We start from the raw sequence: 72,089 nt of genomic DNA, 5'->3' as shown, positions 1-72,089 counted from the left end.
CATCTGAAAAAGAGATCTGAGCATGCAATTTACACAATGTGTCTCTGCCCAAGAGGTTAACAAAGCTAGCAAAAAGGCATGGGAAACGGAGACACCAGAAATTTCCACAGTAGCCTCCTGCAACACAGAACAGTCAAATTGCTTTCCTTAGAGGGTGTCCGCTGAGACCCACCCATCCCCTTTTCTGGCACTGAAATAGAGAATTAAACAGAAAGAAGGAGGGAATAATGGTCTAATCCAAAAACGCCAAGCCAGCAATCTCTGCTTACACTGACTGCTACAGGGGATGGAACAGAAGGATCTTAATATGACCTCAGGGCTTCCTTGCACGCTATGGCTTCCACCCTGAGGAATTACGAACAAGAAGCTAAGTTCCGCCCACACACCTAACACCCAAAGATATAAGACAGAAATACAGTAACCAGGTAACCAGAATATAACCAGAACCCAGGAAGTGTTTTGTTATCCTATTAGGGCTCAACTTATCGGAGCACGAACCCCAGGGGCCGTGGTGAAGTGAGGAAGAGGGGCTAAGCACCCCGGTGGCACCGCTCTTAGTTCACCGCAGTCATCCAGAGTCTGATGTCCGAGCTAGGAGGGTCCCCTCTGGGGTCGCCAGAAACTGTTACCGAAATGTCAGGTCCGCCTAGCTGAGAGCCAATGACAGCCAGACAGGGATAAGGAAAGATTGCTTTATTCTGCAGAAGAAAGGAGAGTACTGTACCTTGGTACAAAAAAACTCTACTCCATACAAAAACCAAGAATCTTTTATATACACTCACACACAGGCTTCGGTCATGTTAGCATTTGATTGGTGGTTAGCAAACCCTGCACTTCTGCAATCTGCTCAGCAAAAACCGGCTTAGGACCAGCTTCAACTGCCTCAAGACTGATAAGGGAAGACAGTTCAAAAGTTCAGGCTACTGTGTCCGTGAGATGTCCAATTTCCCCTAATGGTTGCCAGCTATTATAAAACTACTAGCTGTTAGGGGGTCGCTGCTGACTGTTACACCTTCAATGGTATTACTCACATAATTAAATAGCTTGCTGAATCCAGACCTAATTAAAAAGACAAGATTCAACAAGTGAGTTGTAATAAGAGGGAAGGGAGGAAGTTACTATCATGCAGTGACATGGACTACTAAAGAGCACAAAGTGATGGTTTCAAATCAAGAATTCCCCATCAAACCATGACCTGGCAGTCCATTAATACTTCCTTTCTTTATGTGCCAAATAAGCAGGGCAATGGGCTTCATTGTTTTCATATGAATTTATAGCTCATCTCTCATCCCTCAGCCTCCATACAGGCAATACCCAGTTGCTCCTCTACCTAGCATGATTAGGTCTTCCCCCCCTCTTTAAATATAAATGGTCTCCATCATTCTCCTTACTCTTCTCTCGCAAGGGAAAGAACCCATGTAGGGTAAGGAGGCCACTACATCCCTGAGATTTTTCACTACTCTGCTGTTGCCTGGAGAGCAGGGGCAGGTGCAAGAGGGAAGAAAGTCCACTGACCAATTATAAGGAGTACAATCTGATGGCACTGCAGTCAGTGGCTGTGAACATGCTGCTGGCACTAGACCATTACCTAGCCCCCTACACACTTATCCCCTTTTTCTCTTACAGGGACACTCCCATGGAGAAATTTTGTGGATGGCACCAGCCAACATGGGGCTCCTCAAATGGGTGGGGAATGGAAAGAGGGATGGCTACTGCACCCATGAACCTATGACGGTCTAGCCCGCTCTCCCAGCCCTCTGGAGCGGCTGTGTCTCTTCTTTCTGGAGAATACTGGGAATCTAATGTGGCTTTTTTCTGTTAATCTTGCATTCCAACATCATGTAAGCGTGTGTCTGGCAGCACAGTGATTTTATCTCAAGCAGTTATTGCTTAGGGTTGGTTTTATATTAGCTACAGCTATTCAGTAAAATAGGTGACTAAACTGTATGTCTGATTTTAGTGGATGTGCACTTAACTGTTGGCAAATACAGTATAATGTCTGTATATAATGCAGGAGTATATATATATCAGGCACAGAAATAAATGGAACCTGTCCTTTACCCTCTACAATGGTTTCCCTTGGACTACTGAATAAAGTTTAAGGTTTTGGTCCTTACCTTCAGAAGTGTTCAATGATTTAAGGCCTGCACATTTGGAAGATCCCCCACAACTTTGGGATAAGCAGTGGCAGATTAGCCACTAGGCCAATAGGGCCCAGGGCCAGGGGCCCCGGCCAACTGGGAGGCCCTGCACCCCAACCCACTCTACCCACCCAGCATTCCTGCCAAGGAACAGGGGAAGCCGCCCACACCTTGACCCCTGTTCCATGGCAGGAGCACCAGGCAGGCAGAGCGAGGAAAGCCCTTGCATCCCAGCCCAACTCCTTGGCAGGTGCACTGGAGAGGAGGGGGCAGGGGAGACAGAGGGGACTGCAGGCAGAACAGGTGGGGAGGGGGCACCACTTGCTCTGGCACAGGGCACCACAAACCCCTAATCTGCTGCTGGGGATAAGGACCGTGGTGAACAACTACACAGGCACAATGGAACTTCCTACCACAAGACTAAAGCTTGTCTGTGAGAGAGACAAAGCTTTCTCAGGGCTGCTCCAAGACTGTGGAATAAAGTCCCCCAGGAACTGCAGACCACCCCCAAATCCATCACCTGCTCCAAAAGCAAGGCACACTTCATCCTGCCTTCTCCAACACAGAGCAGCATGTACATTAAAAGCAAAAAACTCCACAGCTCACACAGTTCTCCTCATGGAGCAAAGATGAGAGAGAATGAACCACACATGATAGATGTTAGTTACTTCACTTGATATACTACTGCAAGGTACTCAAACGTGATGCTGATGAGGGCAATATACAAGTTTATGTTTGTGGAATAGAATGAGACAAAGTAAGAGTTTTCTCTTTCTCAGAAACCGGAGATCTTATCAGATACTTTCCAGGGCGTATTAAGAAATATTTAATATACTACAACTTTGATTGCTGCTTTTAGCACCGAGCGTGTGAATGGCCTCTTTTATATTCAGTTTTTCATTTGCCTGCAGCCACAGGCATGTTGATACAACACAATAAAGGAGAAAAAAAATCATATCTTATTTAATCCACATGGTTATTGCACAGATTTTCACACCTGAACTTCTCATCCTCTGGGCAGATTTAACCTAAGTAACGTGTACTGTATCAGTGCTGTTTCTAGGGGCGGCTCTAGGCACCAGCAAAACAAGCAGGTGCTTGGGGTGGCAAATGACCAGGGGTGGCATAATGCTGGGGTCCCAGCTCTGACCTGAGGCAGTGTCCTGGGCTGGGCTGGATCCTGACCGCCCTGTTGCTCTCTGACCAGGTGCTGCCGGGGCTGTGCAGTGGGGTAGGGGGAGCCGGCTCAGTGGGGAGGTGTGGGCAGTGGACAGCCCCCTTCAGACAGGAGCCAGTAGCGTGGCCCGACCCTGGTTGCGGAGCGCAGGGGGTGGCAGCGGAACATGGCGGCCATGTGAGCCACTCCTCTAGCACTGGCTGCGGGCTCCTCCTTGGCTTGTCCCCACCTCTGCCTCCTCCTTCCCCCATGCCACCTCCTGCCTGGGGAGGGGAGCGGCAGCTCGGGCTGAGACGAACTTGTGCCACTGTGCAGGCCGAGCCAGCGGGGGTCCTGGGGAGTGGGAGGACCGGGCATGCTACCCTGAGATCACCAGCTGCCAGCTGCTCTGCCCTGGGCCCCAGCAGCCAAACCTCGCAGCCGCCCCAGCTCGCTCCATGTGAGTGCTACATCTGGGACTCTGGGGTGTTGCTGAGGTTGCCCCAAGCCAGGCTCCCCAGGGTCCGCTGCCCCTCCAGCCCCAGGGGCCCTAGGCCAGTGTAGGAGCCAGGCCGCAGCCCTGCTCTCAGAGCCTCCTCCCTTCCCTGCACTGCATAGCAAGACATGGGACTGTGGGCAGGACTGCTACAACCATTTCAGACTGGGATTGGCACCTGGGAAGTGGAGGTTATTCTGCCCTGGCTGAAGGGAGGAGGCAGCCCACTCCCTCCCACACTCTCTGCTTGCTCCTGCTGGCATGGGGCTGCGATGCCCAGCTCCAGAGGGCAGCGCCAAGCCCTCTGGGCGTGCTCGCAGGGAAGGAGAGACAGGAGGCAGAGTTGTTCGGTGACTCCCATGCTGCTCCAGGACCCTCTGGCTACTCAGCAGCAACAGCCAGGCTGAGTAGCCCACCAGCAGCATGACTTGGTCCGACCCACATGGACCACATGAGCCCTGGGGTTGGCGCTGACGTCCTGCCTATGCCAAGGCCTCTGATGCAGGGGACCCCTAGCTCTGCCCAGGCAGACACAGCCCAGTTCACTCCTTGGCCAGCCCAGTGAGTAAATGAGCACACGAGTAGGAAATTGTTTTATTTCACTAACTACAAATTCTTTATTTTCATTTTTTTTATTTTAAACAGTCAAAAACAACAAAAAAAATATTGCACAGTGCAAATGTGTAAAAGCCAAAAAAATAAAAAATGGGAAGTGGGGGGGCAGCCAAATTTTTTTTTGCTTGGGGTGGCAAAAAACCTAGAGCCGGCTCTGGCTGTTTCACAGACTAAGTGCTCTCAGATACACTGTATCCACTGCTTTTTAAATGCATGTCTGGTCAGCTGAGGATCATCCAAACACAAGTATTTTTCTATACTAACAGTTTTCTAATTGGTCATCCTACAACAGCTTCAGTAGATTTTACTATAAGTGACAAAACTCTTTTTTTTTTTTTTTTTAAATTTCCCACTTGGGGGTCAAACTCTGTCCTCAAATACGTTAGTGCAGCTACTCTTCACTTAAGATAGCGTTCTATGCATTCGGTGAGTGTAAAATTTGTTCCAAGTTATGTAATACATTTTTATCAGGAGACGCCAACAAAACCATTGTAGGAAAATACTAATAAAAATAAAGTGCTTGGATGAGTCAAGCTCATTAAGCTTTGGTGTTTTTTTTAGTCTGCATCTATTATCAAGGCAGATCTATGGTACTATCTCCCATGCCATCTGATTCAATCATTTCCAACCCAGCTCCTGCTCCTCCCAACTCTCTTGCTCAGAGTAGGGTGTAGCCCCAACCTACCTGCTACTCTGACACCTTCCACTCTGGGGTAGCTCCTGGCTTTTCACCCCGCCTGACTGCCAGTGCCTGCTCATAAGGGTTTGGATACTGGTGGTTTCTTTGAGCACCTGGCCCTGATCTGGGAACTGATCCAAGCCATGCAAATCTAAGGCACCTGCCTCAAATCCCCTTACCTCCCTCGACATGGAGTAAAGACCAACCCCACTTGAACCCACTCCTGCAAACTAGCCCCTCCAGTCCTCATAGCACCCACATGGCTTTCTTCCCCCTCGTGCAAGCTCTGTGACAGAGAGAGAGAGAAGCCTGTGCTTATGCTCTTATGGTAGTGCCACACTGCAGCTGAGGGAGCTGCTAACACTCAGCTACTAGACACCTCAAATTTTGTTATTTAAATACTGAATTTCAGAGTATTTAGTGGGATACTTTCATTTTACATTAAAAATGGCCACACTGCTCCTTCTGCATCGTATAAAGAATGTACATTTCCAAGGTCAAGCTCTACTTTGTAAACTGGAACATGGCTATTTTGGATGGATTCAGATTTGCACCCAGGTCTAACCCATAATATATTCATCAAAAACAGCACATCAAAGAAACCAAAGACTTCTTAGTTCGTTCAGCCCATTCCCCTGCTGTATAAGAACCTAAGGAGTGTTCTGTCACACTCCTTCAAACTTGCCTTCCCCAAGAACACACAGAAAATTTATTTGAAACAAATATCAAACACTTGCAATACATGCAGTTTTCCTGTGAGGAAAGGGGAAGACTAGAGGGGAACCACATTGTAAAGGGGACTTTCACTTCCTTAGTCCCACCTTGCAGTTGAGTGTGGTCCTCCCATACTTTTTCCACTCTTGGCACCCTGGTAGATTGTTAACCTCACTTGGTGGGCCTCAGTGGCTCACCCCTCCAGCCAGATCACTCTGTCAGAGAGAACCCCTTCCAGGGTAGCAAAGAATCCAGCCAACAGTCTATCTACCCTCACCAATATCTTCAGCCCTGGCTCTGCCTCTTTAAATCCTGCTTGTAGTGGAGTGGTCACCCGCTTCTGCCTTAAAAGGCTTAAAACAGCACAGGGAGAGGGCTGTGGCAGGGAGGAAAACTGGAGCTGATTGGGGAAATCAGTCTCAGATGGAGGCCACACCCCAATCAGGGCTTAATGAGGGCCCAGATGGCCCTTATAAGAGGGCTAGGGCCGGAAGTTAGAGACTCTTCCTCTAGCTGAGGAGGGAGATGGACCAAACTGCCTCAGTGCTAAAGGGTACTGGAGTGAAGCAGGGCTGAGGAAAGGCTAGATGAGCTGGGGTGCTCTGGGCCAGCAACTCTCCAGACTGCGAGGCCTTCTACAAGGCCTCTGGATGTACTAAGTTGCAGGGAAAGGCAGCAGGTCCCAATCTCTCTAACCTATGATGACTGGCTTATACAGACTGCAGCTGGCCCTAATGAAAAGGGGCTAGATGGTGACTGCCAGTAGCCCATAGGCTGAGGCAAGGTGGGGCTAGAGAGTTTGGGGTTCCCTGGGTGGGGAGACCTAGACTGCAGGGGTATTGCCAGTGGCCAGCACCCCAAAGACAAGGGGCACCTGGGTCCTAGGAGGGACACAGGGGGCCAACAGCAGTGGGACGCTGACCTGCAGAGGGTGCTCCAGAGGCTGGAAATGCTAAATCCCTGAGATGACCAGCAGGAGGCACCGCAGGGATGAGCCCCACACCGTCACACTGCTCTTTGCTCTGCATTCCAGAACAGCCCTTCTCAGGGCTTGGCTTAGGTTTGTCCCCCATTCTCAGGGTTCATGCCAGTGTTGGTGGGGCAACCTGGGTACACCCATTACTCTGGGTTTCAATGCAGGGATGCTAGCCAGCAGCCATAGACTGCTCAATTTAATTTATTGCTACTTCCCTGACCCCTTTATCTTCATCTTTAGCTCAGGGCTAAAGTTCTCAGGTCTGTCTCCCTGGAAACCCAGCTATGCAAGAGCAGCCAGATATAGACCCTAGCTAGTTGTCAGGCTCCTTTAGCCAGAGAGGAGCAACCTTTCCTGCTCCTCTGGTCCCTGTCAAACACTGCCCCCACAGTTCTTTTTATTGGAGTGTGCTGGGCTCCAACTGGCTGTTGCTAACTCTTCTAGCTCTTGGAGGATAAGGTCTCTGTAGTTTCCAAAATGGCTGCTTCAGACAGGCCTCTAGTCAAGCCTGGATCATGAGGAAAACCCTTTGCTGCTCTTTTCCTCCCACATGATTGCTTTTTGGGGTGGGATATAGGAAGACCACGGGGGCTCCTGTAGGGTGCAACAAAGATCAGGTACACTCTGTCACTCACACACAAGACATTAGCCCTTTGTCTGACTTCCTAATTCTGGAAGGCTCTCAGACACCATACTGATGGGCATTGAATGAGTACCTGAATAGACTACTATGAGTATAGCGATTTGTTCAGTGTACTTTTAGAATACCCAAGTGAGGGGGTTGCCCACCACTTTCTGGAAAGCTATTTCGACAGCTGACTACATCTCAATATCAGGGAAACTTTTCCTGATATTTAGCTTAATTTTTCTCTCAGTGTTGTTTCTTTATATTAAGTTATACCCCTTGGTAGCACTCTAAACAATTCTTCCCCCTCCTCTTCCTCATTTGTCCTTAAAACAGCATGCTTATCCTTGATGTTGGAAAACATTATGCAATACTACTGCCCAGAACTTTTTTCACACAACGCATAATTATAAATAAGGTGTCATAAACAGATGGTTAAGGGTTAATGTCTCTTTTACCTGTAAAGGGTTAAGAAGCTCAGTGAACCTGGCTGACACGTGACCAGAGGACCAATGGGGGGACAAGATACTTTCAAATCTTGGTGGAGGGAAGTCTTTGCTTGTGCTGTTTGTTTTGTTCGTTGTTCGCTCTTGGGGCTAAGAGAGACCAGAGGTGCAACCAGAGGTGTAGCGAGTGCCCTCCGTACCCTCCGACCGGAGGGGGCCCCGCAAGGAAGGGGGCCCCTAAAAGTGGCAAAAAAAATGTAAGGTATAACTAGGTAAGTGACATTTATTGACGCTATTGCACAATCCATGTCGGTTTTACTGACAAAACCGTGAAGTCATTAGGATACATCATAATGCTATTGGCTACATCAGTTGTCTGTCGGTCAGTTTCAAATTTTAGTTGGAGCCATTCAAAGAATGTGTATTTGCATTCATAATGGCGGTCGACGGATAAATATTATTAATTTAGTTGATTAGTTTTTTATCATTTCCAACGCAGAAGCATGCTTTGTGATGTCTAAGAGAATGTATAAGAGCGGAGCTAGTAAACGAAAGGCAGCAAAAGATGCCGAGAAGGAACTTGAGAAAATTCCAAAGTTGTCAACGTATTTTGTGCTGCAATCCAACGTACAGGTATAGGCACATGAAACGGACAGCGCTAGCAGCGACGAATCGTATCCAGAAGTATCCAGAAGTGCTTCAAGTGAGGTCGAAGGTGAAGCCAGTTGTTCTACCAAACAAACTGTGACAGATATTCCAGCTGCTGCTGGGAAAGAGGTATCTGAATCTGAACCACTGACTGATGATCCAGGAGATTGGCCATCTATAATATCGGACAGGCAAGTGTGTGACATTGTCGCACGTGGCCCACCGCAGCAGAATGAAAGTTACGATTTCCATTTAATGAGGAAAGACGGAGGTTCACAAGTACTCATTTCTATCGAACCAAGGCAAATGGCGAGAAAATAAGACGTTCATGGTTAATGTACTCAGTTCAGAAAGATGCCATTTTTTGTTGTAAATTATTTGGCACTGGTGACATACCGCAACGTCATGGAACATCTGCTTGGAAAGCACTGTCAAAAAGACTTCAGCAGCATGAAAGAGGCAAAGGTAGATCATCAAGACTGTATGGCGAAATGGTTTGACCTTCGGTCAGGCATAGTAAACTGTACATCTATTGACCAACTCGAATTGCAGGCTTTTCTGAAAGAAAGAGATTTCTGGAGAAATGTTGTCAAACGCATGGTTGATGTCGTTATTTTCTTGTCCGAAAGAAACTTGGCATTTCGAGGAAGTAACGAAAAGCTCGGCAATCCTTCGTATGGCAACTTTTTGGGACTGTTTGAATTGCTTGCAAAGTATGATACTGTCCTCAGCGAACTTTTACAGAGGATTAAGAAGGCAGAGACACATGTTCAGTACCTCAGTCCACAGATCCAAAACGAGCTGATTCAACTTGTTGCCAGTAACATTCAAGAGGCCAACATAGCACAGCTTAAAAAAGTAAAATATTATTCAGTTATTTTGGACTGTACTCCCGACATGTCACATGAAGAACAGATGTCTGTGGTGTTACGCTTTGTTGAATGCAACGGTGAAGATGGTGTCAATATTCGTGAAGTGTTTGTTGGTTTTCTTAATGTTCATGATACAACTGGCGAGGGCTTATTGGAAGCGTTTCTTGAAAAGGCAAACAACTTAGGAATAGACATTGCTGACATGAGAGGCCAAGCTTATGATAACGGCGCAAATATGAGAAGAAAGAATAAAGGAGTTCAAGCCCGCATGCTAGAAATAAATGACCGTGCCTTGTATGTACCATGTGGAGCTCACACTTGGAATCTTGTGATCTCAGTCGCGGCAAAATCATCGAAATATGCCGTTGACTTTTTCAGTCTGATTAACAGAATATACGTTATCTTTTCTTCTTCACCTTCACGTTGGGATATACTTCAAGAACATATGCTAATATCTGTTAAAGGGTCATCGGACACTCGTTGGGAGTCGAGAATTGATGCTGTGAAGCCATTGCGTTATCACCTTGAAGAATTGTCCAATGCTTTGTCATCTTTGCGAGAATATGCGCTCAAAAAGAAAGATGGCAATACAGCAACAGAAGCCGGTGCGCTTTTAGACCATGTTACTACGTGGCCTTTTGTTCTGACTGTGTACATATGGTACGATATACTATTTCATGTCAATAAAACCAGCAAATTAATTCAGTCACCAGATGTGTCAATTGACGTACTGCAGGCAGAAGTCGGTGCTACAATGAAGTTTTTGGAAGACTATCGAAATACAGGATATAACTCTGTGGTCACAAATGCACGTGAAATAGCAGAGCCTATGGGTATTGAGCAGGTGTTTCCAGAAACTAGGGTGCGACATAAGAAGAGAATGTTTGATTATGAATGTGCTGATGATTCGAGTCGTCTTTCTGCCGAAGAAAAATTCAAATCGCAGTTCTTTCTTGTTCTCACTGATCAGGCCATATCTTCTGTTTCGCCGCGATTTGACCAACTCGTGGAGTGGTATAAATTGTTTGGATTTCTGTACAACGCTAACAGCCTGAAGCAGTGTCATAGAGAAAATGAACTGGAGAATCACAGCAAAAATTCTGAAAGAAAAATGGGAGACATTGATGTCAACGAACTCATAATGGAATTGAATCGTTTTATTTATGTCATCGAGAAAGAGAGAGGACTTGTCACGGCAAACAATTTTTTAACGTACATATACAAGAACAGCCTTCAGGAGATATATCCGAATCTTTGCATTTGCATCAGAATTCTTCTGACCACACCAGTTACTGTTGCTGGTGCTGAAAGGAGCTTCAGCAGAATGAAACTGATCAAGAATATCCTGCGCTCAACCATGACAGATGACAGGCTTTCTGCGCTTGCAGTTATCTCAATCGAAAACAAGATTGCCAGATCTCTGGACTATGATGCATTGATTAACCAATTTGCGGAGAACAAGGCTCAAAAGAAGCACTTTGCATAAATACGGAATACATATACACTGTAGGCCTATGTATACATAATATGAATCCTGTATATTGTATAAAATAAATACCGCATTCCAGTTTCTGCATTGTAAGGGGCCCCGGACATATGTTCGGAGGGAGCCACATTCTTTGTTGCTACGGCCCTGCGTGCAACCAGGTCTTTCTCCAATCTTTCTGAAACAGTCTCTCATGTTCAAAATAGTAAGTACTAGCTAGAAAAGGCGGATTAGTCTTATGTTTGTTTTCTTAACTTGTGAATGTGTATTTTGCTGGAAGGATTTTTACCTCTGTTTGCTGTAACTTTGAATCTCAGGCTAGGGGGGAGGGAGTCCCTCTACGCTATATGAATCTGAATACGCTGTAAACATTTTCCATCCTAATTTTACAGAGATAATTTTTACTTTTTCTTTCTTAAATTAAAAGCTTTCTTTTTAAGAACCTGATTGAATTTTTTCCTTGTTTAAGACCCAAGGGGATTGGATCTGAACTCACCAGGGATTGGCGGGGGAAAGAAAGAGAGGAGAGGTTAATTCCTCTCTGTTTTAAGATCCAAGGAGTTTGGATCAGTGTAGCCTCTCAGGGTAACTCAGGGAAGGGAAAGTCTGGGAGGGGAAAAGGAGGGGGGATGGTTTATTTCTCCTTGTTTTAAGACCCATGGGGTTTGGGTCTTGGGTTCCCCAGGGAAGGTTTTGGGGGAACAGAAAGTGTGCCAAACGCTATATTTTGGCTGGTGGCAGCGCTATCAGATCTAAACTAGGAATTAAGCTTAGAAGGGTCCATGCAGGTCCCCACTTTTGGACGCTAAAGTTCAAACTGGGGGAAAAATACCTTGACATAAGGTTAAGATTTTTGTCACGAATATTTTTAGTAAAAATCACGGACAAGTCACAGGCAATAATGAAAATTCACGGAAGTCCTGACCTGTCCTTGACTTTTACTAAAAATGTCCATGATAAAATGAGAAGCCTGGGCAGCTGTGGGTGGGCTGGGAGCTCCAGGGTCCCCCTCCACTGGGGGCTTCAAACTCTGGAGGTTCCTCTGCCTCCATGGAGGCCAGAAGCTCTGGGGTCCCTCCTGCTAGAGAGCTGCAAGGGTCCCTCTTGCCACCCAGAGGCTGAGAGCTACAGGTGTTCCCATATCACCTGGGGTGGTGAGGAACTCCAGGGGTCCCTCCTGCTGCCTGTGACAGCGGGGAGCTACAGGAGTCCCTCCTTCCACCTGCTGTGGCAGGAGCTGCAGGGATCCCTCTGGTCCCCCCTGCCACCTGTGACAGCTGGAGCTATGGGAAGGGATCCTGCAGTTCCCAGGTAGGGCTGGCTGAAGTCATGGAGGTCTTTGGAAGTCACAGAATCCATGACCTCTATGACTAAATCACAGCCTTAATTATAAAGCTTCCTGCTTCAGGATCTAAAGTGGGATTAGGATGATACCTTTAAAGGGGGCCTTTATGCACCTCCCTCTGAAGCATCCGGTGCTGCCTACTGTGAGAGAGAGACTAGATAGACAGGTCGGAGCCAGTGTGACAATTGCTAGGATACAATTTTCCCTGACTGGCATATTGGGGACATTGTGTTGGTTGTCCTTGCACGTCTCCTGCCATCTAAGTAAACCAGCTGTGGAAACATTTCTTGGCCGATTCCTTAATGAAAACTAAATACTACTGTATAAATTTGATGTGAAATCCTCACAAAAAGGCAAGAGAGTCTAGAGGCCTGGAAGCCATAAGATGCAGAATTTTAACTCTGTTTCTTGCCAACGGTTCCCTGCATAGCCTTAGTCAAATCACTTAATCTCTCTGGGCTAAATTCATGTTGGCATCATGGCTTAAGGGTGCTACATCCACTCATGCCAGCAGTGACTTTGGTCTTCTGTATATTGGTCTTGCTTTATAAAATGGGGATGATACCTAGCTCTTCTTCAGGGTTACTTAGCATTTAGTGCTTCATAAATGCTAACTATCAGTGAAAGCTTTGGCAATGCCAGTGGTTTCTTTACATCATTGTTTTATTTGCAGCTACACATCTGTGTTCTCATGTTTCCTCTTCCTTTTCCTAACACATCACTGTAAATCACCTGCTTGAAGGGAACAGAATCCTCAGATTCAGAGCAAGCCACATTACAATAATAGTTCAGAGTTTCTTTTATTAATTTATTTTTCTTGATCTTTATGGTTGTCTGTGTCCAAAATGCATTGATACATTCTCTCCACCTGTATCTGCTATCCGAGTGTATTAATGTGTAAATGAAAAGCACATTAGAAGCCTTTTTAGAATTAGAAGATTTATTAAAAGGGGACTAAGAAATCCTACTTAAATGGAACAATTACAGGAAGTTGACACAGCCATTATGATATTTAGAAGAATGAATACAGATGAAAGTGGTTTTGGGATGGTGCCATGTCACATAAGGAAAAGGCTTGTGAGTGGCGATGGATTTAAAAAAAATAAACACAAAGCAAAACAGCAAAAATGGAAACGATTTAACTGAAAGCAGCCTTGCATGATTAAAAATTACCAAGTTTGTGCCCTGTTCTGTGACCCACTCTGGTGCAGCACTGGAAATAGAAAATGGCCACATCTTTCCAAATAGAGATTCCCTCAGAACTGTGAAGTCCCCAGCAGTCACAGAGCTGGCATAATCTACACCAAGCCTCTGCCTTCAATTCCCAGATTAAGGCATGTTTTAGGCTGGTGAGAGGGTGTGGCCAGGATAGCACCCTGGTTCTCCCCAGATGGGATACACACAGCTGGAATTCAGAGCCTTTACCATCTGGCATATTTTAGAGCAGCTCTGCCCTGGCATGAAAAAGAATCAAGGAAGTACAAATGTTTTCATGCCCCTTTCCTCTCACCCTTGCTGCCATTTCTGCTGCACCCTGCAGAGAATATGGACCTTTCTTTCTATTTGGAGAAGGACAATGAAGTAGCCAGTTCTTTGGATTCTTGTGCATGACCCAAAACCAATAAATTCTCACTCCAGCTTGGGTTCATTGAATCATGCAGTTAAATGAAAGCAATTTGTATTCCCCTCCCTCCCCCACATACAGAGAAAAATTGAGGAGGAATACAATAGCAACATGGTAAATATTTGTGGGTAAACCATTCCAGTTATATAGGATAACTGAAGTTTATTAATGAGGGAGACTAAAGAAGGCAAATAAATCATACACTTATCAGCCTTAAATGACTTTGGTCCTGGGTATCACACTTTGCGCCTCTTTCCCCATGTGTTCACATACAGTGGAGATGGTCCAAGGCACTCAAGATTCATTCTTGACAGCCTGCAGTCAGTGTCTTGTCAATGAGTGGCCCTCCCATATGGAATTCACTTCCTGTTTCACCTTGTTCTAGCATGAACATGCTGTCATGGCAAGGCATTATTGTTCTCCAAGACTCTTCCTGATAAAAAGGTTACGCTATTGAGTAAGAATAATAAGAGAGCTGATGGGATTTTTGAGAGTAATAGGAAAGGTATTCATTACCCTTGTGATTCTCTTTGAATTGGCGTTTAATAACACATTGTACCTTAAGTATGTGTGGCTTATAGTCCTGTAATTGATTTCAAATTATATAATTTTCAGATGCTTTATTAAGGATCTGACGGTGGTTAAATTTGCAAGTGATACAAAATCATGTACGTTACTCAGGTTAGAGAAACCTGTTGGAGTTTCAGAGGGACCTAACAAAGAATAGATAGAAAGAGAGTATAAAAAATTCAGTGTTGACAAATGCGGCGTAATGCACAGTGGAGGGAATAATATGAATTAGTGATATACACTGATGGATTCTAAATTAACTGTAATCACTCAGGAATACAACCAAGGTGTTACTTCAGACCAATTAATTAAACCTCTGCTCAATGTGTAGTAGTAAATAAAATGTTAGATTATATAAAGAAAGGAGCAGACAACACTGACAAATATTATATTTGCATTATATAGATCAATGGGATGCCCTCAACTGGATGACTGTGTTGTGTTCTAGTCACCCCACCTCAAAACATATTTAGTAGAAATAGAACAGGTTCAGAGATATGTGGTGAAAATTATTACAGGCATAGAAAAACTTGTGTGAAGCAAGATGGAAAAGTTTGTGTCTTTATTTTAGAGAGGAGATGCATAAGAGGGGGCCATGATAGATGGATAAAAAATAGTGACTGATATGGAGAAAGTAAACTAGGTGTTCCTATTTACCCCTTTCATAGCACAAGAATAAGAGGACAGTCAATATAGTTTTTTATACAACACATCATTAACCTGTGGAACTCATTGCTTCAAGAGAACACTGAAGTCAATTGCTTAGTAGAATTCAAAAAGGCTTAGACAATAATATGGATAACAAGAACAGTCACTTATATAGATGCGCATGTGTACATATGTGCAGCTGCATGATGCTACAGCCTGTAATTATACGATCATATATGATTTTTCTGCAGGATTCCTGCCTCATTTAGCTATAGTACGCTTTCCTGAGTACAGATATTTCTTTACTCTCCTAAGGACAGATTTTTATTTTATTTAATTTTTTAAATAATGTTAAGGGATTGTTATCTCTTGAGACTGATAAACTTGGCAGTGTTCTTTTAAAAATAAATATTCTTATAACCACTGTGACAGACCCAGACCAGTGGGGTACAGGAGTCTGGTAGAGAGCAAATATAATGGTCCTATTGATATCCACTTCTAAAGGACCTCCCCCCAGCCGAAGGGGAGGATCCTCTAGTCTGTGACATCAAATGATTCCATAGGACAACTAATGAAAAAACAGGATCGGGAGTGAGGTCATAGGGCTAAACGAAGGGAACCTACTGGGGACACCGAGCAGAGAACCCCAGACAACGCCCACTACTCCTCGAAGGCGTCAAGGGAGCCAGTGGACGCCGCCCAGAGGAACTCTGCCCGGATGCGTGAACAGACGGAGAAGCAGAAATAGGCCCCACAGTCGCAGGAAATCCCGTCGGCCAACTTCCTCTCCCTGGTTTTGTAGATGGCCAGTTTGGCTAGGGCCAAGAGGAGGTCGATAAGGAGATCCCACGACTTTGTGGGGCCATGGATGGGGAGTGCATAGATAAAAAGGTGAGGGGAAAAATGCAACCAAAAAACACAATAAGATATTCAAGAGGAGCCAGAACAGGGGCTGCAATCTGGTGCACTCCAAACAAATGTGCACCACGGTCTCTTTCATGCCACAAAAAAGGGCAGGTGTTGGGGACACGGGTAAACCGCGCCAAGTACACGCCCGTGCTCACGGCCCCGTGAAGGAGCCACCAACTGACATCCCCGACAGGCCTCGGGACCAGGGCAGAGTATAAGCTGGCCCACGGGGGCTTCTCACCCTCGAGAGGTGGCAGGTTCCGCCATTTGGTATCGGAGCAGGACGCGAGGGTGAGGTAGTGAAGAGTGTGGAGCACAAGCATATACAGATGTTTCCTCGGCGCAGTCTGGAACAGAACCGGCTGCAGACTGTGCAGCCGGCTCGCAGTAAAAGGGCTGGGGGGCCAATCGGGTCCACAGGACAGGGGCCTGATAAAAACGTCCACGGGGTGAGGGGTGGAGGGTGGGCAGGGCTTGCCCTCTCGCAGGACCAGGTTGAGGTAGGCCCGAGCAGCGAGCTGTAAAGCGGCCTTCACCTCCTAAAGTACATGCCGGGGAGTACGAGGGCTGGAGAGCCCCATGTGCTGAGCAAGCATCAGAGGATCCAGCCAGACCCCCTTGTCGTAGTAAAGGAGGTCTCTGACCCTGGTGATTTCCACCAAGACCAGCCTCAGGCACACCGCGGGGGACTCCGCCACCTGCACACGAAGCTGGGGATCAGTCCAGGGGGAGGTAGAGTGCCCACAGGCACTTGTGCAAAAGTCAATGCTAGGTTGCTACTTCTGCAGGCCCAAACGATGGAAGCGGGCATGGTGAGCTAGGCGAGCAGCTCAGTCCCAGAGGCAGGAGTCCAAAGCAGAAGGAAAACAGCCAGCGGGGGTGGTGGAGCTGGCAACAATGGTGGTGGGGGCAAAAGGGAATACGGATGGACGGGGGCAGGCTCCACGCCACACCCCAGTGTCCCAACAGACACAGTCCAAACTCCCACCACAAGAGCACAGTTAGAAAAAGACACAATCCAGGAATGCCCCCTCCACAGTGGTCTTCATGCGGTCTCCAGCAGCAGGTGGTCCTCTTCTCCTTCTTCTCCTCCTCCGGGCACCAACAGCTCCCCAGCAACAGCCACAGTAGTTCCAGCAGCTTCAGGGGGTGGTGGTCTGGTGTCCAGGCAGGAGGGACCCCGCTCAGATGGCGTCCTCAGCAACAAGAGTCGGGGTTCCTCACTCCTCTCCGGGGAGCAGGCCAGCACCCCCCCCCCCCCGAGGGCTGTAGGTGGAGTAACAGCAGCATCCGAGGGAGGGGAATCTACTAGCCAACTAGTAAGCAGAGAGCAGAGAGAGGGGTGGCTGATGGTGTCTTGCCCAGCCAGGGGAGCAGCAGGAGCAGGAACAGCAGCAGCAGCAGCAAGGGCCCAGTGCCCAGCAGGAACAGGAACAGCAGCCCTCTCCCTCCTTCCTCTATAGCAGAGCGGTCCTATTGGTATCCAGAGGGGTGGGCGGGCGAAGCCTGCCCACTTCTAAAGGACCTCCCCCCAGCCTAAGGGGAGGACCCACAGGTCTGGGACACCAAGTAATTACGGGGGGCAACTAATGAAAAAACAGGATCTGGAGTGAGGTCATAGGTCTAAATGAAGGCAACCTGATGGGGACACCGAGCAGAGAACCCCGGACAACGCCCACTGCTTCTTGAAGGCGTCAAGGGAGCCAGTGGACGCCACCCAGAGGAACTCTGCCTGGATGCGTGAACAGACAGAGGAACGGAAATAGGCTCTACAGTCGCAGGAAATCCCTTGGGCCAACCTCTCCCTGGTGTTGTAGATGGCCAGTTTGGCCAGGGCCAAGAGGTGGTTGAGAAGCAGATCCTGCGACTTTGTGGGGCCATGGATGGGGAGCGTGTAGATAAAAAGGTGAGGGGAAAAGTGCAACCAAAAACGCAAGAAAATATTTAAGAGGAGCCAGAACAGGGGCTGCAACCTGGCGCACTCCAAATAAATGTGCGCCAAGGTCTCCTTCTCGCCACAGAAAGGGCAGGTGCTAGGGACAGAGGTGAACCGCGCCAAAGTACACGCCCGTGCTCACGGCCCCGTGAAGGAGCCACCAACTAATATCCCCGGCGGCCCTCGGGACAAGGACAGAGTACAAGCTGGCCCACCGGGGCTGCTCACTTTCGAGAGGTGGCAGGAGGTCCCGCCATTTGGTATCAGGGTGGGACGCGAGGGTGAGGTAGTGAAGGGTGTGGAGCACGAGCGTGTACAGATGTTTCCGTGGAGCGGTCTGGAACAGAACCGGCTGCAGATCATGCAGCCGGCTGGCAGTGAAAGGGTGAGGGGGCCGATTGGGTCCATGGGGCAGGGGCCCGATAAAAATGTCCGCGGGGCCTGGGGTGGAGGGCGGGCGGGGCGTGGCCTCTCGCAGGACCCGGTTGAGGTAAGCCTGAGCAGCAGGCAGTAAAGCGGCCTTCACCTCCTGAAGTATGCGCTGGGGAGTACGAGGTCTGGAGAGCCCCATGCGCTGAGCGAGCGTCAAGGGATCCAGCCAGTCTCCCCGGTCATAGTCCAGGAGGTCTCCGACTCTGGTGACTCCCGCCGAGACCAGCCTCTGGCACACCGTGGGGGACTCCGCCACCTGCACACGAAGCTGGGGATTGTGTAGCAGGGGCTCCGCGAGGAGGTCAACCCCCACGGTGGCTGCCACGGACCTGGTCGTTGAAAAGAGCTTCCAGGTCCGGAGGAGGTCTTGGTAGAAGACCGGCAGCCCGGAGAGGTCTCGCGGAAGACCTCTCGGATGGAGGTAAAAGAGCTGCCGGTCGTATCGGAGCCCTCGGAAGCGGCGGAGGAAGGCGTGCGCCAATACACTCCACGCCGGACTGCCCGCACCAAACAGGAGCCTCTGCAGGGCTTGGAGGCGGAACACATGGACCTGAGTGCGCAAGCACTTCAGGCCCTGCCCCCCCTCCTCCAGGGTCAGGTAGAGGACCCCTGCAGAGACCCAGTGCCTCCCTGGCCAAAAGAACTCCAGAATCGCCGTCCGGAGGTTGGCCAGGAAAAACGGGGCCGGGACCAGGGTGTTGAGCCTGTACCAGAGCATGGACAGGACCAGTTGATTAAGCACCAGTGCCCTCCCCCGAAGGGAGAGGCACTAGAGTAGCCCTGTCCATTTCTGGAGCCGCTCCGTCACCCTGCCCTGCAAATCTTGCCAGTTCTCCGGCAGAAACGGATGCGTGGCAGAAAGGTAAACGCCGAGATAGAGCAGTGGACCCGCGCTCCACCGGATGGCCTGAAGCGTGGGTGGGAGGGAGCTCGCCTGCCACCCGTCCCCGACCACCAGGCCAGAGCTCTTGACCCAGTTGACCCGGGTGGAGGAGGCGCCTGTACACCAGTACACAGCCTGGCAAGCCTCCAACCGCGCCAAGTCTCCCGGGTCCTGGACCACAAGGAGCACATCGTCAGCGTACGCCGACAGGACCAGCCGCAGCCCCAACTCCCGAAGCACCAACCCCGTCAACCTCTTGCGGAGGAGACAGAGGAAGGGCTCGATCGCCAGAGCGTACAGCTGGCCCGAGAGGGGGCACCCCTGCCGCACTCCCCGCCCGAAGCTGACCGGCTCCGTCAGAGTCTAGTTGAGCCTGACCAGACACTCCGCAGAAGCGTACAGCACCTGGAGAAAACCCACAGAGGTCCGAAGCCGAATGCTCGCAGAGTGCCCAGGAGATACCCGTGATCCATCCTGTCGAACATCTTCTCCTGATCCAGGGACAAGAGGGCGAACGACAGACCATCCCTACACCCGAATTCCAGAAGGTCCTGGACCAGATACAAGTTATCAAAGATGGTGCGGCCCGGGACGGTGTAGGTCTGGTCTGGATGGACCACGTCCGCCAGCACAGACCCTAGCCACATCGAGATGGCCTTCGCAACAATTTTGTAGTCCGTGCTGAGGAGCGAGACGGGACGCCAATTCCGTAAGTCGCGGAGGTCACCCCTCTTCGGCAATAAGGCCAGCATGGCTCGCCTGCACGAGAGAGGGAGGACCCCGCTCTGCAAAGACTCGGCCCAGACGGTGACCAGGTCTGGGCTGAGGACAACCCAGAACACGCGGTAGAACTCCACGGTCAGCCCGTCCAAGCCCGGAGATTTATTGGTGGGCATGCGACGGAGGGCTTCCGAGAACTCGGCCAGAGTGAGAGGCAGCTCTAGCCGGTCCCGGTCACTCATGCTGACCATCGGGAGCCCGTCCCAGAGCACTCTGGGAGCGTGAGGATCGGTCAGATCCGGGGAGAAAAGAGTGGCGTAGAAGGCCCTGGCCCTCTCGCACATCTCCGCCGGATCCGTGAGGGGGGTGCCGTCCTCCGCCAGGAGGCAGGTGACGTGCTTCTTGGCCCCCCTCCTTTTCTCCAGGGCGTAGAAGAAGCGGGAGCCGCGATCCATCTCCCGAAGTAGGTGGATGCGGGATCGAACAAAAGTACCCCGGGCCCGATGGTCTTCGAGGGCCTGGAGCTCCTCCCGCTTCTCCCGGCACGCTCCGCAGAGGGATGGATCCTCGGGGCTGGCAGCCAGACGCCTCTCCAGCTCCAAGACCTCCCGCTCCAACTGCCCTATCGCCGCATCCCTCCGTCGGCTGGCGCCCCGAGTGTAGTCACGGCAGAAGAGCCGGGCGCGCACCTTCTCCAGATCCCACCACCGCTGCACCGAGGAAAAGGCAAGCCTCTGCCCTCACCAGGCCAGCCAAAACTCCCGGAAGGACGCCACAAAGCCCGCATCCTCCAGCAAACTATTATTAAAGTGCCAATAGGCCGGCCCCGGCCTCTCCGCGCAGAGAGAGGCCGTTACGGTGGCAAGGTGGTGATCTGAAAAGGGGGCCAGCCGAACACTGGAGGAGCGGGCCCGTGAAAGGTGGAAACGTGACAGGTAAATACGGTCCAGCCGGGAGTGGCACGACCGATGGGCCTCCACCCAGACGAAGGTGAACGTCGAGACGTCGTCCGGGTGGTGGTCGCGCCAGACGTCCACCAGGGAGTGGCGTTCGACGATCTCCCGGAGGACGTCCGCGGCGGCCGGGCACTGCTCGGTCCCCGAGCGGTCCCGTTTCTCGAGGGTGGTGTTAAAATCCCCTCCCAGGACCAAGCACTCACGAGGATCCAGGGAGCCGAGGAAGGCGGACGCCTGCTGATAAAAACGTAGCCTCTCCGGGCCCGATGTCGGGGCGTAAATGTTGATGAAATTAACCACAAGCCCCTCCATGCAGACCCGGAGGTGCAGCAGGCGACTCGGCACAGCCTCAGCGACCCCCAGCACCTCGAGACGTAGGTCGGGGGAGAACAGGGTCGCCACTCCAGCCGCACAGACCGAGAAATGGCTAAAGTAGGCCCCGTCCCCCCACTCCAGCTGCCAGCTAGCTTCAGCGGCCGGATCCGTATGGGTCTCCTGCAGGAAAACCACAGTGTACCCCCCCTCCCGGAGGAAGGAGAGCACCTGGCTCCTGCGGAGACCCATCCTACAGCCCCGGGTGTTTAAGGTGGCAAGGACGATCGGCACCATGAGGAGGGCTGGGGTGGATCCTCGCCGGCAGACACGCCCACGGCCTCCGGCAGGCCGCGCAGCAATCTGTGACCAACCCCGAAGGTGAGAGTCACGGAAGACACGGACCCGCCGGTAGGCTGCGGCGGCCTGCTTCCCGGTCCTCTTACCCTCCCCCATGAGGGCCCTCGTGGCCCGGAGGACCTGATGGAAATCCCCCCACCGCTGGAGCGCAAGATGGACTGTGTTCCGGGAGCCATGGACGTCCTCGAGGAACTCCCGCAGCTCCTCCCTCAGCGCATGGGGGGTTGGGGTCACTGATCGATGACCGGCCCCCAGTGGGGCCCCCGTCATGGCCCCGTGGCCCACCGAGGCGGGTAGGCAGGGGGCAGACCCCCAACGTGGCAGCAGATGGGCCGACGCCACATGACCCGCCCCGCTCCCAGATTCAAGAAGGGGCAGTGGAAAGAGAACAGCAGCCCCGGGGGGTCGGGACAGGAAAGAACTAGTGAACCCGCTCCCAGGGAGGTATTCCCAGGGGCGGCACTGGCATCACAGGAGGTGGGGGGGACAAGGACAGAACCAACGTTAGTGCGGCGGGGATCAGGGAGAGAATCCGGGAAGGAGGTAGAGGCAGGATCCGGAGCCTCCATAGTTGAGACGCCGGAAGCTGGTTCCTCCTGGCCAGGCTCAAGGATCTGGGAAGTGGGCAGGGGACCCCTAACAATGCCGGGCTCAGCCACTGTGGCACGTGCGGCAGCCTCGGCATCCAGAGAGAGATGGTGGTCAATGGGGTCCCCACTGAGGAAGGAGGGCGGGTCCTCCACACTCAAGAGGGACACCCCCTGGAAGCGGGTCTCGGCAGCGGGGCACTGGCCGTCGCCCCAAGGGGCTCGGCGGCCGTCAACAGAGTGCCACCCGCAGCCAGGTCGATAGAAGATTCCAGGGGACCCTCAGAGGTGGGAACAGAAACAGCGGGTAGTGGAAGGGAACCCAGGGACAGGGGGAATGTAGTGAGGTCGCCCAGATCGAGGCCCGCCGGCAGAGGGTCGTCCTCTCCCTGCGTGACCGGGGTCAAACCCAGGGCCTCGATCTACGCGTAGATGGGAGGGAGATCACCGTCCACCACCCTAGGGCCCTCCCCGCCAGCACCCGAGGCGATACCCACCGCAGCGCTTGCAGAGGCGTCAAGTGGGAAGGGGGTGAGAGAGACTCCCTTGGGGGCTCCCACGGGAAGGGACCCCAGAGGAGGGGCGGTGTCACCTTCCGGTGCTGCCACGGCATCCCCAACCAGCACCACAAACTGGGAGTCATCAGGGGACAAGGCGGAAGACTCGACATCGGCGCCCCCCTTCCTGCTCTTCCGGGGGGCCTCCGAATCCGAAGGACGTAAGGAAACTCGAGCCTTCCGCTTGCCCCGCTTCCCCTGCAGTAAGGACCAGCCCTCCATGGCATCATCTGGGGGCTGGCTAACAGGGATTGGCTCGGTGGGCAAGGGCAATGGCTCAGGGACTCGAGGAGGCAGTGGTGGGACAGCAGAAACCAGGGAGGATTGCCCCTGGGACGAGCCCTCTCCCACGTCCGGCGGTAACCCCGCCACACCCTCCTCCACAGAGGTGGATCGAGAAGGAGGAGGAGGGGCAGCTTCTGGTGCTGGGCAGCCAGGGGTACCGGCGATGACAGGGCCGGCGCCTTGCCGGGGCTTGGGGGTCCCAGACGCTCCTCCATGCTGGGCCAAGGGACAGTCCCTCCGGACGTGCCCCATCGCTCGGCAGAGGTAGCACCGGGCCTCCCCCGTTGAGTAATGCACCCGGTAGTGGGCTCCCTGGTAAGGGACCAGAAAGGACCCCTCGAGCGCCTCTCCGCCACACGACGCCGGCGGCAGTTGAAGCTGCACTTGCTGGCGGAACGAGAGAAAATGACGGAGGGCGGAGTCCTTGTAGCCCAAGGGGAGAGAGCTGATGACGGAGATGGGGCGTCCCCAGGCAGAAAGGGCGGGCAGCAGGGCGGCATTGGGCAGGAAGGGAGGGACGGAGGTCAAGATTAAGCGGACCCCCAGGTCTTCCAACGGCTCCAGGGGGACGAACATGCCCCCCACCGCCAGGCCTGTCTCTACCGCTTCCTGGGCGGCGGCCTCCGATGCCAGGAAGAAGACCACCTTCCCGTACATTTTGGAGGCTGCCACGATGGCCGTGGGCCCCACCACCCTCGCCAACGCCCGCACATAGGTCTCCACATGGGGCGAGGCGGGCACCAGGAGGCAACGGACGCCGTGCTTCCTGGTCAAAGTGGGAAAGGGGCCCCAGCCGCTGTAGATATTGGCGGAAGCGGTGGTCAGAGGAGCAACGGCAGGCAGGGGAGCCGCCGCCACCTGGGCGTACGCCCTGGGGGTCGGGGGAGGGACACCTGCAGAGCAGGTGGAGGGAATAGCGGGGAGGGATGCCGCAGCCAGCAGCGGGGCCTGGCCTTTCTAGCGGGGCTCTTACCCTTCTTCCCACCCCGACCCTTCCCACCGGCTGGGGGGGCTCCCCCCAAATCAGAAGGGGCGAGAGACGTGGCAGCAACGGAGGTCTCCCCAGTACTCGCCACCGCCGGTGCCCCAGCAGGGGCGGTGGTAGATGGATCAGTAGCGGCGGTCGAGGTAGAGGCTTGGGCAGTGGACAGGGGGGCAGGTGGAGGAGGGGCAGTGGGAGCATCGCGAGGGGTCTCCCCCGCCACGTCCCCCGCCATAACGAGAGCGGGGAGGGGGACAAACAGCGAGGGGAGGGGAAGAAGAGGAGGCGGCCACCCCCCCCCCCGCTAGGCTGCAGGCAGGGGAGGAGGGCGCCAGAAGGGGAAGGCTAAAGGGGCGTAGGGAGCAACCAAGGACCTAAGGGTGAGATTGTTTCAGGGCACCAACGCAGAGGGGGGTTCCGGCTCCTCCAGTTGCAATAGGGGATCAGGGGGGACAACAGCAGAGGGGGGAGTGCAGTGAACAAGGGGAAACCAAATGGGGAAGGGCACAAGCGCCTGGGAGGGGGCGTGGGCGCATGAGGGGAGGGGCCAATAAGGGCTGGGGGAGCACAGGGTAGAGGGGGGGAAGGGCGAGCTGGGAATGCGGTAGAGGGACCACAGGGACAGCTGCAGGGCTGGGGCAGGACTTATCAGGGCCACAGAGGGAAATGTGTGGGATGGACAAATGTGGCAAAGGGGAGAGGGTCAACTCAGGGGCTGGGGGGGGTGTGCGCTCACAGGTACTTGTGCCAAAAAGTCTGTGGTTGGCTGCTGCTGCTGCAGGCCCAAATGATGGAAGTGAGCGTGGTGAGCCAGGCAAGCAGCTCAGTCCCAGAGGCAGGAGTCCGAAGCAGAAGGAAAACAGCCAGCGGGGGTGGTGGAGGGGGCAACAATGGTGGTGGGGATGAAAGGGGACACGGATGGACAGGGGGCAGGCTCCACGCCACACCCCCGGCGCCCCAGCAGACACAGTCCAAACCCCCACCACAAGAGCACAGTTCAAAAAAGATTCAGTCCAGAAAAGCCCCCTCCACAGTGGTCTTCACAGTCTCCAGCAGCAGGCGGTCCTCTTCTCCTTCCTCTCCTCCTCCGGGCACCAACAGCTCCCCAGCAACAGCCACAGAAGCCCCAGCAGCTCCAGGTGGTGGTGGTCTGCTGTCCAGGCAGGAGGGACCCCGCTCAGAGGTTGGTATCCTCAGCAACAAGAGCTGGGGTCCCTCACTCCTCTCCTCTCTGGGAAGCAGGTCAGCAGCCCCCCCCCCCAAGGGGCAGTAGGTGGAGTAACAACAGTAACAGAGGGGGGAGTGGAATCTACTAGCCAGCCAGCAAACAAACAGCAGAGAGACGGGTGGGTGGTGGTGTCTAGCCCAGCCAGGGGAGCAGCAGGAGCAGGAACAGCAGCAGCGAGGGCCCAGTGCCCAGCAGGAACAGCAGCAGCAGCAGCCGCCGCCGCCGCCGCCGCCCTCTCCCTCCTTCCTCTACAGCAGAGCGGTCAAAGGGATATCAGCTACTAGCCCCAGGAGAAGCAGGCTTCTGCTCCCTGAGGGACCAGAGCAGGGGCTGCACTAGAGTAATCAGGAACTTGCTAGAACCAATTAAGACAGGCAGGATAATTAAGACACCTGGAGCCAATTAAACTGCTAGAATCAATTAGGACAGGCTAGCTAATCAGGGCACCTGTGTTTAAAAAGGACTTCACTTCAGTTTGTGGCATGCATGCGAGGAGCTGGGAGCAAGGGGTATGAGGAGTGCAAGCATTATCAGACACCAGGAGAAAGGTCCTGTGGTGAGGATAAAGAAGGTGTTAGGAGGAGGCCATGGGGAAGTAGATCATGAAGTTGTAGCTGTTGCACAGCTGTACCAAGAGGTACTATAGACAGCTGTAGTCCACAGGGCCCTAGGCTGGAACCCAGAGTAGATGGCGGGCTCGGGTTCCCCCCTAATCTCCCAACTCCTGATCAGACACAGGAGGAATTGACCTGGACTGTGGCTTCTACCAGTGGGGAAAATCGCTGGGCTATTTCCCGACCCACATGGTGAATCTGTGAAGTGAGCAAATCTGCCAATAAGCACAGGACCCACCAAGGTAGAGGAGGAACTTTGTCCTACCACTTTATATGCTCTTACTAGATTCAGGGCCAAACTGTGCTTTCGGTAACAAGTAAATCCAGGGTAGATATTGACAGTATTGTATATCCAATACAGCATTTGGCCCTTTGATTTATGTATCTTTGATTACACTTTTGAATTGTTTATTATGTTTTTAAATCTGTTGCCATGGCAATGATATTTGGACACCCACAACTTCTTAAATAGCTGTTGATAGCACAAGGAGGCCAGTGAGATCACATGAGACAGCATGGAATGATACAACATAAGAAAATGCTTCCCCTAGCTGCCTTTTTTTCCCCTCATGTTTTTCTCCAGAAGCCATTTGGATGAGAGGTCGCATTCAGGGTGTGGTTCCAGAATTGTAAAATATCTGGCCAGCCACAGAATGTGAGTGCCTCTATGTTCTGCAATACAGCCTTGTAAGTGACTGTACTCACCACCATAGCACTCCCTGGCAACAAAGTATGGCATTAGATGGGCCTTTGTCTTCAGCCTCCTTGTGGCCCAAATCTTTAGCCCTGTGATGGCTTGGTTTGGCAACATCTGTGGCTTGGCCCTCCAGCCAAGTCACCTATTTCCGGTTCTATTCCCTTCTGGGGTAACAAAAGTCTGACTAAACTCCCAACAAGAGATCCTTTCACCCCTTCCAGGCCACTCCTTAACCCATATTCTGGGCTCAGTCCTTAGCCTCACCCTGGGATGAACAGTCCTTGTGTTCAGCCTCTAACATTCCTTTCTGGGACCTTGTATTAAGCAGGTAGGTCTGCTCCTTTAGATGGGCTGCTGCTTTTGTGGGGGGACTCCCTGTCTCCAACTGCCCTGTGCTGTTTCCCAGTATCCTGTTAATATAGCCTCTCCTCTGGTTCTCAAGCCTCACAGACTTCTCCCTAGGTCCTCCCAGCATCTTGCTCACCCTGGAATGCCAAGATACAGGACGGTCTCACTGGACCTTGCCCCATTCCAGGACCCATTGCAGAAACGAACGCCATCCCTAAAGCCCTCTTCAATCTTCCTTCACCAGATCCTTCTCAGAGAGAGGCACTGCCCCACCTCCTTTCTCCTGGGTCATCTACTATTAAAGGACTTCTCTCCCTCTCTATGTAGTCCTCCTTGACACATCTGGGATCACTAATTGCAACTGAGTCCAGATCAGGATCAGCTGGGAGTTAACTACTAGGTTAGTCTAATTCTTCTTAAAGGCGTAGCCAGTCTGTGACAAGTCTACAAGGAAAACAGCACTTCCCCCTCTCCATTCCCCCTGAAATGGTTCATCTAACTCTAATCCTTTTGTTGCTTCACTGGAGAATACCTTTAACAGGCCTTCTCTAAATAAAAAGAAATATTTATTGTGGTCTTCTCCCTTTCACAACTTGTCTTGAGTGCTAAAATGCCTTGACAGGTCAAAAATTGCTAAGAACACTGAATGGAAATTAAAGAGAGGATATTAATTAATGTTCCTGAACTAAAATATCAGCTGCTCTTTGTTTTTAATAAAAATTGCAATTTCTCTCTTCTGTTACATGTTCTTTCCAGATCAGGCACCTGACTCCAAATTACCATTGGCCTTGCTATGACTACATGTAGAAAAAGCCTGAAATATTTCAAAGGTATTCCATTTTATTTTTAACGCTTTCTGAAGCACATCCAAATTATCTATGCCACAAACGAGATTCTCAATGCCTCCCATTTCAGGGTCAAGAAAGTTGGCTTGTGTCATAAACAGATAGCTAAGGGTTAATGTCTCTTTCACCTGAAGCACCTGACCAGAGGACCAATCAGAAAACCGGATTTTTTCAACTTTGGGTGGAGGGAATTTTGTGTCTGAGGTCTTTGTCTTTTGTTTTCTGGCTGCCTGCTTTCTCTGAGCTTTGGAGAAGTAGTTCTACTTTCTAGTCTTCTGTTTCTAAGTGTAAGGACAAAGAGATCAGATAGTAAGTTATATGGTTTCTTTTCTTTGGTATTTGCATGAATATAAGTGCTGGAGTGCTTTGATTTGTATTCTTTTGGAATAAGGCTGTTTATTCAATATTCTTTTAAGCAATTGACCCTGTGTTGTATCATCTATACAGAGAGAACATTTGTACTTATTTTTCTTTCTTTTTATATAAAGCTTTCTTTTAAGACCTGTTGGAGTTTTTCTTTACTTCAGGGAAATTGAGTCTGTACTCACCAGGGAATTGGTGGGAGGAAGGAATCGGGGAGATCTGTGTGTTGGATTGCTAGCCTGATGTTGCATTCCCTCTGGGGGAATAGGAAAGTACTTTTTGTTTCCAGGATTGGGAACAGAGAGGGAGATTCACTCTGTTTGGATTCACAGAGCTGGTGTCTGTGTATCTCTCCAGGAGCACCTGGAGGGGGGAAGGGAAAAAGGATTATTTCCCTTTGTTGTGAGACTCAAGGGATTTGGGTCTTGGGGTCCCCAGGGAAGGTTTTTCAGAGGGACCAGAGTGCCCCAAAACACTCTAATTTTTTGGGTGGTGGCAGCAGGTACCTGGTCCAAGCTGGTAACTAAGCTTGGAGGTTTTCATGCTAACCCCCATATTTTGGACGCTAAGGTCCAAATCTGGGACTAAGGTTATTACATGGTGTGCAGCTGGTGGGACTAGAATCCAGAAGCCAGTAGGAATATTATATTTTTCTTTTCTCTGCTAAGGGCTTTTTAGCAGAGAGAAGCAGTTGGTTTTAAAAGGGAACCAGAGAGAATTTTTTTTTCTGCTCTCTCTGGCAGTTTGTGGCTTGCATGTTAAGGGTCTTTTGTCATGCAATAGCCCTCCCATTAGGAGGCAAGTACCGGCACTTATATGCATGCAAATAAAGTGGTTTTTCTGGTTTCCCTTCATTGAACATTAGCTAGAGAGAGAAAGGGAAAAAAGCACTGTTGCTAGGCAGACTTCAGGAGGCAACAGAGAACCTGCAGTTCAGAAGATAAACACCGGAGGGCACCCCAACACAAGAAAACAGGAACCATGACTTCTAAGGCAAAAATTGACGCCGAAAAACAAATCAAAGAAGCTGAACACAGGCGACAGATGGAGATGAAAGAAAGAGAAGAACAGATCAAAGAGGCAGCCTACCAAAGAGAACAGGCAGCCAAAGAGGCAGCCAAAGAGGCAGCACACAAAAGAAAACTAGAAGAAGAAGAGGTGGCCTACCGAAGGAAACAAGCAGAAGATGAGTTGGCCCACAGAAGGAAGCAAGAAGAAGAGGAGGCGGCCCACCGCCGAGACATGGAAAAACACCAAAAAGAAATGGAAAAACAACAAAAAGAGAATGAAGAGAAGGAAAAACAGAGAAAACATGAACTGGAGATGGCAAAAGCTGGGCTGCCTGTGCCAGCCAACCCTAACAACCCGGCGCCAAATATTGCTCCACAGCACAGGAAATTTCCCACCTACAAGGCAGGTGATGACACCAAGGCCTTCTTGGAAAACTTTGAAAGAGCCTGTCTTGGGTACAGCATCCCCGAAGACCAGTACATGGTAGAATTGAGGTCACAGCTCAGTGGACCTTTAGCAGAGGTGGCAGCTGAAATGCCTAAGCACCAAATGAATGACTATAAACTTTTTCTAACCAAGGCCAGATACAGGATGGGGATAACCCCAGATCATGCCCGTCGGCGCTTCAGAACCCAAAAGTGGAAACCAGAGGTGTCATTTCCCAAACACGCCTACTACATTGCAAAAAACTATGAGGCCTGGCTAACAGGAAACAACATTCAAACCTTGGAAGAACTGAACCTCCTCATACAAATGGAGCAGTTCTTGGATGGTGTTCCTGAAGACATCACGCGGTACATACAAGATGGAAACCCCAAGAATATCGCTGAGGCGGGGGAGATTGGAGCCAAATGGATGGAACTGGCAGAAAGCAAGAAAGCTACTGTCAAGGGGAACGATTACCCCAGGGGGCACACAGACCATAAACCCTACAACCGAGGACAGCCAAAGACCCCACATACCACCCAAGTAAAGCCACAGATACCCTACCCTTCAACCTCACCAGTCTCCAGTAACTCACCTCGGCCCAGTGACCCATCAGATGGAAGATGCTTTAAGTGTAATGAACTGGGACATATCAAGGCCAAGTGTCCCAAGAACACCATGCGAGTGCAATTCATTACACCACCATCACACCAAAGATCCCCAGGCCCGGATGCCTCTCAAATACCCTTGGAGCGAAGGGAAAATTTGAGAGTGGGCGGAAAGAAGGTTACTGCGTGGAGAAACACGGGGGCACAAGTGTCAGCTATCCACCAATCCTTCGTTGACCCCAAATTCATCAACCCAAAGGCCAAAGTTACAATTTACCCCTTCATGTCACAAGCTGTAGACTTGCCTACAGCTCAACTGCCTGTCCAGTACAAAGGCTGGTCAGGAATGTGGACTTTTGCAGTCTATGACAATTATCCTATCCCCATGCTACTGGGGGAAGACTTGGCCAACCAGGTGAGGCGGGCCAAGAGAGTGGGAATGGTTACACGTAGCCAAACCAGGCAAGCTTCCAGACCCATTCCTGTTCCTGAGCCGTCCACAGAGGCCCCGTCTGTGTTACCAAAGACCCAGACAGAGGTAGTGGACCCGGATTCCATGCCTACCACTGAAACAGCCACAGCATCTCCAGTCCCAGGCCCGGAACTGGAACAGCAACCAGCACCAGCAAGTGCAACTACATCTTCAAACTCAACGCCAGAGGGCGCCAGCGAGCCAAAACTGGCAGAAGCAACAGACAGCCATACCCAAAAGGCTCAGCCAGAGCCTGAAATACCCTCAGGTGCACCAGCGGAGAGCGGTTCACCAGCAACGGAAACAACCCCATCACCTACATCGCTTCCAGAGGGACCAAGCCCAAGTCCACAGTCTGAGGAAGAACTGGTGACCCCAGACTCAAGGGAACAGTTCCAAACTGAGCAGGAAGCAGATGACAGCCTTCAGAAAGCTTGGGCGGCGGCACGGAGCACCTCACCGCCTCTCAGCTCTTCTAATCGATCCCAGTTTGTTATAGACCAAGGACTTTTATACAAGGAAATTCTTTCTGGTGGACACCGGGAAGAATGGCAGCCGCAAAAACAGTTGGTGGTTCCAACTAAGTACCGGGGGAAGCTCTTAAGCTTAGCCCATGATCATCCCAGTGGCCATGCTGGGGTGAACAGAACCAAGGACCGGTTGGGGAAGTCCTTCCACTGGGAGGGGATGGGCAAGGACGTTGCCAAGTATGTCCGGTCTTGTGAGGTATGCCAAAGAGTGGGTAAGCCTCAAGACCAGGTCAAGGCCCCTCTCCAGCCACTCCCCATAATTGAGGTCCCATTTCAGCGAGTAGCTGTGGATATTCTGGGCCCTTTCCCAAAAAAGACGCCCAGAGGAAAGCAGTACGTACTGACTTTAGTGGACTTTGCTACCCGATGGCCAGAAGCAGTCGCTCTAGGCAACACCAGGGCTAACACTGTGTGCCTGGCCCTAACAGACATCTTTGCCAGAGTAGGTTGGCCCTCTGACATCCTTACAGATTCAGGGTCTAATTTCCTGGCAGGGACCATGGAAAAACTGTGGGAAACTCATGGGGTGAATCACTTGGTTGCCACCCCGTACCACCATCAAACCAATGGCCTGGTGGAAAGGTTCAATGGAACTTTGGGGGCCATGATACGAAAATTCATCAACGAATTCTCCAATAATTGGGACCTAGTGTTGCAGCAGTTGCTGTTTGCCTACAGGGCTGTACCACATCCCAGTTTAGGGTTTTCACCATTTAAACTTGTGTATGGTCACGAGGTTAAGGGGCCATTACAGTTGGTGAAGCAGCAATGGGAGGGGTTTACGCCTTCTCCAGGAACTAACATTCTGGACTTTGTAAGCAACCTACAAAGCACCCTCCGACACTCTTTAGCCCTTGCTAAAGAGAACCTAAAGGATGCTCAAGAAGAGCAAAAGGCCTGGTATGACAGACATGCCAGAGATCGGTCCTTCAAGGTAGGAGACCAGGTTATGGTCTTGAAGGCGCAACAGGCCCATAAGATGGAAGCATCATGGGAAGGGCCATTCACGGTCCAAGAGCGCCTGGGAGCTGTAAACTACCTCATAGCATTTCCCAATTCCTCACTAAAGCCTAAAGTGTACCATGTTAATTCTCTCAAGCCTTTCTATTCCAGAGATTTACAGGTTTGTCAGTTTACAGTCCAGGGAGATGATGCTGAGTGGCCTGACGGTGTCTACTATGACGGGAAAAAAGACGGTGGCGTGGAAGAGGTGAACCTCTCAACCACCCTGGAACGTCTGCAGCGGCAACAAATCAAGGAGCTGTGCACTAGCTTCGCCCCATTGTTCTCAGCCACCCCAGGACGGACTGAACGGGCATACCACTCCATTAATACAGGTAATGCTCACCCAATCAGAACCCCACCCTACCGAGTGTCTCCTCATGCCCAAGCCGCTATAGAGAGGGAGATCCAGAACATGCTACAGATGGGTATAATCCGCTCATCTACCAGTGCATGGGCATCTCCAGTGGTTCTGGTACCCAAACCAGATGGGGAAATACGCTTTTGCGTGGACTACCGTAAGCTAAATGCTGTAACTCGTCCGGACAACTATCCAATGCCACGTACCGATGAGCTATTGGAAAAGTTGGGACGTGCCCAGTTCATCTCTACAATAGACTTAACCAAGGGGTACTGGCAAGTACCGCTAGATGAACCTGCCAAGGAGAGGTCAGCATTCGTCACCCATGCGGGGGTGTATGAATTCAATGTCCTTCCTTTCGGCCTTCGAAATGCACCCGCCACCTTCCAGAGGCTGGTAGATGGTCTACTAGCTGGACTGGGAGAATTTGCAGTTGCCTACCTCGATGATGTGGCCATTTTTTCAGACTCCTGGCCCGAACACCTACTACACCTGGAAAAGGTCTTTGAGCGCATCAGGCAGGCCGGACTAACTGTTAAGGCCAAAAAGTGTCAAATAGGCCAAAACAGAGTGACTTACCTGGGGCACCAGGTGGGTCGAGGAACCATAAACCCCCTACAGGCCAAGGTGGATGCTATCCAAAAGTGGCCTGTCCCACGGTCCAAGAAGCAGGTCCAATCCTTCTTAGGCTTGGCCGGATACTACAGGCGATTTGTACCCCACTACAGCCAAATCGCTGCCCCACTGACCGACCTGACCAAAAAGACCCAGCCAAATGCAGTTAAGTGGACTGATGAGTGTCAAAAGGCCTTTACCCAACTTAAGGCAACGCTCATGTCAGACCCTGTGCTCAGGGCCCCGGATTTTGACAAGCCATTCCTAGTAACCACAGATGCATCTGAGCGTGGTATAGGAGCAGTGCTCATGCAGGAAGCAACAGATCACAACTTCCATCCTGTCGTGTTTCTCAGCAAGAAACTGTCTGAGAGGGAAAGTCACTGGTCAGTCAGTGAAAAGGAATGCTATGCCATTGTGTACGCCCTGGAAAAGCTACGCCCATATGTTTGGGGACGGCGGTTCCAACTACAAACTGACCATGCTGCACTAAAGTGGCTTCATACTGCCAAGGGGAACAACAAGAAACTTCTTCGTTGGAGTTTAGCTCTCCAAGATTTTGATTTTGAAATTCAACACATCACAGGAGCTTCTAACAAAGTAGCTGATGCACTCTCCCGTGAGAGTTTCCCAGAATTCAGTAGTTAAAAAGTTTTCTTAAAATGTAGAAGTCTGTTAGTTATATACTTAGTAGTATATGTAAAGGTGCATGTGTTGTATTAATCTGTTTATTTTCAAGTTCTAGAAGGAAATCGCCGCCAGTGAGCTTCCCCACTGTCTGCAATTTGGGGGGCGTGTCATAAACAGATAGCTAAGGGTTAATGTCTCTTTCACCTGAAGCACCTGACCAGAGGACCAATCAGAAAACCGGATTTTTTCAACTTTGGGTGGAGGGAATTTTGTGTCTGAGGTCTTTGTCTTTTGTTTTCTGGCTGCCTGCTTTCTCTGAGCTTTGGAGAAGTAGTTCTACTTTCTAGTCTTCTGTTTCTAAGTGTAAGGACAAAGAGATCAGATAGTAAGTTATATGGTTTCTTTTCTTTGGTATTTGCATGAATATAAGTGCTGGAGTGCTTTGATTTGTATTCTTTTGGAATAAGGCTGTTTATTCAATATTCTTTTAAGCAATTGACCCTGTGTTGTATCATCTATACAGAGAGAACATTTGTACTTATTTTTCTTTCTTTTTATATAAAGCTTTCTTTTAAGACCTGTTGGAGTTTTTCTTTACTTCAGGGAAATTGAGTCTGTACTCACCAGGGAATTGGTGGGAGGAAGGAATCGGGGAGATCTGTGTGTTGGATTGCTAGCCTGATGTTGCATTCCCTCTGGGGGAATAGGAAAGTACTTTTTGTTTCCAGGATTGGGAACAGAGAGGGAGATTCACTCTGTTTGGATTCACAGAGCTGGTGTCTGTGTATCTCTCCAGGAGCACCTGGAGGGGGGAAGGGAAAAAGGATTATTTCCCTTTGTTGTGAGACTCAAGGGATTTGGGTCTTGGGGTCCCCAGGGAAGGTTTTTCAGAGGGACCAGAGTGCCCCAAAACACTCTAATTTTTTGGGTGGTGGCAGCAGGTACCAGGTCCAAGCTGGTAACTAAGCTTGGAGGTTTTCATGCTAACCCCCATATTTTGGACGCTAAGGTCCAAATCTGGGACTAAGGTTATTACAGCTTGTTTCATCAAACAATTTATAAAACTTTTCTGAAAAGCTTGTTACTTTTAGAAATAGTCAAATCCTTCTAAAGGATGGCATTTCATAGGAAAATACTTTGCACCAGTCCTCTTCAAAAAACATTTGCAACTGAATGGATTATTTTATATCCTGCCACAAGAAACGAAACAAGATATATGTTGTATTTGTATGAAAATAGATTTACACTGATGTAACTAAGGTCAGAATCTGGCCCAATTGTGTTCCACATGTCCTTTTTATAATTTTATTGGAGGAATAGGACTTAAGTCCATTGTAAAAAAAGACTAGATTCTTATTCTAAATATTTGTATAGACATCATAACATGCTAAGCACTTTAGTGTTCTAGAGACTGTGTCAAGCTCTTCCTAAATTGGTTAGGACACTTGAAGTTCATCTCATGCTTATTTGTATTTCTTTGAGGAGGCAAATGTTATAAAACTAAGTATAATGTTGCTTCTGTGTGCATTTCCAAGTAATATCTTTTGAAAACACAATAGGTCATGCAAGGATCAGTTCTCCAAACCATTTCCCATGAGTGATCCCAACTCATGCAAGTAGTAGTAGTTAAATCAATGGGATTACCTATATGAGTAAGGACTACTAGCGTGAGTGTGGGGTTGCAGAATGAGGCCCTTAGAAGGTCATAGCTGTGTAGTGTAGAAACCACAGTTTAAAATCACCTTCTCTGTTAGGGTCTTGGCTATTAGTGACACCTGTGCGTGAAACAAGTTATTTGGTAGAAGGTATAGAATGATCATCCAAACCATCTTATCTGCACAGGAAAGCTTTACCTGTTCTACTGATATAGTTGTGGAGGTATAACACCATCCTCCCTCTTCCCCTGCCCCACACACTGATACTCTCATTCAGTGTAAGAATGGTGGTGCTCTTTGGTTTAGCTGAAGATCCTCCTCAAGTGACAAGCTAAACTGAAAAAACCTAGCTTAAAGTGTCTGCATGTTTTTTAAAAAATAAAACAGTATAATTATAATGGTTCAAATTCATATTTTTGGTATACTGGTATGACTTTCCCATGTACACATTAAAGGACATTTCTCCATTATTATCACAGTCTGATATGCTCAGACTTTCCACACTACTGCTTTCACTAATGGCCTTAATATAACAGAAAGAGCTAAAACCAACCAAACAACAGATAATTACTATATGTGAAGGTGCCCTTCACTTGCCTCAAAGCATGAGCACAGCAACTGACCATACATTTATTTGCAGAGGCATTAAATTTCAGAGACTATTTTTAATTCTTTTGTAGTAAATTGAAGCACTCAGACCAGAGATGGAGGAGAAAAGTTTGTTTTCTTTAAAGCAGGTTCTTTTAGTGAAACAGAGGTTTCTCAAGGCAACTGCCTCAAAGTTACTTGCAATAAGGATTGAAATTTAATGTGCCAGACTGTGAAATCTTTGTTCACATTGGTAATCCATACAAGTCATCCCAATTGATTTGTGTAGCTCAGCAGTGGGAGTGAGGCATTCAGAGTCTGATCTAATGTCATTCAGAAGCCAAATAGTGCCTCTGTAATTGAAGAATGAGCATTTTATAGAAATAAAAATGTAAATGAATGAAAAATGGCTGGTCCTTTAGCTATGACATGTCTGATTATTCCACCCACCCATAGGTAAGTTTATGGTTAAGTACACAGAAATAGAAGCTTATCACTAGTTATCAGAAACTGAAAGGTAAAATAAAGGTACAGTACAGAGTAGGTGCTCTATGATCAAATAAATAGACATTACACAGCAAGTGGAAGTTTAAGGGTAACACGATAAGATCAGTTACTGCGCATGTATCAATGACTCCATTAAACTCTTTGTTGGTGTGTCTACATTTACTCACTTCTTGTGGGCAACACAGAAGCAAGGGGTGTTTAGGAAGGATTTGAATAGAAGAAAACAGCTTGGCAACAGGGATTGACATGAGACAAACAGAAAAAGTCAAAGAGAAGGGAGTAGGAGGAGGAAACAAAGATTGTCACCATTGGAAAAGCAGTGGGAGGGAACACAGTAGGAGGTAAGTTTATACAAATAGGTAGGGGTAGAGTTGAGCTCTCCATAGGATACCATGAGGTTTGAACTTAACATGCAGGGCAAAGTGGAGTCAGTGGAAGGAGTCTGACAAGGAGGTGTCAGAATCTGAACAGGCAAGCATAAACAAACTTCATGTTTTCATGCAGAAGTCAAACATTTGATCTATTTTTATTGTGCTGAATCAGAGTTTAGTAGTATTACTGGGTAATCTACCACATTTATAGGATGTTTAGCATGATAACATCTAGCCATCAAAACTGATCTGGGAAATGGATTTGTCCCCCTAAAACTGGATTGTTAGCAACTGCTGAAGTGTAGTAATTCATCTAAAAGTATAGCAGTAGCCATTGAGCCTCAACACAGCATCATTGGTTGATTTCCATTCTCTAGGAATAGCCTTTTAACTGATGTTTAATTAACTTTGAATTATACAACAGACATTCCATATTAATGTAGCATGCTTAATACACGTCACAAATGCCCTTACAGAGAAAAATTAAGGAGGGCTGTTTTATAAGACAAATGAAAGCTTTACTTTGGAGACATGTTATTGAAAATGTTGTCAGTGAATAGTTCTTAATCAGCCTGTTTTGTTTGTTTTCCAGATGTACTGGAATCATCTCTGCTATTTTTATACTAAATTTGCATAAGGCAGCCCAGTAAGGCGCACACACATTTTAAAGTAATGCTTTTCTAGGTCTGAAAGAAACTGATCAGGCAATCATAGTACTGCTCAGAATACAGATGCTTTCTCTGGACAGTCCAAATTCAGGGAAGTTTCTGGTAACATGTCCCCAATCTCAAATGACAGTAACACACTGATGACCCTGAACATGCTAAAAATAGGAAGACCAAACCAACAGAAGCTGGGATTTTCAAAGGTACCTGAGGGAGTTGGGTACCTAATTCCCTTAAACTCCATTATAATCCCAGCTAGAAGAGAACTGCTAGAATGAAAACCCTTGCAAATCATTTCAACTTACAGGGATCCTAGAACACTTTAAGTCACTAAACATTGAGGTTATGTCTACCCTGCATTACTGAGAGAGAGAGAATATTGTGCAAAAGAAAACCCAGTGTTTTTTCCCCTTAATCATTGATGACAGAAATAAGCCTGATGTATCCCAAAAGTGGTGTTGGAACAGTTACTGGATTATCATGGAACTATAACAGCAGCAAAGAGTCCTGTGGCACCTTATACACTAACAGACGTATTGGAGCATGAGCTTTTGTGGGTGAATACCCAGTTCGTCGGATGCATGTTATCTGACAAAGTGGGTATTCACCCACGAAAGCTCATGCTCCAATACGTCTGTTAGTTTATAACAGGCCTGCACAACTCGTAAAGCGCCGAGGGCCATATTACTCCAAAGAAAACAGCTGAGGGCTGAAACCCCCCGGCCCAGCAGAAACATCCTCCCAGCACCTCCTGGCCCCGGGAAAACACCTCGCCCCAGCACCGCCCAGCCCTGCAGAAACAAACCCTCCTTCCCTAGTGCCGCCCCACCAAAACAGCTGTGGGCCAAAAATGAAGGTTGGGGGTGGGGTGATACTTGATTTTAAATCAACCAGGGGCTCCCAGCTGAAGTGGTGGCTGGGAGCCCTCAGGGGAAAATTAAAGGGCCCGGGGCTCTGGTGGCTGGGGGAACCCAGAGCTTTCCGGGGCTGAGGCAGGGATTTAAAGGGCCCAGAGCTCCTGCTGCTGAAAGGAGCCCGAGCCCTTTAAATCCCAGCTCCAGCCCATCCGCTGGAGCCGCAGCCGGGATTCAAAGGGCTCCAGGCTGTGGCTGAGATTTAAAGGGCTCTGGGATGCCCACAAAGCGCTGTATGTGGGAGATTTAGAATCCCCCCATGGGCCACACAATGAGCCTCCGCAGGTCACATGCAGCCCGCAGGCCGTATGTTGTGCAGGCCTGGTCTATAAGGTGCCACAGGACTCGTTGCTGCTTTTACAGTTTCAGACTAACACAGCTACCCCTCTGATACTTGACACCATGGGACTATAGGCTTTTTTAAAATCCCTTTAAGTTTTTATAATGATAATAAAGATGTACATAGTGCCTTCTATCTTCCAGGTATCTTAGAAACTGGGCCAAATGCAGCAAAGTTGGTGTGAGGAGTGGGTCAGCTTTAGCTGTTTGAATAAGCCCCCTACCATAAGAGTTCTGCCACCAGGCAGGTATCCAGACAGCCACTGCATCAGCATTGTCTTGCCCCTCATGTTCACACTGCCATTTTTTTGGCACTGTACCAGCCTGTCCCCCCTCCTCACAACTAAGGTTATGGCATCTAGGAATTTCCCTTAACCTTACTGTAACTGAGGGGGCAAGCTGTTCCCCAGCAGAATTTCTACCCATAGATATCCCCACCAAGACTTACACAAGATCAATTATAAATTTGGTCCATTTTTAATTTTTGTAACTATCTAGATAGTGCACGATAGGTACACAATAAATCAATGCATAAAGAAATATAGTAGATAAATCCATAGAGCCAGATTCACAATGGTACTTAGTCATCCACCTCCTGAGATGCCTAAGTCCAATTCTTGAGCACCACTGACATTTGCAATCCAGCACTCAACTGCCACCTAAGTCATAAATGTCTAAATCCTCATCGGCAATTAAATTTCCATCTGCGGGCATGTCCAAAGCTGCCTAAATTCTCATACAGTTCCACAGTTAATTAGCTGCTCGGACCTCTAGTCTTGCATAAGACTCAGTAGGACTCTCAGACTAGGTGTTCTCCCACCCATCTTGCTTGCAGGACCAGATCTGGTAGCTGTGCTCTGAGCACACCTAACCCACATAGAAGCCAGCTGGAGAAAGCAGATCTGGACTTTTGGGGGATAGCTGGTGCGCGCGTGTGTTCATCAGAACAGTCAATAGCCTAGTGGTTGAAGCATTTCCCTGAGATGTAGGAGACATGTTTTCAAATCCCATGCTGCCAGATTTGAAACCACAATTTAAACCCAGGTAATTCCATCTCTCAGCTGAGTGCCCTAACTGTCTGGCTATTGGATCTTTGAGGGGGACAGGGGCTCTCTCTCTATCTCCTGTTGGAGTATAAATAATTAAATACATTGTGCTAGAAAGCAAGAGAAATATTGACTCTATAGGTCAGTGGTCAGAGCTCTCAGAAGGGATGTGGAAAAGTCATATTCAAGTCCCTACTCCAAAAGAGTGTTGCAACATTTGTGAATCTAGTTCATAATCCACTCAGCATGGCTGAGGAAAGCATGTTATTAGCTCAGTTCTAGAGGAGTGAAATCGGAGGCAGAGAGAGGTTAATTGACTTAAGGTAAGCCACAGAGGAAGTCAGATTCTGAGCAAATGGTAGAACACAGGAGTTCCTGGTGCCATGTCCCTCACTTAGACCACATCTCTCACAAAAGGAAACACTTGTTAGATTTAGAATGAAGATAAATGTTAAATTGTTTTTCTCTGACATATTTAAAACTCATCAGCAAAAAATGCTGGTCTTGCTTTTGTAAACCAGTTCTTGTACACCAGTTGTGCTAGCTGTAGGCTATTGACTCATCCAGTTTTAAATAGTCACACCTGCAAAGTAGTTTTTGTACATAAATCTGACAGTCCTTTTTCTTTTTAGACATTCATAGAAGAGATTTTATCAGTCTGATGAATTAAAATGTTGACAGAAAATGGTGATAGAGGACCGATATGAGTGACACTAATGTCTGAAGTTTAAGTAATTACAATGCAATTTCAGATTTTTTTCCTCTATATTCTTCTATCACAATTATAGAAACAGTCTCTAAATACCTTGACTATGGAAACTTGCTTATCCCTTGGTCTACCAAACTTTGGATTTGATGGCATTCTGTGTACAAAGAATACTCACCTGTTTTGCCAAGCTTGTTCTTGGGGTCAGGGTTGGTTGAAGGGATGGGATGCAGGCATTTTTAAGGCTGGGAAGCTTTTTGGATGTTTTAAATCTTTATTGGGGAGAGCTGGTCTTTTCCAGTGACTTTTTTTAATTCTTATTCAACATAGTACTGTATTTTTGTAGCTAAGTAAACAATGATTAGTGCTAATCTATATAGGAAGTCTGAACTGATTAAACAGGATCAGTTGCTTTCAGCAGTAAGATATAGTTTTTTTGTAATTAGAGCTGATCAAAGAATTCTTTAAAAAAATTCATAAAACATTTTTGCTGTTTTCCATCACAACTTTCAAACTGTTCTGAACAGCTGTAGTTCTAATAATTTGATGTTCTAAGAGAAAATCCATAGAAAAAAGGAACTTAAGCTCATTAGCGTCTACAAAGCAGATATATGCCACAGCACCAAGTGATTTTATAATGATTTACCATTGACAGGATACTTCAGGAAGCCATTGTGCACTTTATCCATTCATTTCCTACCAACATTTTAAACAAAAACATTGTTACCAATCCTGCATTCCTTGTGAATGTTAAACTCTTACTGAAGTCAATGGCACTTTAGAGTGCACAAGAATGCAGGACTGAGCCCATTAAGGCTAGAACCCCTTTCAGAAGATTTTTCTTTGAGGCTACACTGCATACTGTACATCAGCGTTCGCCAACATTTCATAACATGATCCAAATTTAAGCGAGAGCACGTCTTGTGAACCATATCTTCCAATCAAATAACAGAAAAATTATATTAGGAAATATAAAAATATTTTCCCAATGTCATTTTTATGTGATTTAGCAGCTGAAAACAAGGCTAGCAACATGTGCCCTTCCTGCTCTTTGTAGATCATCAACCACAAACTGAGAACATCAATTGTATGTCATATATAGTTTGACAAATCAGTATCCTGATCTTGCAAAGATCTGAATATCTACTGTGAGGTGTTAGTTATTCTCAGCTGCCACTGACATTAATGAAAGTTGAAGTCACTTAGCACATCATATGCTTGGAACACGGGTATTAATTTCTATCAAACAACACAGAGTCAAGCAGCCAGTACATTTTCAATGTACTACAAAAGACTTGGATTAAATATATCAAGACACAGAGTACTCTAGCATTATGTATTTATTATTAAAATGTACATTACTTACAAATAATTGGGGTCCAAACTAACCAAGAAATGAACTGAATAGGTGTAATGCTTAATAAGTTTCCTTAATTCATAAGTATTCCTGTGAATTTCATTTTATGATTTTTCCTTTTGATTTGTGTTCACATTTTTTTTAAACTTGGAATTCATTAGCTAATAAATTATACATTTTCTATTGCTAGCAGATGTCCTGGACTGAAATAGATCACTCCTTCTGTCACACCAGTAAACATGTACCTCCATTTCAGCAACATAACAATTGACAGTTTATTTTTGTTGCAAACCCAGGGCTAAATTAACAAAGGTATTTACATGTTGCAAAGCCTAATTTCTAGGCATTCAGCTGCCTAGAGAATTCTCAGCCCTGCCAGGCTCCCCATATAATGCATGGGGAGAATTAGATGTCTAAGAAACATATTCTCAGGGCAGGTCTACACTACAAAATTAAGTCAACCTAAATTACATTGAGTTACAGCCACCGCAGTAATTGAATTGGTTTTACACATCCACACTACACTCCTTGAGTCGGCGGAGCATGTCCTCACCAGGAGCACTTGCACTGATTTAACCGCCAGCATGGGGCATTGTGGGAGGGTTTCTGAAAGATAGCAACAGACAATGTAAGCAATGCAATATTTACACTGACATGGCGTCGACCTAACTACATTTACTTAAGCTCTACACCTTTGGTGGAGGTGGAGTTAAGTCAGCGTAGTAGGTGAGTTACATTGGTGGGAACTACATTTTACTGTAGACTTGTACAGAGCTAGGCTGCTGTAAGCTGCTTTACATTGACCTAACTCTGTAGTGTAGACCAGGCCTCAAAAACCAGCAAGCTGTGCAGGAAGCCAGCTACCACATCCAAGAATGTAATGCAGAAGCAAGGTACAGGGTTTAGTCCCAGATCCTCAAAGATACTTAGGCACCTAACTGATGGGCCAGAGGGAGGCATCCATCTCCATTCAGATTCTCAGCCATGAACCCTCTCCTGGAGTCAAATAACTAAGCCAGATAAGCCGCTGCTTCAGAAAACCTAGAGGGAGAGAAAGAGACACTATTTTAGCCAAGAGCCCAGTGATCAGGGCACTTACACCAGTGATGTGGGAGAATATTTTCACCCCTCTGCTCTGACTGATTTGGAGCAGGGACTTGAATCTAGGTCTTCTGCATCTCAGGTGAGTGCCCTAAACACTAGGCCAGTAGATATTCTGAAGGAGAGAACTGCCAGCCAGTTCCTAAAATTCCCATTCTGCTTACCCCGGTTGTCTTTTGTACAGATTAGACATGCTCTGAGCTTCCAAATCAGGACCCACAGGAAAGATAGGTGAGGAATGTCTAGTTCATAGAATGATAGGGTTTAGAAGGGACTGCAAGGCTCATCTAGTCTAACCCCTTGCCAAGATGCAAGATTTGTTGTATCTAAACCATCCAAGACAGACAACTATCCAGCTGCCTTTTGAAAACTTCTAGCAAAAGCGCTTCCATATCCTCCTGAGGCCTGTCTGTTCCATTGTCTTACTGTTCTTATAGTTAGAAAGTTGTTCCTGAGATTTAACAGAAATCTCCTCTGCTGTAGTTTGTCCCCATTGTCTCTTTTCCTGCCCTCTGGGCAAGAGTGAACAGCTTTCCTCCACCTTTTTTATGGCAGCCTTTTAAGTATTTGAAGGCCACAATCATGTCCCCTGTTAGAAGTGCTAGTGATAATGTAGGATTCAGGCCTGTATCTTCACCTGAGATAGAATTTTGGGTCTTGTTTGCCTGTTTGATTTTTGATACACTTATATCTTTATTAATGTGTGTGAACAACGGACAAAGACACTGTGCGTGTTGCTTCTGCCTGGCCAGATGGGTTTGTTAGTATAATGGGAACAGATAAGATAAGTTAAAGTTCATGTTACCAGGCATGGTGGGAATGTAATATATGAGCCTACACTGAAAGGCTGCCTGGCTCCTCTCTCAAGCCAAGGTCAAGCAACCAGTTAGGAGGGGCAAGAGGGATCAGGGGAGGGAGGAATAATAAACACTAGAAGCCAAAGAAAAGCCTGGCCTTGGCCAGTGCACAACCTCACTCCTTAACCCTCCCATGAAATATAAAAGAGGTGGGATGAAGAGTCCAGACTCATGACCCCCTTCCCAAAACAGAACATGACCATACATTGAAAGATGTAGGATTAAGGGGCATGTATTACAGGTATATTTATGCCTGTTAAGGAGGGGTGCAAAGGGGACACTGGAAAATAAGACTCTGCAGCGTCAGAGCTATGGATATGCTTGTTTGAAACTAACCCCAATAAACATTGCATTGCCTGCACTTCGGACTTCTGGTCTTCTGTTTTCTGTCTGAGACAAGAACCAAGGGAGGGGGTGAAGGGAAAGCCCCCTAACATTCCCCTTCAATCTCCTCTTTTTCAAACTAAACAGACCCCATTCCTTCATTCTTTTCTGGTACGGGTTGCATTCCATCCCCCTGATCATCCTTAGCACTAGTGTTCCCTAGCAGCTCTGTGTTCTTGGGGAACCAGGGCGCAGTACCCAGCCTGTCTGACTCATGAAAGACCTTCCCCACTCCAGCCTCTCCTTGAGCCAAAACTGATCAGAAGAAAGACTTACAAAAGCAATGAAAAGGCAGTTGGAGACACACCTAAAACTGTGGGATAACAATGATAGGATTAAGGAAACTCCTCTAGCCCCATTTGCATCAAAGATGGGACAAGGAGGCATCTCCATTAGCACACAGAATGGAGAACAGAAATTCCAAGCCAAGAACTGCACGGAACTCTGGGACCGGAAAAGCAGGGAAGCACTGCATGATGGGGGATCCCTGCTCCAGATGTTAATGAACCCACACCTGCACACACCCAGCTCAGCAGTTATCAAACAAATTCTAGCAATAAATCCTTGACTGGTATCCAAAACAGTGAAGCTCCCTAATTGCACTGTGAGCTCCCTCCAAGGACCACCACCCATAGCCAGGAATGATCAGCTCCCACTGTCTAGCCTGAACAAAACAACTTTGGTATAGTCCCTTGAGCCATCAGTTTACACATAAAAAAAAAATCTAGTGTTCTCTCTTGAACCTTTGGTGCTTCTCTACAAAAACCCCTACCCCTGCTCAAATAAGCATTCTGATGCTTGGATCCAAAATCTGAATCAGTTCCACTGGGACTTCATCTTCTCCTGACTGATCGTGCTGGGGAGCTCTGCCTGTCTCCAACACTCCAGACCCCCAGCTACCACCATTACCTGGGACCCCTGATCGAATCAAGCTTCACAGAGTGGTGAGACCCCAGCTTTCTCTCGCTCTCTAGGTATAGCCTTCTGACTCCGACTTGTGTGATCAGTTATAGTTTTCTAAACCTGAGTTTTACAATCAGATTTAAGTTAGATTTAATATTACAACTGTTTTGTTTGTTTGGCTTCCCTATGGTTATTACCTGGCAATAAATAACTTTCATGGTTAAGCTGGTTGCTTCTCTATCTCTTCACTCCACCCTCCTCATGGGTGTTTTTTGGTTTCCTCATTCGCTCTGCAGCAACACTCTTCATACCAAAGCTAAAAAATCCCTGCAGGGCCCAAAAATCCTGTGGGGTTTGCTCATCAAGTGGATTACTTACAAAAACATTGTAATGTGAAAGTGGAGATAGGGATGTGCTGAACCTGGGACATATGAGTGTGACAGCTTGGAAGTGCTGCTCGACCCAGCCTACCGAGTCCAGGGACATATCAGGGGTCAGCCTGGGAGTGCTGATTAATTCAGTCTTCTCAGACGTGCTCTGTTAATGTGTGTATATGTTTGTCTGAGTCTGGGGATGGAAGAACTCAGTCTTGGGGAACTTAAGTCCTATAAGATAGCTCCACTGGGCGGGAACTGACAGCATGGAAAAGTACAGCTCTGTATGAGAATACAAGTGACACAAGCAGTACATCGGTAGAAGTACAGATTTGCCCCTCTGCACCCCCAGAAGAGTAACCCTAATAAATGAGCGTACCCCAAAGTAACAGGAAGAACTGGTAACACAAGCCTCGGGATCCTTTCCAGTTTTTCCACATCCTTTCTATACCTTGGCAACCAAAATCAGACACAGTACTCTAGCTGAGGCCTAACCAGTGCGGAGTAGACTAGTAGTATCACTTCCCATGACTTGCATACAATGCTTCTGTTAATGCAGCCTAAAATTGCATTTGCTTTTATTTGAAACAGCACATAGTGCTGACTCATGTTGAGGTTGTGATCCACCACAATTCCCAGACCTTTCTCAGCAATGCTGCTGCCAAGCCCGTTATCTCCCATTCTGCATTCAAGCATTTGGTTTTCTTCCCCTAAGTATAGCTTCTTATGTTTGTCTTTGCCGAATTTCATTTTGTTGTCTATAGGTCCATTCTCCAATTTACCAAGATTCCTCTGAATGTAGCTCTATTCTCAAATGGTTGGCAACTGCCCCTAGCTTTGTCTCATCTGCACATTTGCTCAGTATGCTCACTATACCTACATCCAAGCCATTAATAGTTTGAGAATCCCACCGGGACTAGGTGTGAGCAAGGCTCCTCAGAAGCTTGTTAGCTCTGGGGGCGGAATCAACACATTGGCAGCTATCTGCATGCCCACAGGCAGAAATTTAGGTACCTGTGGTGATCAGGGGAAGCTGGGCAGTGGTTTTGAATGCCACTAATACTTAAAAGTTGGACCTATGCACCTAAAGGTAGAGCTCTGCGCAGATATAAATTTATATCCGCAGATGAGCATATAAATCAGTATCTATGGAACCTCAGGACTCTTGGGAACTGCAGTGGCAAAAGGAGTAGAACTTGGGGCCATCACTCCCAGGAGCCAGCGCCCTATACCAGCAGCTCCTACGGCATGACCATATCACCCGCCGACCCACGGATACTGATTTATATCCATGGATATCCACATCCGCAGATATAAATATGTATCTGTGCAGGGCTCTACCTAAAGGGACAGTTAGGTGCTTAAATCCCACTTCTGAATCTAGTCCTCTGAATGAAAAATGTTTTTTTCAGAAATGCCATTTTACATGGTTAAGTAAAGTGCAAAGAAGTGCAAAGTGGAGAGGAGGAGAACAAACAGCATGGAGCTGCCATGCTGTAAGCAACCTGCTTGCCCTAATAGCCATGGCATAGTTCAGCTTAGGGCCTCATGCATATCTTTATATGGTATCTTTAAGGGTTTCCCATTAGCCAGCAAAAGGAGCATTGTTGCCACCTACTGTCATGGGGCAAAAGTAACAAGTGCCCCTAAAAGTCCTTTCACATAGAGTCCCATAGTTCCAAGAATGATGTTTCAGCATCAGATAAACTGATCAGCAAGCAATGATCTATCTTGGGATGAATTAGCAGAGATAATTGGGAGAAAGGCATCCCAATGCATTGTATTTGCTTGTGATGCAAGTATTTTGGGAAAACCTCTGGCTGCTAACAAATATATTGCAATCTCTTAAAGTATATTTTATAACAGATAAACAAGGCATGTTTTTAATCAAATATTGCAGGGTCTGCCCACAGTTTCAAAGCCAGAGCTGAGTGCCAAGAGGGGAATCTGAGAAAGACAAGCAGTAACAAGGCTGAGAAAACAATAATAAATGTTTCTAAATGAATTTCTTCTGCAAACAAACATTATTAAGCCAGAGAGCTTAGAAATACTGCACACTTTTAAATTATTTCCCAAGCAGTTTTGACTTTTGTTTAACCCTCTTTCTTAATAGTACTCCAAGCAGTCTGCTGTTTCTGTGGGCAGCTCCTAAACCAGCAAGACCACAAGTCATCAGATTGCAGCCCACAATCCAGCGACCCTTATGTTTTGGTTCATTTCAACTGTGAACATGAATCTTTAGGATTCAAAGTCAATCCTGCCATATACTGGAGGGAATAGAGCAGCTTTACACCGGAAATGCCTAGGCAGGACCCTATCAGTCACCTGTGATTGTTGCAGCACGTGGCTACCAAAAAGTAATGAGATATTCATCAATGACTTACAGCCTCTACAGTTGCATTGACTTCACTCTTATTGATATCAGTTGCCCAGGGACTCCAGCTTGTAATGACTCTGCAACTCCACCCCTGTCTATTACCATCAGCAAGAGGTATTCTGCCTCAGGAGAGAGGAGGATGAGGTCTGACTAGTCAGTCAAGGAATCTGGCTCCCACAGAAAACCAGCTGCAGAAGAGATGAGTGGAGAGGACCTACCAGTCCTTCCTTCCCTATAGCTCCCAATTGTTTCAGCGAGACACAACACCAGTTAATTAGAGGACTAGGGCTAGAGCCACAAATCCAATATTCAGGCACCACTAACATTCTTAAATCCCCTGCCCAGCTGTCCCCCTAACCCTGTAAGTACCTAAATCCCCATAGATGCCTAAGTTTCCACCCACAGGCATGCACACAGCTGCCCAAGTCCTGACATCACCTCAGAGCTAATGGACTGCTGGGAGCTCTCACACATCTCTGCCCATGCAATTATTCTTATACTAGGCATTCCTCTTTCTATCTTGCCTGTGGGGCTTGATCTGGTAGGTGTTTCTCACACAAGAAACACCTAGGGGCAAGCAGGTCAGAATTCTGGGGCACTGGCTGGTGTGTCCATCCCACAAAATGCTCAGTAGTCCAGGGGCTAGGGCACTCACCTGGATGTGAGAGACCTGTGTCCCACTCCCTGCTCCACAATTGCTAGAGGAAGGATTTGAACCTAGGTCTCCCACATCTCAGGGGAGTGGCTTAATCATTGGGTTATGGATAAAAGGGGAACATCACCACTTTCTCCTTAGTTTTTTCTGACATAGGGTTGACCTGGCTCAGGAATCCAATTCCAGGAGGGTCATGACTATGAATCCCAAGTGGAGATAGGGGCCTACCTCTGGCCTAGAGTTATATACATAACTGCTGTTGAAGGGTTGGCCTTAGGCCACACCCCTTTGCTTGGCATTTCTTATTGGCTAGCTTAGGTGGCTTCCTGCTCAACTTGCTGGCTTTTGTGAATCCACTTTTTAGGGGCCTAACTCTCCCCATGCATTGTGTGGGTAGCTGTGAATTGTGTGGGGCTGTGAATTCTACTAGGCAGCTGGGCATCTAAAAGTTAGGTACAACAACATGTGGCTATGCCACACTTACATCTCCACTTGTGAATCCAGCTTAAAGAACCTATAGACTTTTCTGCTGGACGGCAAACAATGCAGTAATGACTGGTGACTCACATCCTCATGTAGGGAGGGAAATTCCAATAACAGGGCTTCTACTGTTCTTTAATCCAATACTGTGCAGATTTACAACTTTGTATCATCCAAGTGAAGGGAAGTGAAATGGTCACTTTGTGTTACTTCGCCGTATGCTGCCATGAGAGCTCAAAGAGGCCCATGCAGCTGCTTCTTGAGATAATTTAGCCACAGGTTTTACAACCTGTGATTGGAAATCCCCACAATGTCCCCTGCAGTACATTAGCCTACTACAGTAACCTGTGTTTGGTACATTACTATACTTTGGAATGCTATGCTTAAGAGACCCACTACTGACCTTGGGGATCTTGCCCAAGCTCTGAAAAAACTGCGTGGCCTTTACAACCTTGCTGTGAATGCTAATATTCATGGAAATGCTGTTGGAATGCCGAGCTCTGCTACGAGAGGCCCTCCAAGTTTTCTTTTGCTATTTTGACTGCATGGCATTTCGCTATAAATTATCTAGGATAAGAGTATGCTTTGTATGAAGGTCAGAGCTAAGCTTGGTGAGTTTGTTAACTGGAGATTTACACAGTTCATTATTGATAAGGTCTGGGATTTTCAAGGGAGTCAAGTACCCAAATCCCAGTGAATTTTAATAGGAACTGGACACCTAACTCCCTTAAGCTCCTTTCAAAATACCATCCAAAATCATATTAAAGCCCATGTTAATGTCTTGCCTTGTTCCCCTCAGATATGCTGAACTGTGTACTGAGATCATGGTATTTACTTATTGCTATTTCTGCTCCTGTGCCATTGCTTATTTTAATTACTAGACTGTACTCCAACACTTTCAGTAAACACGTACTGTATCAGTCTCCCAGTGTTTTTATTTTAAAATGAAGTACAAGATGGGGAAGAGCAGGTGAGGAATCCAAATAATGGTAGGAATTGAGTACTCATGGAGATACTAACCCCTCAACCATATAGGCCTATTTTGACTCTCTCTTTTCTTGGGGGTGTTCTTAGGGTGCCACATTGATCATAGTATACTGAGGATAGCTATGCAAGTGTTTCTGGGAAGTGGGATAGGAGTTAGGGCTCAGCCTGATGGCTGGTCTGTCTTGGGTTCCAAGTGGCAGGAGCTGAGCATGAATGGAACTATCTGAAAGCCATTTTGGGTATGGCTACACTGTCATGGGGTTCACTCACCACTGCAGAGCCTTCAGCTGGCTGTCACATGATTAGTGCTGCTAGCCGGTGCACCCTCTCCTGGTGGTGTCTCACCAGTCACTGTCACTGCCTGCTGACCTGCCTCAGTCCAAGTACTGAAGCATCCTCTTCATAACTCAGCCCTCAAGCCATATCACTGTTCATGTGTTTGCCTTCTGGGGAAACAGTTCTATAGCTTAACCACTTCCCCATTGGTGGGCAGGGGGAACCCAGGCCCACCTACTACTCCAGGTCCCAGCCCAGAGACCTGTAGCTAGTATCATCCTACTGCCTCCTCTTAATTTCTCACCAGTGCTCCTGGGACTACTTCCCCATTGTCCCAGCAAGTTTTTCACCCTCTTCTCAGGGCCTTGAGCCTGAAAGTCCCAGCCAGCCACTCTCACGAGCTTCCCCCCAGTCCCTGCTAGCAGCTGCCCTTCATGCAGCCCTCTGAACTCCTTGCAGCAACTGACTCTGCAGCTCCTTTTATGTGAGCCTGCTGGGCCCTGATTGGCTGCTTCCTGAGCTGCCTCCCTTGGTTGCTTTTAACCCCTTCTCTGCCAGTGTGGGATGGACATCCCATCACACACACTTGGAGCTAGGGGAATAATTCCCAGCTCAAGGAGTTGTGCCCACACTAACTTTGACAAAACTAGCAAAGAATCCTGTGGCACCTTATAGACTAACAGACGTTTTGGAGCATGAGCTTTCGTGGGTGAATACCCACTTCATCAGATGCATGTAGTGGAAATTTCCAGGGGAAGGTATATATATGCAAGCAAGCTAGAGATAATGAAGTTAGTTCAATCAGGGAGGATGAGGCCCTGTTCTAGCAGTTGAGGTGTGAAAACCAAGGGAGGAGAAACTGGTTCTGTAGTTGGCAAGTCATTCACAGTCTTTGTTTAATCCTGAGCTGATGATGTCGAATTTGCAGATGAATTGAAGCTCAGCAGTTTCTCTTTGAAGTCTGGTCCTGAAGTCTTTTTTGCTGCAGGATGGCCACTTTAAGGTCTGCTATAGTCTGGCCAGGGAGGCTGAAGTGTTCTCCTACAAGTTTTTTTATATTGCCATTCCTAATATCTGATTTGTGTCCATTTATCCTTTTCCGTATAGACTGTCCAATTTGGCCGATGTACATAGCACAGGGGCATTGCTGGCATATGATGGCGTATATTACATTGGTGGACGTACAGGTGAATGAACCGGTGATGGTGTGGCAGATCTGGTTAGGTACTGTGATGGTGTCACTGGTGTAGATATGTGGGCAGAGTTGGCATCAAGGTTTGTTGCATGGATTGGTTCCTGAGCTGGAGTTACTATGGTGTGGTGTGCAGTTACTGGTGAGAATATGCTTCAGGTTGGCAGGTTGTCTGTGAGTGAGGACTGGCCTGCCACCCAAGGCCTGTGAAAGTGTGGGATCATTGTCCAGGATGGGTTGTAGATCCCTGATGATGCGTTGGAGGGGTTTTAGCTGGGGACTGTACGTGATGGCCAGTGGAGTCCTGTTGGTTTCTTTCTTGGCTTTGTCTAGCAGTAGGAGGCTTTTGGGTACACGTCTGGCTCTGTTGATCTGTTTCCTTATTTCCTCATGTGGGTATTGTAGTTTTGAGAATGACCCTATGCCACCAGAACTCCCAGCTATCTCCGTGACATCACTCATTTCCTGAGGAAACTACAATGCATTGGTGACCTTCCAGAAAACACTATCCTAGCCACCATGGATGTAGAGGCTCTTTACACAAACATCCCACACACAAATGGAATACAAGCTGTCAGGAACAGTATCTCTGAAGACGCCACAGCACACAACTGGCTGCTGAGCTCTGTGACTTTATCCTCACACACAACTATTTCAAATTTGATGACAATCTATATCTCCAGATCAGTGGCACCGCTATGGGCACCCGCATGGCCCCACAATATGCCAATATTTTTATGGCCGACCTGGAACAACGCTTCCTCAGCTCTCGTCCACTCATGCCCCTTCTCTACCTACGCTACATTGATGAAATCTTCATCATCTGGACCCATGGGAAGGAGACTCTGGAAAAATTCTACCACGATTTCAACAGCTTCCACCCCACCATCAACCTCAGCCTGGACCAATCTACATGGGAGGTCCACCTCCTAGACACCACGGTGCAAATAAGTGATGGTCAACTTAACACCACCCTATACCAAAAACCTACCAACCGCTATGCCTACCTTCATGCCTCCAGCTTCCATCCCGGGCACATTACACGATTCATTGTCTACCGCCAAAGCACTGAGGTACAACCACATCTGCTCTAACCCCTCAGACAGAGACCAATACCTACAAAATCTCCACCAAGCATTCTCAAAACTACAATACCCGCATGAGGAAATAAGGAAACAGATCAACAGAGCCAGACGTGTACCCAAAAGCCTCCTACTGCAACACAAAGCCAAGAAAGAAGCCAACAGGACTCCACTGGCCATCACATACAGTCCCCAGCTAAAACCCCTCCAACGCATCATCAGGGATCTACAACCCATCCTGGACAATGATCCCACACTTTCACAGGCCTTGGGTGGCAGGCCAGTCCTCACCCACAGATAACCTGCCAACCTGAAACATATTCTCACCAGTAACTGCACACTGCACCATAGTAACTCCAGCTTAGGAACCAATCCATGCAACAAACCTCGATGCCAACTCTGCCCACATATCTACACCAGCGACACTATTACAGGACCTAACCAGATCAGCCACACCATCACCGGTTCACTCACCTGCACGTCCACCAATGTAATATACGCCATCATATGCCAGCAATGCCCCTGTGCTATGTACATCGGCCAGACTGGACAGTCTCTATGGAAAAGGATAAATGGACACAAATCAGATCTTAGGAATGGCAATATACAAAAACCTGTAGGAGAACACTTCAGCCTCCCTGGCCAGACTATAGCAGACCTTAAAGTGGCCATCCTGCAGCAAAAAAGACTTCAGGACCAGACTTCAAAGAGAAACTGCCGAGCTTCAGTTCACCTGCAAATTCGACATCATCAGCTCAGGATTAAACAAAGACTGTGAATGGCTTGCCAACTACAGAACCAGTTTCTCCTCCCTTGGTTTTCACACCTCAACTGCTAGAACAGGGCCTCATCCTCCTTGATTGAACTAACCTCGTTATCTCTTGCTTGCTTGCATATATATACCTGACCCTGGAAATGTCCGCTACATGCATCTGACGAAGTGGGTATTCACCCACGAAAGCTCATGCTCCAAAATGTCTGTTAGTCTATAAGGTGCCACAGGATTCTTTGCTGCTTTTACAGATCCAGACTAACACGGCTACCCCTCTGATATTTGACAAAACTAGCATGCTAAAAATAGAGTGCAGCCATGACAGCATGGGCAGAAGGAAAGGCTATCAACCCTGCCCAGGATACTTTGATCTATCAATGCTGGTAGACAAAGGCAGTTACTTAGTTGAGTCTGAGGGTTTGTCTAGACTGAGGATTTTCAGCTCTCAGTCTACTGTACTGTGCAAGCCCTACCATAAACAGGCAAAGCTGTTTATAATGCTTGAAAACAGAGTAAGTACCACCAGTATAAATAGTGGCATTGTCAGTCTGCTCTAGGGTTAGCAGTGGTTCATCTGCACTGATGACTGAACACTAGTGGGTGCAATTAGGGCAAATTCCCAGTCTAAACTAGCTGTAAGTGGACTGGGTCAAATAGTACCCGAAAGACTTAATGACTCTTTGAAGAAGACATGCTTAAATGCTCCCTGCTACTGTTGCCATAGTTTTGTGTTGGAATTCAAAACCAGACTTTTGGCTGTAATGTACTCAGCTCCTGCTCAGTGTTCCGTTGTGACGCATTTTTCTGCAACCCTGATCTGAGGTTGGTTTGTCATAATACACACATTCTTATTGTAAGAACAATGTTGAAGCTTCCTGGAAGGAGAAAGTACAGTTTAACGGGAACAGTGATGAGACACACAAGATAATTCCCTGTAACTTAAGATGAGAATATATTTCTTAATGTGAAAAACACACCAAATAGAATCATTTTGTAAAAGGTGGCAGTTCTCAGCTAGAGCTGTGTGAAACTGAACAGGCTGGGGTTTGTGCAGAGTTCAGTAACTTTGCATGGGTTTTGGTATTTTAAACCTAATTTAATGCAAAATAACTTGAGTCATGGCTTTAATACTCTATCATCCATAACATGAATGATGGACCAAAGGTGGTATACACTGTAATACAAAATGATGGTCTGATACAAAAGATTTAAATGGCTCCAGATAAAATACAAAAAATGTTTCTTACACATTAATTAAAATATTACCAAATATTAATATTAAGCATGTAGATTGCAGTAGTACCTAGAGGCATCAGCAAGGTCAGGAATCGTGCTAGGAATTGTGCAAACATACAGTACATTTCCATCTCTGCTTTAAAATTTCATTACAATTAATAGACCATACCACGAGGAACGCAGAAACTAAAATGTTACCACTCAAACACAGTATTTACCAAGTATGCAGATAGCTTTCAGTGACATTTCAGTGACTAGCTGGTAACTAGTATGAATCTTAAATCTTTATCATGCACATATACATTGCAGGAGGATCTGTATTATGGCCAAACACAGCATATATATTTTTATACACCTGTTGTAGTTTGCACTGCAGAAGGGACTGATTTAAATTTATAAATTTTGATGAAGGCATGTGCCTCTCTCCCTGTCAACTGACTAATGTCCAGAAGATTTGGGTATTTATCATAAGGTCTGCAAGAAGGGGCAGGCAGGAGGCTTGGATGTCAGCAGACCTAGGGGAAGTTGGTTTGGGAGATTTGGTTTTTCCCTATTCACCCTATTGCTTCTTCCTGTCCCTCACTCTGAACTCCCTGTGAGTCCAAGTAGTCCAGGTCCCTCTCCTTATGAAGTAGTCAGGGGTCCCCAGCCCCCACACTCCAATTCTTCAAAGGCTCATCAGGGCATCATACCTCTTGTGAACATTAGGATGCTCATCAGGGACCCAACCAAACCCTCTCATGAGTCTTAGGGATGTCTACACTACATACCCTGGACAGCAGTGTGCAGTTTACATCATTGCCCCTCCCCCCACCCAAAGCACAACTATAGAGATCAGCGTAGATGGTGAGGGACTGCCTAGGGACTAGAGTAAACACACACTAGAACCTTTGGTACGTACCCTACATGGCTCTCCACACACTCAAGCAGTGCCTCCCCCCATCTGCACTGCTATGTTTAACAGCATAGTGTCCCACCTTCTGCCAGAGCGTTTCACTGATGTTTGTAGTTACACACTGCAGCGTGGACACAGCCTGCTTTTCACTGCAGTGCGTAGCTACACCTGCCCTACATGTCACTGCCAGCTATGTGCTGTGTAGACATATCATTAGCTCGTTTTCCAAGTCTCCTCCATTCCCCAGCATCAGGGGGTTCCTGTATCCCATGAGCCAAAAGTCACTTCTAGAACCTCAAATAAATCAAAATTGGTTCATCAGGCCCCCAAGGATCCATCATACACTCCTCAGGCCCCCAAATTATGAGGGAGCTAACAAGCTTGCTAAGGCTCCTTGGGGCTTTGGGAGAGCCTGTATTGACATGCCTAACACTCAGAGGGAGTGGTGAACCCCCAGTGGCTTGCTGGGGTTTCTCCCCTTCTACTGATCTCAGGAAGTCCACAAGAAGGAGCTGAATTCCATCCTGATCCTGTGTATTTTTTTTTTTAAGGAATGGCATAGCAAAAAATGCCCCACTGAAGTGATTTGGAAGCAGAACTAGGTGCAGAGGGAAATTAATTGGGGGTCAGATTGCTCTAAACTTCGCAGTTCCCCCAGAATCTACATGAAGCCAGAGCCATCCCTTGACAGCTCTGAGGCCCCTGAGTGCTCAGCAGTGCACCTATCTGTGACCAAGTTTCTCTGTGCAGATGGTGCACCTCTGAAGTGACAGATACAACCCCCAACGTCTTTTCCAGGTTTTTTTTCATAGATTCATAGATTCTAGGGTCAGAAGGGACCAATGTGATCATTTAGTCCTACCCCCTGCACAAAGCAGGCCACAGAACCCTACCCATCCACTTCTATAACAACCCCCTAACCAATGCCTGAGTTATTGAAGTCTTCAAATTGTGGTCTGAAGACCTCAAGCTGCAGAGAATCCACCAGCAAGTGACCCATGCCCCACACTGCAGGGGAAGGTGAAAAACCTCCAGGGCCTCTGCCAATCTGGGGCCATTTAGGGATTTGATAAATCTTCCCTCTAGTCCTGTTCCCAACCCCACACCCAATCCAAGTGGACCCGCTCCCAGTATTACTTTTCGGCTGCAGCTGAGTCTCAAAGGTGACAGACAGGGAGAGCAAGAGGAGAGAGTGAAGACAAGAAGGAGGAATATAGATTAAAAAATAAAACATGCTTAAAATGAATAGCACTCCAAATTCCTATCATGCTGATCCTGATATATTAATCAGGTCTCCAGTTCATTACTTCAAATGGATTAGAAACTAATATAACTGCAACCTCCAGGCCTCAAGCCACCAGTGAACTAGTGTATTATATATATAAGAAGAGTAGGTATTTACAAAGGCTTTGCTCCTGGACTCTGCTGGAGGACTTAGCATTCCACAGATTAGATACTGTCCCACAAGGGCTATTTCAAAATCTGTAAAGTAAAGTTTCAAAATTATTCTGTGGTTTTGGGATGTGAACACATGCCCACTGAGTACAAGGTTGATTCCCACCAAATACATTTCACTTGTTATCTGGTTCAGATTTTAACTTAGTTATCCGGACTCCAAAAAATCTAGTTAGTACCTTACAAAGACACCGGCAACTTAGTAATTTAGAAAATAGAGAAAAACTCTTTATTGTTCCCATTTGTTTCCTCTGTACATGTGACAGAACTTAGTATATAGTCAGTTAAGCACCGATCCTGCAGAATGATGTATGTAGGTGAACCCCTGAGTCTGTGCAGAGGCCCATCAACTTCACATTACAAGATCAGGGTCCTTGTTAGTTAACTACCCATATTGTTTGTGTCAGTCTTTCAAACAAGAACAGGAGTGTGAAAAACATTTTTAATAGGAGCATGTGACTATAAAACCACAAAAAAATTGGCCAGAGGAATTAAGGGCAGACGTAATGCCTGAAAATACTTTGAACTCATGTTTTGAAACTGACTAATGTCAAGTTGCACCATCCCTTTAATATCTCATAGCAGCATCTAAATAACATGACTTACGTTATTCTGCACATATTAACATCATTCATGAGAAACTGGCTAATGATTTAAGAAAGGCTTTCTTATGGGAACTAGATCTCCCAGACATTGCAAAACTAATGAGAAGCTTGGATTTCAAGGTCTTAGAAGATTGTCCCTTATCCAGAACTAATGTCATATTTAAATCTTTTCTTTTAGGTGGTCAGGGAATAGAGGAACTGTCATTACAATAACAAATGGTATCCTCTGGGTGTATTACCACATTCATAATGGGATAGAGCATGAGCTATTTGCTTCCAAAATTGACTCAGATACCCAAGTACAATCTGTTTAGAGGAAAATGAGACAATTTAACTTTCAGATGGAGTTTAAGTGTATGATTTATTTATTGTGATGGTTATTCCTTTAGTAGTCTTGCACACTCACCCATAGCTCCCAAGAAGCTCAGATGACCTCTTTGCCTCCCAAGATCTAGAGTGCATTGTGTATTAAGAGTTACACTTTACTTGACAATATACATAAACAATGGTTGCCCTTTCATGGGTACATTAATTGGGAGGGTGGAAGGAACCTCTCCCTTCAGCACTTCATACACAGTAGACGGGCATAATGTTATCTCAGAGGCTCCTGTGATGGCTCCCATCTTGGCCAACACACTGGAGCTTTAGGTTTCGATGTCCCTGGTTCAAAGGATGAGCTGCTACAACTTGAGTTAAAATGAGATAGCCTTGGGGAGAAGGGGCTGTAATAACTCATATCCTAAGGAGATCTGCACAGGGGGAAGTGGGGGCAATTCTCACACTCACATAGGGTTACGCTGCTTCAGAATAAGAGGGCCTAGTAACACTGCTGGCAGTCTGTTTGGGTAGGCTGAGTCCAACCCTCCTCCACCCTGCATTCCAGCTGTTGCCTGGAGGCCAGCTTTGGGAACAGCCTTACCTACAGAGTATATCTTCTGATGTTGCCAATGGTTCATTCCAGCACTTCTGGAAGCACTATGTTTGCCTCTGCCTCAAACAAGAATAATGCCTCTCCTCCCCTTGAGTGAGGTCACTCAAGTTTTATGGCTACTCTCCCCCACTTGTGTATCAATGGCTCCAAGGGCCATAAATTAGCCTATCTTAGTTTTCCAGTCAGGTAATCCAGGATAAATTGTTCCATGGAAAAACCTACTAGAGCTTGCAGTACTTCTCCACTGACCCAGCCCTTTCCCGCTCCCCTCACATACTCTCTCATGGAGGAAAATTTGTCTTAGGGCTGGCAAAGATACCGGTGTTTTTTCTTTAAAAGTTTTTCATAGTGTCTGCATCTTATAAATTTCCCCCGTTGTCACTGCCAATCCACCTGAAGCAAGAAGCTGAGGGAGATGTACCAGACACAGGGCCTCCTCCCAGCCTCAGAGGAAAGGCTGAATGCTGTGGGGCAGGCACAGTGTGTCAGTAGGAAAGGTAGGTTGGTGATGGAAGAAGGGTGTCTTCCCCTTAAATGAGATCTTTAAATATTTGCCCTCAGTGTATTTCAAGTGAGTGAGGTACAGAGGAGAGGAGGGTAGAACAGAGTTAGTGGCAGGAAGGACTGGAAGAAGATAGTAAATTGTGGTCTGCTACATCGCATGTTGTGGATGCCAGTGTCACAGACTAGAGCAGTCTTCTCATGCTTAGTACTTTTACCCATCAGCAACCTCACTACAAACCTCCTACTGCTGCCACTCCTAGTAAATGTTATACTATTTTTACTTCATATTTGAACATTCAGGCCCAGATCCTCAAAAGGTCTTTAGGCACCTAGCTCCCATCGATTTCAAAGGGCATTAGGCATCTAAAAGCCTTTGGGAATCTGGGCCCCAGTGATTTGGGGTGTTCCATGAAGAGATCAATGCGTTTGTACTTGTGGCTGGTGTGCATTCCTTCTGGAGGCCAGACACAGCAGACTTGTCAGACGTAGTCCCTGTTGGGGATGGGGGGGTCTTGCTGTGTGACATGCACCCAGCTTTAGTTATGCCTTAAACATAAGCCCTTCTGGTGGGTAGGCAGCAGTCCCAACAAGATTCCTAACAGGAAGATTCCCTTTAATTCAACATGTAACAGCTGAGGTAAAGGTCCCCATTAGGGAAGCCTTTCTTACATGCATCAGACTAGTGTAACTGGCAGCGTACACTGTGCACCATATTTTTAACCCTCAAGAGTTCCCTGCATACAAACAAGGACACCAGGGGTGCAACCACATTTTCTTATGTAAGGGGCCTAGAGCTCTCTCTCCCCTGCCCTGCACCCAGCCCCAAGCTCTCTTCCCTGCAGTCTCCCCCTGCACTCAGCTCCACACACTCCATCCCCTCCCTGCCCCTGCTCCCACCCACAAGGTCTCCCCTGCTGCCTCCCCCATACTCACTCCTGAGCTCTTTCATGCTGTCTCAGCACCCAGCTCCGCATTCTCCTCTCTGTGCCCAGCTCTACACACGCTCCCCTCCTATCCCACTCTCCTTCTCCTGCACCCAAGCCCAAGCTCTGACCCACAGAGGACATCAGGCTAAGAGTACCATCCCCTCCTATGGGCCAGGTAATTCTGGGAGCCCCAGACCCCATCCTATTTCTGTGTCTCTACTCCCCTAGGAAGCACAAAAGCCTGGATCCAATCTTCCTACCCTCCTGGGCACAGAGGGTTCCCAATGTCCATGGACAGTGGACTGCCTAGATGCTAGGGGGAGAGGGAGGAAGTGGGCATATGGGGTTTTCATGCCACTCAATTTTGGCCCTGTCACTTCTCCATTACAGAGCAGGGCGACCAGGCCAAATTTCCAGCTGTGGTGGAGGTGGGATTAGGACATCTGTGTCTCTCCACACTCCCAGGCTCTCGTTGCGCCCCTGAGCAACACCATGCAGGTTAACTAACTGCATACATGCTGCAGAGACCAGACAGGCTAGGACTTTCTGCTCCAAAAGGCTCTACCGAGAGAGTTAGGGCCAGCTCCATTTCAGACCTCACACTATCCACATGAGCAGGAAAGACATGCTATAGAAAGTGGGACATTAGTACACTGTATGAGCTTAACTGTGTACTGTGTTGCCTCTACTTGGCTAGACCTGGAGAGACAACATCTCTATGGACTCAAAGTGGGTGTAAAATGCTTCTGAGTCAGACTTCTCCACTCCCTCCCAGAAGTCATGTTTTACAGCCAATTTGATCTCACTTTCCACAGGTGCAAACAACTACACCAAGTTCAAGTCAAAGGAGAATCAGACTCTGCAAGTTTAAAGCCATGCTATCAGTAACGACCTCTTTTTGTAGTAGTATAAGATTAGCTCGCATTTCAGCTGTGAGCATCTGGTCTTGGCCATATTTGGTCTATTACAAGTTGTTGAATGAACGAACTGGGCAGCTGTGGAAACCCTTGCAGGACTAACATCTTCCAAATAAACGTCTCAGCAAAATAAACTATCAAGAAGAAAGCCTGTTCATTGCACTGCTCCAAAAATAGATGTACATTAAAATAGAATCAAGTGTTTTACAAAGTGCCCTGGCAACAAGAACTAATATTGCAGTGAGTTGTAAGTCCTAGGAATGCAAAGAGAGTTGGTCAAACTGCTAAGTTATAAACAGAGGCTACTGCAGAGAAAGGCAACACCCATAATGAAATGTGTGAAGGGAACCTCTGCATGCTATAAATCTGATGCACAAAGTTCAGGAGGCAGCAAAATATCAGAGGAAATAAAAGACCAACTCTTTTGGAAGCAATCTACAGGGAACTTCACATAAACTTAGGAAGTACAATTGAAACAGCTGGAACAATTTTATTCCAAATCACTGCACGTATTCCAATCACAAAATAATGTTAATAATTCTTTTCATTATAGGTTTTAGATTCTACTTCAGAAGATCCTTCTGATTGTCAGGAGAGAATATTTTCCAAACTGCCACAATCTCAATATATTTCCTGCACTGAGCCAGGCTACACTGAAGTCAGTGCTTGATTCTGCTATTTGTGTCTTTGGAGTGCATCACTGGATAGCATGCAATAACAGCCACGGTAGCTGATATTGTAAGAGACAGTTTGTGGTGATGTATGACTGTGTTCTTCCTGGTAAAACTAGAGCTTTCAGTGGAGACAAGTGACACATTTGTTGTCGAAAGGCAGAGATGAGGATTATTAAAAGTCATTTTAATACATTAGTGTGGCAACAGTTGCTGGTTCTGTTAAAGCTTTTGACAAGACCTCCCAACACCTTCTTGTCAATAGACTTTGTATGGTGTGGAGGGAGAGTGGTTATAGGCAGAACAATTGTTTTATGGAGGTGTTATGCTGTTTGGAGTGGCTCACAACTGTAAGTGCCTACCTCAGAGCAGACTGTCAGAAAACATGGCAGACACCCCAAGCTGATGGTGTGTTCTAGAACTAGATTTCACCAAACCAATAGCAAATGTGAACTCCTGGATCAGTCTAACAGTCTTACCCTGGAGTCACAGACAGTCCCCATAGACTTTCCGGTCTATCTTGCCACCCAGTCTGGACTTTGTGAGAAATGGCCACTTACACCAAAAATCACACCACACATAGGTTGTTTCTAGTCCCAAGAGGCCAGTCACTTATGCCACATCAATTGGTACCCTAGATTTTACACTGAAGATAACGCTGGTAACCAATTCTATAGTAAACTAAGGCTACGTCTTCACTACCCGCCATATCGGTGGGTAGCAATTGATTTCTCGGGGATCGATATATCGCGTCTCATCTAGACGCGATATATCGATCCCCAAACGCGCTCCTGTCGACTCCGGAACTCCACCCACGCGAAAGGCGGTAGCGGAGTCGACAGGAGGAGCTGCAAACATCGATCCCGTGCCGTGAGGATGGTAGGTAAATCGATCTAAGATACTTCGACTTCAGCTACGTTATTCACATAGCTGAAGTTGCGTATCTTAGATCGATCCCCTCCCCTAGTGTAGACCAACCCTAATTAAAGGCTTATTAGCTAAGGAAAAGGAATGAGAGTTACTGAGAAGTTAAAGCAGGTTAAATATATATACAGATGAGTCAGTGTCTATAATTCCAAAGGGAAGGAGAGGTGTAGTAATCTACTAGTTTCCCAAAATTCTCTCAGGGCTACCCAGAATAATGCTGGGATCACTGCTTTCTTGTTCAGTCATTCCACCCTGGTAGAATCCAACAGTCCTGAGATGAAGAATCTTTCCCTGAATCCATACTTACAGCTTCTTCTCACTGAAAACAAGCTGACAGGGTCACTATCCACATGGACTCTTACTTTGATGACAGAGGGTGAGGAATGTATTTAGATTCTTTGACCTCTGATCATCACAGACAATGAACAATCCATGTAACAGCCTATTGATTTGATTAATTTAAAATTTAAACACTAAATTCAGTCTTACACATTTAACTAATCATTGTGATCTATACTAATATACGATTGAATTGGCCTGGCTTAAAGCTATGCTTTCATAAGTGTGACAGTCTGTACCCTTATGTTCACCCCTTTTACAAGACTATGATAAAGTTTGTACAAAGTATGCCTTGTGAGGTATCGTTTGAAAACTCAGGATTTGCTGATCATTATTGTGCTGGTAAAATACAAGTAGCAACATTGTATGTAAAGTTATAAAAAATATCTATTGTATGGTATTATTGAGATATGTTCCAAATTTAGAAAAGCAGGTATGAACCAGTTCCTTAGAGACAAAAGGCAAGCTGATGCCTCAGCCAGGTGTCAACAAAACCAAATGGACTATCACCTAGTTAAGTAGTTATTCTTTGGCAGGAAAAAGGGTGTGAGTGAAAAATTTACATTTTGGCAAAGAAACATCTGGAATTTCCCGTTCCCACAGACTGGCTATCTCCCGAACCTGAACTGGAGAGCATTCGCGAAGACAAGGAAAAGATATAAAAATAGGGAACCCCCCTGCAATGATTCCTCCCTTTCTCTCACAGCATCAACAACACCTGAAGGACAATGAACTTAACAGTGAATTAGGGGAAGGGTCCTGGCTGAAAGGATTCCAGCCAGTAAGACTGCTGAAGCATGTGGTGAGAGAAACCAGTGAGGTTTTTAAATTAGATATAAATTGCATTTTACCTTTTATTTTCTTGTAATCCATTCTGAGTGATATGCCTTATTATTTGTAATCATTTAAAAATCTATCTTTGTGTAGTTAATAAACTGGTTTTATTGTTTTATCTAAATCAGTGCATGTTTGGATTGAAGTATTTGGGAAACTCCATTTGAGATAACATGGTATGTACATATAATTTTCTATTAATAAAATGATGGACTTTATATTAACTTGCATTGTCCAGGAGGGTGCTGGGCTGTACAAGATGCACATATCTGGGGGAGAGTCTGGAACCAAGACTTTGCTGGTGTTACCCTGCAATGTAATTCACGGGTGGCTTGCTATAGTATTCACATGGTATAGCTGGGAGTGATTTACATGTTGGAGGCTGTGTGAGAGCAGACCAAGAGTGGCAGCTCTCACAACAAAGCAGTTTAAAAGGCATCCCAGGTTGGAGAATTGAGGGGTCATGGCTGTCCATCAGTTCATATAGTACCCTGAGGAATGTCACAGAAAGCATTTAGTGAGGCCTGGGGCTTTGGCATGAGCTGGCACCTGGTCTGCTAGCATCAGAGGCAGTCAAAAGGATGCTTGAGGAATCTGGACGATCTGAGCAGGATGCCAGGAAGTTACAATAGGCTAAGAGGATAGGAGAAGATCCCAAGTGTCTATTTAAAGGGAACCAGGGGAGCTTGTTAATTCATGAAAGATGATCCAGGAGGTGAAATTGAGTGGCCACATCAGAGTGCAGCTAAGGCACTACAAAGGAGGAATATAAGCAGGAGAGGGAAGTGGATGGACGGTGACACAGAATCAGAAAAGGTTACAAGATCCTTAAGAGAGCAGATAGGAACGTAGAGCTGAGCAGGATCACTAAAAACCTATAATATGGTAGGAATGAGAAAGGTAACCCTTAAGAAGCACTGAAAAGAGTCAGGCTTGGCAGAAGAGACACATATGAAGCCTTAAGCTGTTGAAACACCTGGGCAAAGCTACAAGAATGAGAAGTGTGGAATATCAAGACAGACACACACAAGGGAGTCAAAAGAGACAATGAGACAAGGCCTGACTGAACAAAGGAGGGGTTACAAAAGCTACAGAACAGTCAGGGATTTTGAATGAAAAAGACTGCACAGAAACAAGGGAAGTACTGGGAAGGATTCTCAAAGCATAGGAGGTGCAGTGAAGGGCCATTACAATTTCCAGTAGGGTATTTTCCACTGTTTGAAGAGAAGAGCTGCAGCCAAAGATGTTGTCCATCCCCCCACCTCCCCGTCCTCTCTGAGTGAATCCTATAAACATTCCTTTCAGAAACTTTTACTTCTATAAGTTTTAGTCCAATTAAAAAAAACAACATACTCATCCTCCCCCCCAACTCCCTCCCCCACAAAATAAACCCTCTCTCTATACAGCAAGGTACTTATCTTCTCTTTTCACAGTTTATAGATACAATGAAAACAAATGCAAACATCTATTCTGTGTGCTGAGTGAAAGCAATTATGAACAGAAAATTGCTGTGTGTGGGTGGTGTAAATTGTAATAAAAAGACAGTATGATCTCTACGTTTCTTTTATTGTAATCACAAACATGAAAATTGAATGTCCATGAATCTGAAGGAAAAGAAGGTATATAGATTATGCGCATTGTTTACTGTGCTTTCCAGCCCAATGTATAACGTTCATTAATGCATGCATACTGCACTATTGCTTGCTTGCACTTTGAAAGCAAACAGAAGAGAATTCAGTGTACTCTCATGTTTGACAGATTGTTTTGTCAATTTCCAGAGCTCAAACACCACTCCTCCGATGAAATATTTGTACATGGAACAGTAGCCTGGGTACTGAAATGTCTTTCAGTTCAATTTTGATTTTTCTCATCACATCCCTCATGCCTCCATCCCATGCTCATCATTACTAGTCCTATGAAATGGTCTAAACTTCCTCTTAAACAGATTTTTTTCATTGGCAGACAGAGTTCTACTGTAGTGTTTCCAAGTCACACTTTGATTCCCAGACATGCTAATTAAATTGTACATGAATTGTGAGATTGAAATCCACCTGATCTCATACAACAACCACCTTTTACCTGCTTCTGGACAGAGATGAATTGAATTTCTTTGTAACAAAACTAAATAGTCACCTCTTCACTTCTATTTATTGTTTTGACAGATGTTCAGATGTATTATGATAAGTTCAGGTTTTATTTGTTACAGGATACTAGAGCTAGCAGCAAAATAGTCAAAAAGGATAATTTAAAAAAAATGAAATTTCACAAAGGTTTTAATGATTCTTTCCCTCCCCTCTTCCCATTTTTCATAACCAGCTCCATGTTTTTTGTTCACTAAAAAGTTGTAATTTTATGTGTGGAATTAGGCCCACACATTATCACAGCTGTAATGGGTCCATTAAAGGCCCACTCCTGAAGTCCAAATACAAATCCATAGAGCACAACCACAGAAATGCACACCCTGTTCAGATACCTATATAAATAAATCTGTAACAACTGACTCCCACACCTACATGCAGATACACACATGTATTCATGTGTACACATCTAGAATGCACTAACACATATATTTCCACATTATTTAATATTACAATGACTGTTTAGTGCCTAGAGATTCCAACTAAGATCAGGGCACCAGGTTGGTAGATGCTGGACATAAACATAAAAAGAGAGACTCTGTAACAAAGAGTTTATAACAGGGGTCAGCAACCTTTCAGAAGTGGTGTGCCGAGTCTTCATTTATTCACTCTAATGTAAGGTTTCGCGTGCCAGTAATACATGTTAACATTTTAATAAGGTCTCTTTCTATGTCTATAATATATAACTAAACTATTGTTGTATGTAAAGTAAATAAAGTTTTTAAAATGTTTAAGAAGCTTCATTTAAAATTAAATTAAAATGCAGAGCCCCCCAGAGCAGTGGCCAGGACCCGAGCAGTGTGAGTGCCACTGAAAATCAGCTTATGTGCCGCCTTCGGCACCTGTGCCATAGGTTGCCTACCCCTGGTTTATAACATAGCTAGACAAAGGTGGGGAGAAATGTCTGACGCATTGGCTCTTCTGCAATTACTGGTTAATAACATTGACTTTTTAAGAAATAATACATTTCTTTTAGAGTACCCTTCTCTTTTAAAAACTTTTTTATGAAATGAATACACACATAATTTATATAATCAATTTTTTGTGTTCAAGCCAGCAAAAAGAATAAAAGTCAAAGAGTTAGGCTGCAAATTTTATTCACACAGGTATACACACATGCAGCAATAAACACACACTCCTACATAAAGACACACAGTCTCTTACACATACAATGTTTGCATACACACACGTGCCTACACAGAGATACTTTTTCATACACTTTTCCAGGGGCTGCCTAAATCACCTAGCTGGGAAGGGGAGATGGAGGAGAGAGGATGGGGAGGAAAGAGGCCAAGGATGAGAGTAGGGTGGGAGTGATAGGGGGCAGTGGCGGGTATTTTGGGTGGATGGGAATGCAGAGGGAGGCAGAAGGCTACAGGTGCATGAGGATGTGAGTACATAGGGGTGTATAGGGACATAATGGGAGTGCAGCAGTGTATGGAGATGAAAGGGGTGCAGGCCTGTGTGTGTGTGTGTGTGTGTGTGTGTAGGGGAGTGGCTCTGGGAAGTGGAGAGGATGGGTGGGAGAGCACTGTAAGAGGTACAGAGCTGAGATAGGTAGGTGTGGGTGGCAGAACAGGATGGGACAGGGAGGGATGCAGTGATGGGAGTTTTGGGATGCGGGGGGGTGGGGTGGGGTTGGGGCGGGGAGGGATGGGGTTGTAGCCTCATTCCCAGCACTCGGAGATGATGATACACGTACCTCGAACTCCTAGGTGCTGGTGATGGGGCGACAGATTGACCGTGGTCTGCCACAGGGCATGTGCCGCAGCTCAAGCCCAGCCACACAAGGAGCACGAGGAGAAGAGAACCTGGCAGCATTCCCAAAGCAGGAGATACCAGAGTCGACCCTGTCTGATTCTAGCATCAAGGATCGCATGGACAATATACTCATCATGGTCTTGAAAGTGTACCATTAGGGGGGTGATTGGGAGCAGTGGGGTAATTGGCCCTGAATGTGGGGCTTCAGGAGTGATGTATAGAAAATTGGGTGTATTCAAAGACAAAGGGGTAAATCAAGTTCATAGGTGAATGGGTTAAATTTTTCAGTGAACTTGGCAGAGGCCAAGGAACTGATAGTCCAATTTACAAGAAGGCCTGTTCATATGTAGGTGTTTCATTGGAGACATGCCTTCTGGATTACCAAAAGGGCAGGACCCTTCTGGTATTGATGTTCCGCATATTGTTTGTAGGTCTTCTTGGTATCCTCCCAGTGAACTTTGACGTCATCTTGTGTTTGACATATCTGTTGTAACCAGTACAGGGCTGCTGGGTTGAGACGTTTCAGGTAGTCCCAGATAGAACTGAGGGTGGAACCCATAGTTTGCGGTGGATGGGAGTGGAAAGGGACGGGGGGGGCGCTTTGTCTCATAGAAGCAAGTTCTGCATTATTGTTTGCGAATTCTGCCTGATGAAACATCAAGGAGCAGTCATGTTGGTGGAAGTTTATGTAGCACTGAAGATTCTGCTCCAGGATCTGGTTGGTTCTCTCTGCTTGAACATTTGTCTGAGGGTGGTACACAGAGGAGGAGGAGGAGCAGATGCCCAAAATCTGGAGAGCTTCTTGTCAGATGCGGGAGCTAAACTGTGCACCATGGTCAGAGACAATGCGCTCCAGGAGATCATGGAGGCAGATGACTTTGTCCCCTCAAAGCTAGTTTCCTGGGAGGAGGATAAGCCAATTCAGGGGATTAAATATGTCATATTTTTGAGCTGGTTCATAACTGTCAGAATGGTCAGACACACTGGACTTGGGAAGCTCTATTACAAGATCTAAGATGGTAATTGTCCAGGGGCTAGGTGAAATCTAAGGGGGTTGCATGAGTCTGAGGGTTTATTGTATGGGACCTTGGAGCAGGCACATACAGTCACATAGGCCTGTACTGTGGCCTGCATGAGACACCTCCAGAAGACATGAGAGACTGGGCTCTGAGTTTTAAAGTGACCAAAATATCCTGTCAGAAGGGAGTCATGACATAGTTGTAGGGATGTAGTCTTCAGAGGCCCAGAGGAATATAATTACACCTTTTTACTTATATTACCCCATCTTGGACATTGTGGGGTTCCTTACTTACAGCTTCCTTCTTGTCAATCAATCAAGCGTGAAAAGAATAAGGTCTACTGAACCGGCCACTGGTTGAGGGCTTTGGCCACATGCAGATATTCAAGGTTCCTTTTATCAGTGTACACCTGGATGGGTTACTGGGCCCCTTCTAAATAGTGTCACCACAATCAGTTGCCCGGAATTTGTCCAAAATTTCATAGTTTTGTCCCATGAGTGAGAATTTCCTAGAATAAAAAGGCACACAGATGTAGCAATTGTTGAGGACTGTACTTTTGGGATAGCACCGCTCTGATTGCCAAGCTGGAAGCATCCACTCCAATGATGAAGGCCTGCATAGTGTCAGGGTGGACCAATATGAAAGTGCTGGAAAACATGAGTTTTACTTGCTCAAAGGTCTAGTGGGCCTCAGGACACCAGAGGCAAGGCCAGTTTTAAACCAATTTCCCCGATTCCCCAGAATCAGGCCCCGCGCCTAGGAGGGCCCCGCTCCTTAGGCATGTTTTAATTTTTTTTTAATTCACCTGGCGGTGGGGGGAGGGATGGGAGAGGGGTCCAATCCAGGTCTTCGGCAGCATTTAGTCATCGGCAGGGTGTGTGTGTGCGTGTGTGTGTGTCCGCTCCGGGACTTCAGCAGTATTTCATCAGCAGGGGTCCTTCGGTGCCACAGAAGACCCAGAGCAGACCCGCCACTGCCGCCAAAGTGCGGCCGAAGCCCAGGACCACCACTGGGTATTCAAATCAGGCCCCGCCCTTCATAAAGCTGGCCCTGACCAGAGGAACATGGTAGTGTTTGAGGAGCAGAGCAGCGTGAGGGGAAATCCACTCAGAGAGCTTTGAGATTAACTACCAATAGAAGTTCACAAATCCCAGAAAACTATGTAGTTCACAACTGTGCCATGACACTGACCAATCAAGGACTGCCTTTACCTTGTATGGGTCCATTCTGATACCAAGAGGAGATAGGATGAACCTTAGGAACCCTGTGGAGGAATGACCAAAGGCAAATTTTTCTTGCTTAGCATTGATGCCATGTGGATGTAACCTCTTCAGGATGGAACAGATGTACCTGATATGTGTTCAACATTGTCTGAAAACGTGTCATCCAGGTATACTACCCCATATTGGTCTAAAATGTACCAGAATACATCGTTAATAAAATACTGAAATGTAGCAGGCACATTTGACAAACCACAGAGCATCAAGAGATATTTGAGGTTACTGTAATGTGTTTGAAAGGTAGTCTTCTATTTGTTCCCAGCTCTAACATGTACAAGGTTATACTCCCCTCAGAGGTCTAGCTTTGTGTCTACCTGGGTGGAGCTCACACGGTCCATTAGCTCAGGGATCCATGTTAACGGGGGCTGGTTTGTAACGGTGACTTGATTCAGGGCCCAACAGTCCAAGCATAGTCAGAACTTCCATCCTTTACTTTTTTTGAACAAAAAGAGGACTGGAGCCCCATCAGATGAAGTGCTTTTATGAATAAAGCCCTGAGTGCAGTGCTTCTGAAGATAGGTGTGAAGTCTGGCTAGTTCAGGCTCAGACATGGCCTATATATGGAATAAACAAAATATTTGCCCCTGTAGCTTGGTTCGGCCATCACAGACCCTGTGCAGGGGCAAGGTTGTCTTTTTTGGGAAAAAATGCAGACATCATTATATTTAGAGAGAAGTCAAGGATCAGAATCAGCAGGTGACTCTGCCAGGACAGCTACCTCAGAGTGCCATCACTGGGAAACTACCGTGTGCTATTTTCTGGGGTCAAGAAGTGCTGCTGGCAGAATTCTGAGAAAAATCCAACTTTTAGTTCATGCCAGCTAATAAATGGAATATGGAGGGCCAGCCACGAGATACACAGGGTCAGAGGAAAGTGTGGGGAGTGAATGGCACTGAACTGTAGGGTTTCTCGATGCCCTAAAGAGGATCAGTTTCCATAGCCACTGGTCTGGAGATAAGAGGGACAAGTTGATCTCCTCAACCAGGTCTGGAATGGCCTTGGGCTGCAGAGGAATCTGTAGTTCCTGTGCTGTTCTGCATTGATAAAAGTTGTCTACTGAACCCACGTCAACGAGGACCTGCTGTGGAGAGAGAGTTGTTAGGGATGCACAGGATTTGTAATGCTTCAGCTGGTACTTGTAGGTGCAGCGCCAGTCAATAGAAGCAGTATTGTGTTCCTCTCAGGACCTCAGTTTGGGTTTCAGGGAAACAGTGTTAGGATGCCCAGGCTAGCCCTCTTCACCAAACCTGGCTGGCTAATTTTCGGCATTCCTTCAGATTGGGTTCCCTAGTGTGGCCTGCTTTACTACAGTAGTAACACAATTTAAGGAGTCACCATCACTCTCTCACTTTCAGGTTCAAGTTGCTAGCGGGTGAGATCTATCTGCATTGGGTCAATCAGTGGGGCAGAATCTGATAGTGTGGGGGGCCATGGTTGCGATGCTCCTCTTCTTTCTTACCATTGCTTATGTAGACAATTGATAATATGGATAACAAGTTCTCTGAAGCTGTATAGACCCACTGACATCTTGATTTGGGCCAGTTTATCCTTGATCTCATCCCACAAGCCCCCCATTCCATTCCATGTATCATACAAGATGGTTGAAGTGAGATAAATAGAAAGCAGCTGTGCCCCAAACCTGTTGGTGTTTCTGCAGGGTGGGCTCAGCAGAATGGCAGGGTTGGAGTCATTGAAGGCAGTTGATATCACCTGCTGGAAGGCATCCCAGCCGGACAGAATTGGACTGTTGGCTTCCAACAGGGGAAAGGCCCAGTCCAAACCTCTAGCTGCAGGCAGATTACTAAACCTGCCTTGATATGGTTGGAAGCATACTTCTGTGGTAGAAGCAATAACATGAGGCAGCACTGACTCATGAAGCCTGGGAATTTGGAGAGGCTTCCATTGAAGCACTCTGGCAGGGGGATAGCAGTTTCCAGCTCAGGTGACAGAGCAGCCAGATGGGCACAGGGTTCTCTGCCTGGAGTTGAGGGACTTCCTTCCAGCTTCCTTCCTAAGTGGCCAGCTATGTGTTTGGCACCTGCAATGTTCTGCTGTTTGCCTGGAGGCAGATCACCTTCTTGTGCAATGCCAATGCCCATTTGGGACGTGGGGAACTCCACCAGGTCAATCCTCGGTTGGGCCCACTCAGAGGAGTTGGTGGTGGTCTGAGTAAGCTGTAAGGCAGGGGGTGTGGGTGGCCACCCTAATGGTCAGTGTCAGGAGCCTGGAACCAGAGCTGGGGTCAGAACCAGAGACAGTCAGGAGTCAAGTTAGGAGTCGAAGCTGGAGGCAGCATCAGAGATAGGGCACAGGAGCAGGGACTTAGAGTGAGACAGGAAAGCAGGAACCAAGA

This window comes from Gopherus flavomarginatus, chromosome 1, assembly GCF_025201925.1.
Source record: "Gopherus flavomarginatus isolate rGopFla2 chromosome 1, rGopFla2.mat.asm, whole genome shotgun sequence".
Classification (NCBI taxonomy): Eukaryota; Metazoa; Chordata; order Testudines; family Testudinidae; genus Gopherus; species Gopherus flavomarginatus.
The sequence above is the reverse complement of the archived record's forward strand: the minus strand, read 5'-3'. Positions refer to the sequence as shown.